The sequence below is a fragment of the Quercus robur genome, chromosome 6 (assembly GCF_932294415.1).
Source record: "Quercus robur chromosome 6, dhQueRobu3.1, whole genome shotgun sequence".
NCBI classification, from domain to species: Eukaryota; Viridiplantae; Streptophyta; class Magnoliopsida; order Fagales; family Fagaceae; genus Quercus; species Quercus robur.
This window is the reverse complement of record NC_065539.1, coordinates 23,898,924-23,971,012: the sequence shown is the minus strand read 5'-3', so window position 1 is coordinate 23,971,012 and position 72,089 is coordinate 23,898,924. Positions and strand designations below refer to the sequence as shown.

The 72,089-nt window shown below is 37.6% G+C and overlaps 2 protein-coding genes across 2 annotated transcripts; both read left to right on the top strand.

Annotated features, from left to right (window-relative positions):
* The first annotated feature begins 23,747 nt into the window (after positions 1-23,747).
* LOC126690016 (G-type lectin S-receptor-like serine/threonine-protein kinase LECRK1) lies at positions 23,748-35,671 on the top strand. Its single transcript, XM_050385162.1, has 3 exons — positions 23,748-23,805; positions 24,118-24,541; positions 34,039-35,671. Exons 1-3 carry the CDS (start codon positions 23,748-23,750, stop codon positions 35,669-35,671), a joined length of 2,115 nt encoding a protein of 704 aa, XP_050241119.1.
* Positions 35,672-37,208: 1,537 nt separating this feature from the next.
* LOC126733318 (G-type lectin S-receptor-like serine/threonine-protein kinase LECRK2) lies at positions 37,209-39,839 on the top strand. Its single transcript, XM_050436558.1, has one exon. The coding sequence runs from the start codon at positions 37,375-37,377 to the stop codon at positions 39,739-39,741; it is 2,367 nt and encodes a 788-aa protein (XP_050292515.1). The 5' UTR covers positions 37,209-37,374; the 3' UTR covers positions 39,742-39,839.
* The last annotated feature ends 32,250 nt before the right edge of the window (positions 39,840-72,089 follow it).

Sequence of the window (72,089 nt, the reverse complement as noted above, 5' to 3'; positions counted from 1 at the left end):
GTTGGAAATCTGCAAACCTATGAGTTGGGTTTAACAAGGATCGGGAAATCAAGCAATAGCAAGAGCATGGCATTAAAGGCCAAGAGTAGTGACATTGATGAGTCTTCAAACGATAAAGATTCTAAGATGAAATCCTATATCACGAGGCAATTCAAGAAGTTTATGAAGAATGCCAATGCGAAAGGATTTGACAAGGACCGAAAGCAATCCAGTTCTTCGCAGTTCAAGAGCCAAGACAAAGGGAAGAAGGATGCTAGGGATGGCGGTCAGTACACTATTCCCTCAGGACCAAAATGCTTTGGATGTCAAGGGTTCGGACACATGAACAAGAGTGCCCTACATATCTCAAGACCATTGGGAAAGTAAGGCACTTGCTACTACCTTGAGTGACACCGAGCCTAAAGATGATTCCGACAATGAGGATGATGGAATCCTAAATGCCTTCACTGCCACTGTAAATCCGACTGAAGGGATTGTTGAAGATGTGGATGAAGAGGAGGAATTGGTGGAGTCTAAGTTTGAAAAGATGGATGAACAAGATGACATCCACACAGCCTATGCAAAGTTATACAAGGTCTCGGAAAAGCATGAGAAGTTCTATAGGTTGGCCACCAAGAGACTTAGTGAAGTGGAGCTTGAATGAGAAGAAATCTCCACAAAGTTTGATGAAGCAAATCGGACCATTGAAGCACTGAGATTTGAGAATAATTTCTTGGCTGAGAAGACCAAGAAGCTTGAAGCAGAATTGCTCCAAGTCAGAGCCTAGTTGGAAAGAACTTAAAGTGCAAAGCTCAATGAGATGCTCAGTCTTCAGATTTCTGCTTCTGATCGAACCGGTTTAGAGTATGATTTCTTTTTTCCTAGTATTGCTACTTCTAGTTCTACTGTTTTTGTTCCTCCTGCTAATAATGTTGAAACTAAGAACAATAATGTTAAAAATGAATTAGCTAGTGAGAACATAAATAAGGGTAAATCTATCTTGGGAGCACCCTCCAAGCTTGATAAGAAAGAGATTAAGAACCCTAGGGCTAAGAAGGGAAATACTCAAAAGCCCAAACAGAAAAAAGCTGCATTTCTGTCATCACTATGGAGCAGCTGGACATACTCGACCTAATTGCTATAAGTTGTTAGCCACTCAACAGAGCAACAATATGATCGTGTCAGGAAACTAGAATTAGTTTCCATCATCCTTTGCTCCTCTTGGAGATCTTTTCAAAGCTCTCATGTTCCTTTCGAACTTGAATGGTTTCAATTCTTCCCCCTCACCACCAAATCAAGGATTTGCTAAATGGAAAGGTTCTTCGACGGTGTGTAAGGAAAAAGGCTCCAAGTGATTCTGTCATTTTTTCTCTCTCTCCTCTTCTTGTTTTTGTTTTTGCATTACTTGTGTGTTTTGCTTTCGTGTTTTAAGTCAGTCTAGTTTTAGGCATTGTTTTGTTTAACATGTTTTTGTTTGTTTACTTTTCAGTTTTACTTTATTTTGTTTTTCATATAAAATAAAATAAAGAATTGAAAAATTAGAAAAATACAAAAACAGTATGTGTTTGTGTACATTGGTACTTGTGTACCTTGGATGACCATTGAAACAAAGTTTTTTAAACTTTGTATCATTTGTAGCTTAGATGAGCATCTTTATGCACAACTAAGCAAGTGAGCTTTGTGGCTCGTGTTTGTGATGAGTAAGGTTAAGTAATCTCTTGTGCTTAACACTTGAATCACTCTTTTTGACAGGAAGAACTAGAAAATCCTAAGAGAAAGGCATAAATAACCATCTCACCACCGTTGCCCGCCAATCATGAAATGACATTTGTATGCTTCGGCATAAGAAAAGTGGAATGTCAAACGCTTAACATCTTTGGGTATTTCTTTTCTATCTCTTATATGCCCATGCATGGTTTGCTTAAAAGAAAAATATGCAAAGAACAACAAAAAGCAAAAAGAATCAAAATGCTTTATATATGATTGCAAGCGTGTATTCTAGGAGTTATGAGAGTTATAAGATGTACCTCGAAGGTGATAGTCCCCATCAAACAATTATGATTGTGTGTGAGTTAAAGTGATTTTCTCATATCTCAAATCATCATAACATGTAGACACGTATGCAATCTTGCAATGTTTTTCACACATAACACGCAATATTCATTGTTACTTTTGATACATGTGTAGGTACAATGTGATTTGACTATTACAAGGATTACATGTGTTAATGTATGCTCACTAAACTGTTTTAACTTGTTTTTGAAATATAAAATTGGTTAGACTTGTTTAGTGTGTGTGTGTGTGTATGTGTTTTGGATCTTTGTGCTTGACATTTTTTTTTTTGTTGAGATATGATTTTGAGAGCTCAAAATGTTGTTTAGATCTTTGGTTGTGTAGTATGCTTGATTGCATTCATATTTGTGTTTTTCTCTTCTTAAAAAACTGTTTTAAGCAATCTCGATAGCTTCTCGATACCTCTCGATAGCTATGCTATCTATCGAGACCCTTTAACTGCCTTTTATCGCATTCTTAATAGCTACTTCGATCCATTGAGAAACCTTCTGGATGCTCAATTGCTTCTTGATAGCTACCTCGATCCATCGAGCCCTTCTTGCTATGGACACCTCTCGACAAATCTTCGTTACCTATCTCAATAGCTATTTCTTGCTTTTTAATTCTTGATAGCTCTCGATCCATCAAGAATTATGAACTTCTATTTAATGAGTCAGCGTGATTTTAGCTTCACTTTTCTCGATCCTCTGCTATGTCTCTTTTTCACTCATTCATCATGCATTTCACGTTTTTTGACCTAACTTTTGGGTTTGTGTTGAAAATTTGGGGTTTTTCAAAATTATTGGGTTTTTCACAAAATTTTTGGGTTGGTTTTTGTGAAAATGTTTTTAAATCATCTTGCATTGCATCTCATTTGCATTATAACAATGATCCATGCATTTTAGATGTGTGTTTAATTTGTTACAATGATTGTGTGCTGTTAGGTTTGGATTGGGCTGAGCCCATTACGTTTTTAAGTTTGCATGTCACATGTTCATGCATTTTCATGCATACGTACCTTCAATTCTTTATATTCTTGTATATTGTGTTATTGGTTCTTTTTTTATTGTTTCTCTCTCTCCCTTTCTTGCGTTAGTCTGCACTATGGCACCCAAACACAAATCCACTTTGTCCCAGAACCCTCTTCGTTTTGGGGCATCTACTTCTTCTTCTGACCCTACTCCTTCTCACCTACGGTTCCATGATGATAAAGCCTGAAAGGACTTTTTGGAGAACTTTTCTAGACGAGGCATTCATTTGGAACACCAAGTCATCCTATCGGATTTTTCCGATACTGACCTTCCCACTATCATCTACAGTCGGGGTTGGGAGTCACTGTGTGGCGCCCCAGTCACTTGTCCCTCCGTGATCATACAGGAGTTTTACTCCAATATGCACGGATTTGAAACTTTTGTACCTCATTTCTTCTCTCGCGTTCGAGGTATGCGCATCGTAGTTACTTTGGAGATTGTTTTTGAGGTACTACACATTCCTAGAGTAGCGCATCCTGACTACCCTAGTTGCAATCATCTGACGAATGTGTCCAAAGACGAACTCTCGTCTTTCTTCTGTGAGACACCTTCTTCTTGGGGTGACCGTCAAAAGACCCATCGCTCGGCCTTTGCAAAAGGTCCGAGGTTCTTGAACATGGTGATGACATTCATTCTTCATCCTCTGTCTCACTATAACACTATTACAAAGCCTTATGCTTGATTTTTGCTATCCCTCTTAGAGGATATCTCTATCAACTTCCCTTCTCACTTCATTCTATCCCTTATAGATGTCTATAGGGATACAACAACCCGTGATAAGCTCATTTTTCCTTTAGCAATCACGCGGCTTCTTCGCCACTTTTATGTCTCCATTCCTGAGTCTCCTTATTTTCTGGTTATGTATGCCATAGATGCTACTACTGTTAGACGGAGAGAGGCACAACTCAGATCGAGGCGACCCCGGATAGAGACGGCGACTCCTCCAGATTTCACTGCTCCATCCACCTCTGCTCCTTCGTCTTCTATGGGTGGAGTGACACTTGAGGCCATTATGGCACAGCTTGTGCGCATCGATACTCACCTTGACACTTTCAATGATGAGTTGTGTCAGGTGAACACTCTTGTTGGTCATATCACATGATGACAAGCTGTCATGGGTGGTTTCACTATTGCTTCTTCTCCATCTCCATCGGCTTTCGAGGATGAGAGTGATGATGGCTTTGGCAGTGATGATGCTGATGAGGATGATGATGCTAGCTTGCCTAGTGATGATGAGATGTCTACTTGATGTACTTACCCTTTGTTACTCATGACAAAAATGGAGAGTAGTTTTGATATGAGAGTAGTCATACGCATAGGGGGAGGGTTAGTATATAGGAGATTTTTGTTATAGGGGGAGTGTATATGAGGGATGTAGTGAGGATTTTTTTTGTATCTTTTCTTTTCTTTCTATTTTAGATACATTATCTTTTGTACATCGGTGTTGTGACGACTTTGGTGATAGTAAACAATGTACTTATCTTTGATATATATTTGATGATGTTGTTATCACATTTCTCCTATCTCTCCATGCGTTGTTTCTTTTCTCTCTTTATATATATGTTTCTTATATACTGTATGCAATTTATTATTTCTGTTTCACACAAAGATGCCGTGATGAGTTTTGTTTAAAGTGTTTCAGAAATACAAGTTGTCAAAGTCTTCTTGCCATAAACTCTCTTCTTGCAAAGCTTTTTAAGAGTTTGTGTTAGGATAGATTTTATTGTATTCAACAAGTGAGTATGAATTGAGTGATTTATGACTTCTCTCATATGTTCATTTGTTTATTGTGGTTTTGTCACGGATTGCCAAAGGGGAGATTGTTAGAACATATATGAATCATGTTAGGAACATGTGTCAATATTTTATGTAATTGGCTAATCCTTTGACAAAACACACTTTACTTGTAATTGGGTAGATCTAGGATGTGTTTAATACTTCGAGGAACAAGGTTTTAAGTTCAAATGTTAAAACCATGCAAATCTATCCAAGAAACAAGTGAAGAAGTGCTGGATTTTAAAACTCGACAGCTAGTATCTACCGAGGTTTAAAAGTTGCTGAAGCCTGATGCTCGACAACTAGCTCGATAGATAAGCTATTTGTTGAGTTTTATGAAAAGCAGACTTTCAATTTTGTTTTGCATCCAATCTAGGGGTACATGTTTAGGCTTTCTTTTCTCACAACCCTAAACATATATAAGGATTATTTTAAGGGCCATCAAAGGTTGCGCAAATGTGAAGCAAAGTTGTGTTCATGCAAATTGTGACCGGAGACAGAATTCGCCCTAGTTCATCTTTCTCTTAAAGAAGTTGTTGTGTTTGTATACTGTAGGGTTTTGTGACCAAGGAGCTTCTTGATCTTCATCGTATGATAAACTGAATAACTTTGTAGCCATCATCTTTCTCAAGTTGGTGAGTAAGCCGTGTACTAGGATCCTAGTATCGAATTGGTTAGTCACATATTGGGAGCCGTGCATTAAAAAGAGAGACTATCACTACAGAACAAGTCCAATTGGGCATTGGGGTAAGGGTTCAACTGTAGGTTGGTATAAAGTACTGGGATTCCTTTACTTGTAACTACTTATTTTGATAATAATGGATTCTTGGGAGTGGTGACCTTAAAATTACCCGATAAAGTTTTTGCTATATAAGTTTTCCCCATTCGTAAACAAATCACTGTGTCAATTTAATTTCCACTACATTTAAATTAATAGGTGATTTGTTTGTGCTACCACGCTTATTACGTGCTAATTGAATTAATTAATTAACTTGGTTAATTAATTTGTTAATTTATCACAAGAGGTTAATACATTCTTGGCCTATCATTTTCATCTTTCTTTTCTGAATTTGTGTTCTATTTCTTTTCTTTCCCTCTCTCTATATCTCTCCCTCGGATAGACCTCTTTATGGCACCCAAACAGAGAAAATCCACTCCGGCTCAGAACCCTCTTTATGGTTCTGGGTCATCCTCTTCTGATCCCCCTGTTCCATCTCATATCCAGTTCCATGATGAGAAGCCAAGACGGACTTCTCTGAGAACTTTCAGGACCATGGTGTTCATCTGGAACGCTAGGTCATTCTGTCAAATTTCTCTGACACTACTCTACCCAAATTCATTTGGACTCGGGGGTGGGAGTCCCTTTGTGGGAAACCCGAGAGATGTCCGTTCATGTTTATTCGAGAGTTTTACTCCAACATCCACGCCATCGATACCTTTATGCCTCAATTTGGTACGACATTTAGAGGTACACGTATCGTAGTTACTCCAAATCTTATATCTAAGGTACTACATGTTCCTAGGGTAAAGTATCTTGACTACCCTAGTTGTGAGCATCTCAAGATGGTGTCTAGAGATGAGCTTATTTCTCACTTTTGTGAGAAACCTTCTCTTTGCGGTGGTTTTCTAAACACCCCTTCTCGGGCTTTGCAAAAGGTCCAAGATTTTTGAACATGGTGATGACTTTCACTCTCACTTATAAACCTTTAATGTCAGTGTCCGGTGGCATTTTATTTTATTTTGGTTGTCGATGACGTATCTGTAGAGGTGGAAGAGCGGTGAAGGAGAGTGAGAGACAGAGACAGAGATAGAGACTGAGACACAAAGAGAGAGAAAGATAGAGACAAAGAGATAGAGACGGAGAGACAGAGACAAAGACAGAAAGAGTCAGTGGTATACACTTTTTTTGGGTTTAGAAATTGAAAGCTCGGATTTGTGTGAAGACACAAGAGCTGTTTAGACCCCCAATTAAAGGATTACGACTAGATTGCTTTTACTCTAACTTATCTAAGTGCGGAAACAAGAGTAAATGAAGCACAATCAACCGATACTACTCTAGTACATAAACACGAACAACAAACAATAAAAGTAAAGCACAAGAGTAAGGGAAAAGAGACAGAAACACAAGATAACACGACGATGTGTTATCGAAGTGGAAACTGAAGAACTTGGCGAAAAACCTCTCCGTAAGTTGGGATACATGAATAGCAAGAGACCCTCCAAGACTAATCTACCCAATGTACCTTAGCCCTCCAAGCTCCTACTCCAACAAGGTTTCTGGGAACCGTGTCTTGTCTAGCTTTCTAGATCCCGCAATATGGCCGATTGGCAAATCCCTGAAGCTTCCTAAGCTCCAAAACACTCTCTACACTCTGAAAAGGTGTGGGTTGTTTTTGGGTATAAATCTCTTCTCAAGGTATGACAATGAGAGAGGGAAGGAGAAGAGGCTAGAATGATTTCCCACTAAGGATGAGTAGTTCTCTCTCTAAAAGATGAGTGTGTGTGTTGTAGAAAACCTATCTAGGTTTTTTCTCTCTGAATAGCCTTCTTTTCTTTTATGGATAATGAGGGTATATATAGTATGGGTGAAGGGTAAGAAAGTCACTCTTAAAAAACCTCCAGGCAGAATGTTTCGCAACTATCTCGCAAGAAGGCCTTACCCATGAGACACTCTTATAACTAACAGCCTAGCATGACTCTTTAGCTTCCAGTTATGTGCTTCTCACGTGGCTCTTTCGCGGGTTAGCTTCTTGCGAAATCCACTTGATCTTCAATTAAGCTTAAGTTTTTACCAACTTAATACTAAACCCAATACAATAAAATCCTACAAAATACAAGGAACAAAATTAAAGCAATTACAACATTTTTGTCATGGAATAAAGCCAACATAAAATATAGTTGTAAACCATAACTTTACAATCTTCCCTTTTGGCTATTCCGTGACAAAACGCCCTATAACAGACTCTAGACTTAAACGTGAGTTTGGAAATAATGTCAAAACTCACTCACACCTAAACCTAGAAGTTGTGATAAACTTGGAACATATATACCTGTAACCTGAAACACTTGCACAAAACACATTAGACCCTTAAGGTAAAGCAAGTAATAAAAGGACAAGCATAGTATAGCAAGTAAAATGCGATCAAGTAAACATGATGTTAAACATGTGAGTACCTTGATCATACACCAAAACAGTTATATAGAAATGACTACAATGATCATATAGCAAAGCAAATGATCATCCAAACATGCAACCAATAAAGCACAATAACATAAGGATGTATGTATGTCCAACACATAAACACGATGCGATGAGAGCAATAAATCAAACGTATTAAACATAACTCAAAGCACCATAAAGCAACGAGAAAACAAGCAAAAGGTAAAACAAAACAAAACAAGGTTTTCTAAAAAAAAATGTCTTCTCCCCCTTGGTATATGCATCTCCCATATGACTTTCTCCCTCTACAAATGTGCACGAGGTAGCATTTCTCCCCCTAAGACTATGGACATGAATCATATAGAAATGATGATACAATCCGGTATACTCTCTAAAAGGTCCAAAAACATGTTATGTGTGCTAAAAGGTCCAAAAAGACTTAACTAGCATGAGTAAATGCAAAACATGTCAAGTGATAGAGTGTGTGTAGCAAGGTGCATCTAGTGTGCATGTGAGATGCATGACCAGTGCATAAGTAAGCACTCAAGGGGAAAAGTGTATAAAACACACAAATAATGACCAAACATGATAAACATGCATAATCATGGTAATCCCCAAAGTTTGGTACTCATCGGAGTCTAAAAGAACGAGAAAATGCCATTTAGGCATTTTATCAAACACTTGATATGCATCACTATACTTAACATGTGGGTAATGCATGAGTATATGTAAAACTACCTAAATACATGTTAAAATTGCCACATGGGGCCAACACAGTCATAAACAAGTTAAATGGGACAAAGCCCAATCAAAAGATTGACAAAATTTTTACCAAAATTAAGGTTCCCAACCCCTTTTTCAAAAATTCCCAAATCAAGTAAACCTAGAACATTTTCTGCATAATCTAAGGAAAAAGAAGTAAATATTGTTGAAAACATACCTTTGAAGTGATTTTGCAGAGATTTTACTTGAAGTTTGTCGGGGTTTTGAGTGAAAAACTATTTGGGATTGAGAGATGCACGAGGAAAGTGAAAAGAGGGAAATTGAAGTGTATTTGAAAATCTGTCATATCAGCCCTTTAAAACTGAAAACATGCATTTTTCACGGGTTACCTACTTGTGAATTTACTCGCGAAAAATGCATCTGAAGCACAAAACCTTTCGCGGGAAGTCTTTAGTCGTGAAATAGTTGCGAGACAGTCGCAAAAGTCTTTGTTTGAATTTTGTGTTTTCAAGTTTTGCCTTAACCTATTTTCGCGGGAAGAGCTTAGTTGCGAGCTTCTTGCGAAAATGCCTGTGAAGAAGTTTTTGAAGAAAAGCATGAAAAATGCAATTTGACCAAAAACTTAAAACACAAAAGCACAAAAACACTATCAAAAACATATAAAATACTCAAAAATCTTTTTGGGTTTGATCAACAAGCAATTGAGCATACACATTACATTTGATCATGTACAATCATACAAATAAAATAAGTATTTGTTGAACAAAAGTCTTGTGTGTTGTGGCTGAGTATCAAATGTGGAATAGTCCATAGTCTAGACTGAAGCTTCACTGATCAATTCAATCAAGTCATAAACAACTGGTACAAGGTCAGGAGATTAATCTTAATTATAGAAATAAACATATATGACTTCCCACAAAAATGATTACATAACTTTTAAGCTTTTCATTTGGCTTCTTTACAAATCATAACATTCGATAAATTTTTGAACAATACATCTCATTTTGAGATTGGTGCCTGAAATTTTTGACATTTCATTTTTGAGAATAAGCCTTTGGCTTTTTGAGCACCATTCATTTCAATACAAGTCGCTTTCCCTTTTTCCTAGTCAAATACTAGTGTGTGAGATGGCTTTTGCAACTCATTATCTCTTTTCATTTTGAGATTTACATTTGTTGAACTCTTTAAGTGAAAACATAAAAAATGTGGGAAGATATATAGGTATAAGTCTATGCATATATCAAAATCATTAAGACCATTGACCAATCTTTCATGATAAGCTTGAACATTGATTTACAATAGTCATACATAGATTTCAAGATTTTTACCACAAAGATAGACATGCATATAAAACACGCTAAGCTCGTAAATGCGCAATGCCATCAGTACGAAGGTACTAGGCCAAACTCACATGTGATATACACAACATAAGCGATCAAACTTTTTAGAGATTTTTCAATTTTTATGGGTTTTTGAATTTTTCAACACACTAAAAAACAAAGGAAGTAAAGTAAGATCAACAAACAAAAACAAAGCATATAAAGAAATGCAAGATGCACAAAATGCATGAAGATATGACATTCAATGCATGAAAGGTCCTACAAAGATCGAAAGAATTAGATCAAGGACCAAAAGAGCATAAGCTCAACCATAGGAACCCTTCCTCATCCAAACGGAACAATTTTTTAGAATGAGTATCTCATGAGAAGTGAGACGATGGTTGGAAGAATGAGACCCAGAGATGCAGATGGACAAGGAGGTAAGAACATCAAAAACTTTCTTCAACAACTTACCATTTTTCCCTAAATCCGGTCTTGCTTTTATAGCACAACTTCCAAAAAGCTCAAATTTCTCTTTTCTTTTGATTTTTTTAAGAGCTTGAAACTTAGAGCAATGAAGTCTAAGATGACCAAAGACACCACAATGGTGACAAACAATGTGTTTAGGTCCACTAGGCTTTTTGGGAAAGGATCTAGCAACATGGTTTTGTTCTCTCAACTTTGGACATTGAGGTCTTATATGGCCAATCACACCGCAATGGTGGCAAGTTGGAACAAACTTAGATCCATCCAAAACCTTAGGTTGAGACCTAAACGGAGGCTTTGGCTTAAGAGCCTTTCTTTACACTTTTTGTTTTCTTTTGTGTGGTGGAATGTACACCGATTTTTACTTTGAGGTAGAACACACAATAGGCACAAAATCGGGTACCATAACATGATTGCAACAAATATTTTCATCATTTTTTGCAATAGGTTCAGTAATCAAACACTTGTCATGCATCTTAAGAGATTCATTTTCACATTTAAGATCATCAACTAGTTTGTTAGACAAGACAAGTTTAGCATCCAAGTCCATATTCAAACATTCAAACTCTTTCAGCTTTTCAAGAGAATTTTCAGCAAGCTTCTTATACTTTTCAACCAATTTATTGGATTCATTGAGCTTAGCAATCAAATCATCATTTTCACAACGAAACTTGCTCAAATTCTTATGAAACTTTTTAGCCTCTTTCAAGAGTTTGATGTTAGGAATATCAACAACACCTATAGATTCATGTAACATAGCATCATAGTCATGAGGATTATCACTTATAGAGGCATTTTCACAAACGCATGGCATGTTACACTCATCATCAACCAAAACATGCACAAAGTATTATCCATGGAAAAACACACAAGGGGTCAAGGATCACACTTAGGTAATGAAACCAAAACAACTATACCCGTTTTGATACCAATTGAAAGCTTGGATTTGTGTGAAGATTTGTGTGAAGACACAAGAGCTGTTTAGACCCCTAATTAAAAGATTACGGCTAGATAGCTTTTACTCTAGCTTATCTAAGTACGGAAACAATAGTAAACAAAGCATAATCAACCGATACTACTCTAGTGCATAAACATGAACAACAAACAATAAAAGTAAAGCACAAGAGTAAGGGAAGAGAGATGCAAACACAAGATAACACGCCGATGTGTTATCGAAGAGAAAACCAAAGAACTCGGCGAAAAATCTCTCTACCACCCTCGAAGCAGTAAATCGATCCACTAGACAATAAGTTGGGATACACGAATAGCAAGAGACCCTCCAAGACTAATCTACCCAATGTACCTAAGCCCTCCAAGCTCCTACTCCAACAAGGCTTCTCAAAATCATGTCTTGTCTATCTTTCTAGATCCCGCAATACGCCCGACTGCATTTGCCAAGCCTTACCGACTTCTTTTGGAAAATCCCCAAAGCTTCACAAGCTCCAAAACACTCTCTACATTCTGAAAAGGTGTGAGTTGTGTTTGGATACAAATCTCCTCTCAAGGTATGACGATGGGAGAAGGAAGGAGAAGAGACTAGAATGATTTCTCACTAAGGATAAGTAGCTCTCTCTCTAAAAGATGGGTGTGTGTATTGTAGAAAACCTATCTAGTGTTTTTTCTCTGAATAGCCTCCTTTACTTTTGTGGGTAATAAGGGTATATATAGTATGGGTGAAGGGTAAGAAAGTCACTCTTAAAAAACCTCAAGGCAGAATGTTTTGCGACTATCTCGTGGGAAGGTCTTTCCCGCGAGATACTCACAAAACTGACAGCCTGGCATCACTTTTCAGTTTCCAGTTATGTGCTTCTCACATGGCTCTTTCGCAGGTTAGCTTCTCGCGAGCTTGATAGCATGGCACGACTCTTTTGCTTCCAATCATGTGCTTCTCATGTGACTCTTTCACGGGTTAGCTTCTTGCAAGCTTCTCTCGAAATCCACTTGATCTTCAATTAAGCTTATGTCTTCACCAACTTAATACTAAACCCAGTACAATAAAATCCCACAAAATACAAGGAACACAATTAAAGCAATTATAACACTTTTTCTCACGGAATAAAACCAACATAAAATATAGTTGTAAATCACCACTTTACAAAAATAAATATGGAACGTATTAAATAAGAGATAATAAATAAAGATCAATCAGAATATTAGCATTAATAAAGGTCTTGTTTTGATCATTGGATCTACTTAAATCCAATGGTTTAAAAAAGGTGTAACTCTTTATAGTTACACCAAGTATAACTTAAACCCATCTTATATATATATTGGTAATTTTAAACCCATCTTATATATATTTTGGTCATTTTTAAGGTTTCAAAGGTATTTCGGTCATTTTTAAAGTTTCGGAGTATTTTGGTAATTTTTAGGTTTTAAGGGTATTTTGATCATTTTATTGGTTTAGGGGGGAATTTTGATCATTTTCTAGATTTCGGGGGTATTTTGGTCATTTTTTTAGTTTTAGGGGGTATTTTGGTAATTTTTTGGCTTCAGGGGGTATTTTGGTCTTTTTTAGGTTTTTGGGGGTATTTTAGTCATTTTTTAGGTTTAGAAGGTAATTTGATAATTTTAGTGGGGGTTTTTTTTAGCCTATTTGGTGATTTTTTAGGTTTCAAAGGTATTTTGATTATTTTTTAGGTTTAGGGTGTATTTTGAACATTTTTAGTGTTTTTTGAGCATGTTTGGTGATTTTTTAGGTTTCAAGGGCATTTCGGTCATTTGATAGGTTTAGGGGGTAATTTGGTAATTTTAGATGATTTTAGGAGGACTTTGGTTATTTTCAAGTTTTTGGACTATTTTGGTAATTTTGATTATCGGGTAATTGGTTGAGTTGGGATTTACCCATAATAATTGGATTGGGTTGGGTTTGGGTTAGAAGTAATTAGTTAAATTGATGATAATGGGTAAATGGGTTTTATATACCCAACCCAATTATGCCCATCCCAAACCCATCCATTTGACACCCCTAGTTCCAACCATCCTATATACACTTTCCACTTTTTATCCCTTCAGCTAATACTTAAAAAAATAAATAAATTCTTTATCGAATTCAAAACATGTCTAACACATCTAAGAACTCTCACAACTTCATCAAAAACATTTTAATCTTCATAGTACCAACCCTAATAACCAAGCATGCAACATTATTGACCATTATGACCATACCACCATTACAAGATCTATGTGCCAAACTATTTTTTCTTTCGGCACACGGGAGAGTATGCAAAATCCAAATTTGTGATTTTAATAGAACATCACTACTTGATGAGACTAAAAGTAGATTTGCATCAAACCTATTGTCCTCTTATTTCTCTTCAACGACACTAACTGATTCTAAGGGCTTCTTTTCATTCCTTTTTCAACTCTTTCCTCTAATACTTTTATTTATCCTTTTGACAATAATAGCACTCTACGTCTTTCTTCAAATACGATCTAGATTGAGATCTCTTCCTATTGGATTTCCTTTGTTTTGACATGCTTCTACTACCATTGTCCAACTTTGTCTTTGAAACATAGCCATCAACTTGAGAATCATCACCATCCTTCTTTACCTTCATGCGCGATAGGATTACTCCAGCCATCTCTTTTTCTAAGTCTCATTCCCATACATCAAAGTAGTCACTAGATGATTAAAGGATGTAGGAGCAATGCCAATAGAAGTATTGCTTTATCTTACTCCTTAAACTTTACACCCTAAAATGTAACAATTGAGTGTTCAACATGTTAAGATGCTCCAATATATCTAAACCTTCGTTCATCTAAAAGCCATGAAGCTCTTATCCATGTAAAATTTGTTTCTCAGATATTCTCATATAAAGACATTTTAATTTATTCTAAATATGCTCTATTGTTTGTATTTTTAGGATGTTGTGAATGACCTCATCAGCTAGGTTTGAGAGGAATTGCACTGGTTGACTTCTCATTCTTCATCCCTTAACTTTTCGGGCTTCCTTAGTCTGTACTTTACCTTGCAATGCTTTATAAACTCCTAATTGGATTAATAGATCCTACATCAGCCTTTACCAAATACAAGAATTTTCATTACCACCAAATTTCTCCACCTTCATACTTGGTGCTTGTTATCTTTAGTGTTATTAAGAAATCAAATCCTAACATTGCTATGATATATCACATGCATGTTGTACAATTGAACCTTCAAGATTCAAACAAACAATAGAAAAGACAATAATAAATCAACAAGCATACATACAAAAAAACATAAGAATTTAAGTAGTCAAGAATATACCTACATCCATGGATGGCAACAAGGTAAAAGTTTCACTATAAAAATAGTGCATGAGCTTGTAAGTCAAGTATGGAATGAGCCTTGTCTACAAAGCATAATGACCTTGTCTTGCTTCTAGCGAAGCTTCTAACACAGAGAGAGATCACACTAGGGGCACATATGTAAGAGGTTCTCTCTCACAAAACACACATGACAATTTCTTATTTTTCTAACTAATGGGCCGTATCTAGCAAAACCAACAAAAGAGCGATCAGAATAATCTTTCTAATACTACTGATTTGGGAAGCCCACCAACTTTCAAAAGGCTTATGGTCTTTTGGTGCAATTCAAGCCACATGCTGCGTCAACACCTTTTTTTTTTTTTTTTTAATTCATATGACCACTATCGAAATCTATTTTTTTACCACGCAGACGCGATGCAATTTCATTGGTTAAACCATATCACCTCATCATATCATCTCATCCTCAACTAATGACTTTTTTAGTTTTTAATTGTTAACATGTAATAGACTATGGGCTTTAGACCCACCTTATTTACTTGTATAGCACACATACTTGTATTGCATATTATGCTATATATTGAACACTTTGCCTTTACTATATAAAGGCACTCATGTATATTTTATTACGGTGAAATACAATAATGCTCATTCAGTATTTCCAACTTGGTATCAGAGTCATTGCTCTAACTTTCTTGTGTCTTGTAGTCTTGTCTTTGTTGGTATTTTCCACTGCCTCAACTTCTCCGGTTAGTAAATCTTTTCGGTGCCCTTTCCTAATTGCTCCGTCACTGTTAGAGGTCCTCAAGGATGAATCTCCATCGCCAGAAGCTCGCTCTTCGCCACCAAGACTACTGCCTTTATTGGATCTTTCACATCGGACCTCCAATTAGGACATAAGACATATCATTGTGTAGATCTTCGACCAATCTACTCAACGTCGCCAAAATCATCCTCGTCTGACCATTCATGCACCTCCATGCGTTAGTCAAAGTTTCGACGAAATTTTTCCACGCGACTCACTTGCCATAAGTGTTGTTCCAATCCTGTCACCACCACCACCATCGAAATTGTCTTTCTCCGATCTACATCATCGAAAAAGAATCGGTTTAATCAAAAGACCCACGTGCCCTCACACGTCGCCAGAAGTTTCTACATCTTCATCTACGTGCCACTATTGCTGCCTGCTGACGTCATTTGTGACGTCATCCTACCACATCAGCCCTAGCATATGTCATCTGTGACGTCATACTACCACATCACACTGCAACGTCAACCCCAGTTGAGTCATCTACCGCGTCACTTGCTGACGTCATCTACACTTGCATCATCCATTGACATAATCCTTTGATGTCATCCTTAGTTCATTATAGACTGTTAGGTTTTAAAAGTTTAGAAAAATTGACAAACTGTGTGCACAAACTTGTCTAGATATAGATCTTAGAGTCTATAAATATTATTAGACAATGCTTAAGGTGATTTAAGTCAAGATTCAAGAACAAGTAAGTTGTAGAAAGAAGATTTTAGAATTTTCCTGGTTTGACCAATCGAAAGGCAAACTCGACCGATTGAAATACGGGTCTACATAATTTTAAGTCGGCCTAAACAATAGTTCAAGCCCATTAAGGATTAGGGTTTCAGATCTAAGCACGTTTTTGTGAGGCTTTTCAAAGAGAGAAGAGTGTGCCTCCTTTGTATCTAGGGTTTGGTACCCAAAAAGCTCTCTCATATCTTCTACCAGTGTTATTCCTTGAAGAATCTTAAGATCTGGTGTTGTAGAAGTTGGTGCCTTCTCTAGTTATTAAAGGTACTGATGATCTAAACCTTCAAAGGTGGTCTTGGAGTCACAAACAGGAGAGTTCGTATTGATAAACCTTTGAGTGGAATTTCAAAGTCACAAGTGTGGGTGCTTGTGTTGCAAAGGCCAAAGAAAGAAGTAGTCTGTGGATTCAGAGCTTGCATATGGTCGTGTCAGTAAGTTTTACATGTGATAGCAATAAGATGTTAGTGGTCTAAGTCTTATTGTAAAATTAAATTCTTTCTAATGGATTTACTTTTTACCTTGAGAATAGCTAGGTTAAATCATCCCTAGGTTTTTTACCAGTTTAGTTTTCCTAGGTGATCATATCATTGTGTTCTTTATTTTTTGCTACTTTACATGATATGACTTTATTGTTTTAACCTAGATCTAAATAATTAACCAAAGCCAAAGAAAGAAGTAGTCCGTGGATTCGAAGCTTGCACGTGGTTGTGTCTGTAAGTTCTACATTTGGTAGCAATAGAATATTAGTGGTCTAAGTCTTATTGTAAACTTCAATTCTTTCTGGTGGATTTACTTTTTACATTGAGGATAGCTAGGTTAAATCCTCCCCAAGTTTTTTAACGGTTTGGTTTTCTTAGGTGATCATATCATTGTGTTCTTTATTTTCCGCTATTTTACATGATATGACTTTATTGTTTTAACCTAGATCTGAATAATAAACCTAAGTATTCACTTGGTTAATTGATTAGGTTAAACAATCTAGTTTATAGAGATCTAAAAACCTAACATAGACCATTGACTGTTGACTTTCCGTTAACTTTGACCAACTTGGACCGTTGACTTTTTCCAGGTTTGACTTTTTGCAATCCAAGTGCTTCTTACCCAGTTTTTTGCGTAGATTTCCTTTTTGTAGTCCTTTTTTTTTTTTTTTTTTTTTTTTTTTGTGTTACATATTTTGCTTCTAAATGAAGAAAAATGACATGTCTTCTTCTTATTTTAATATTCGTCATCGACAATCCAACAAACGATTTTGTAATTTTTGCAGACGTGTTAGCCATATTATTGAGACTTGCTAGCATCATAGCAAATCGGTTGTTTCTGTTTTTCCTGCTATTGTTACTAACACTAAGAGTATCCAACCAATGGCTTCTATCTGCAGGAAGTCCAAGTCTTTTGGATCCACTATCACCATTTCCATAGTTGACCTACAAAACATCATCGCTAATACTATTCATATGATTGGTAATACATCTATTTCTTCTCTCTTAGTTTTATTTGGTATATCTCCTTCCTCTTAGCTTATGGATTCTGCTTGTTGCAATCATATGACACCTCACTCGTCCTTATTTTCTCAACTTGAACCTGCACCACATCCTCTTAATATTTGTACAACAAATAGTTTCACAATGTTTGGTCATAATATAGGTTCTATCTCAACCTCCAACCTTTTGGTTATTGAGGTATTTAATATTCCTAACCTTTCTTACAATTTATTTTCTGTAGGACAATTAGCTGAGTTGGATTATTGCATTACTTTTGATTATTCTTGGTGTACTGTGTAGGATCCGAGGACGGGACAGGAGCTTGGGACTAGTCCTAGAGTTAGGCGTATGTTTCCCGTGGATAACCTTCGTCTTCCACCTGTTGCTCCTGTTTCTACTGCTATTGCAGCTATTGTAGTTTCTTCTATTCCTTCCCTTACACTTTCACATGCTTGACTTGATCACACATCTTCCTCTCGAGTACAACACTTGGCTTCTAGAGGTTTGTTAGGTTCAAGGCCCAAAGAAAATTTTGATTGTGTTTCATGTCAACTAGGAAAACAACTAGCTTTGCCTTTCAATACTAGTAAATCAATGTTTACTAATATCTTTGACCTAATTCATTTTGATGTTTAAAGGCCTTCCTTCTGTTTCTAGTATTGGCGGATCTCGATATTTTGTTATCTTTCTTAATGATTATTCTCGATATAGTTGGATTTTTCATATGATATATCGTTATGAATTGTTACAAGTATATTGTAACTTTACAAAAATGGTTGAAACTCAATTTTCCTAATGCATCAAAAATTTTCGATTTGATAATGCTCATGAATATACTCAATATGCTTTCAAAGCTATTTTTCATTCCTATGGCACTATTCATCAGCTAACTTGTCCAGGTACCTCTCAGCAAAATGGTAGAGCCAAACGAAAACTTCATCATATTCCTAACATTGTTCGTGGTCTCCTTCTCTTTAACAAAATTCCTACTCCTTTTTGGGGCAAAGCCACTCTTCATGTTGTTCATTCTATTAATCGCATTCCCAGTACTTTCATCCAAAATCAAACTCCATAAGAGTGCCTTTTTGGGTTACCTCCAAACTATCACCACTTTCGCTCCTTCAGTTCTACCTATTTCGTTCTTCTTCAGTCGCTTGAGAGCATAACAAACTTGAGCCTCGATTTAGACTTTGTTGTTTTCTTGGCTATGCGAAACTCAAAAAGGGTATCAGTGTTATTATCTTGTCTCTCATCATCTTCATATCTCCCGCAATGTTGTTTTTTGGGAACATAGCTCCTTTGTCGAGCTCTCTCACTTCCATGCCTCCCTATCTACCTCCTCTGTCATAAATATTTTTCCACAGGTGCCACATATTTCTTCTATAGTTGCTCCCAATCCTTCTATAGACTTATCTGTCCAATCACCTAATATTTTTGATGCCTCTCCAAGATCACCCTCTAATGAACAGGTGGAAGATGAATAGGTCTAAGACAAGCTTCCCAACTTTGAGCCTGGGTCCCTTACTCTTGCTATGGCTGAAGATTTGCACAAAATATTCCATCTCGTCACTCAACTTGGGTAAGATCTATTCTTGCACATTTACTTGACTATCATTGTTATACTACCATTACTACACTGCACGAGCCTCACACATATCGTGAGGCTTCCACTGATCATTTATGGCAAATTGCAATGAAAGAGGAACTTGATGCATTATCTAAAAATCATACTTAGGATTTGGTGACTCTCCCCCTGGGAAGTATATGGTTGGTTGTAAGTGGATTTACAAGATTAAGAGTCGCTCTGATGGGTACATTGAGCACTATAAAACTTGTCTTATTGCAAAAGGTTTTACATAGAAGTATGAGATTGATTATGAACAGACCTTTACTCCAGTTGCTCGAATCTCATCTGTCCGTGCCCTTTTAACTATTGCTAGTAAATGAGATCTTTTTTAGATGAATGTCAAAAATGCCTTCCTTAATGAGAATTTAAGTGAAAAGGTTTATATGTAACCTCCTCCTAGTTTCTCTATTGAATTGAACAAGGTTTATCACCTTCGACGTGCACTTTATGGCCTTAAACAAGCTTCATGAGCTTGGTTTGCCAAGTTCAGCTCTACCATCTCTCGCTTTGGTTAACTACCAATTCTTATGATTTTGCCTTATTTCTTTGTCGCACCGACAAAGACACTATTTTGCTTCTCCTGTATGTGAATGATATGATCATAACTGGTGATGACCTCTTTGGCATTTAAGAACTCAAGGATTTTCTCAGTCAGCAATTTGAGATGAAAGATCTTAGACATCTTAGCTACTTCTTGGGTCTTGAAATCACTCATCCACTAATAGACTTTATATTACTCAAGCTAAGTATGCTTTTAAACTTTTTTCTCAAGCTGGATTCACTGATAGTAAGACTGTTAACACTCTAGTTGAACTTAATGCGCATCTGACTCCCTTAGCGGGGAAACCATTGTCTAATCCCTCTCTTTACAGACGATTGGTTGGCAACCTAGTGTATCTCACTGTCACTCGTCGAAATATTTCCTATGTTGTTCACCAAGTGAACTAGTTTTTATCTCCTCCACAATCGACTCACTATGCTACTGTCTTGTGCATACTTCGATACATGAAGGACTTTCTCTTTCATGGCCTTTTTACTTTACTTAGTCTCCTGTTGTTCTCTATGCTTTCATTGATACTGATTGGGTAGGAGATCTCACTGATCGAAGTTCAACTACTAGTTATTACTTTCTTCTTGGTTCTTCTCAGATTTCTTGGCGAAATAAGAAACAAACCATTGTGGCCTGCTCCAGTACTAAAGTGGAATATCATGCCCTTGCTGATACCACATTTAAACTCCTCTGGCTTTGATGGCTTCTTAAGGATTTAGGTGTGTTGACTTCTTATACTACTCCTCTTTATTGTGATAACCAAATTGTCAATTATATTGCTCACAATGATGTCTTCTATGAACAAACTAAACACATCGAGATTGATTGTCATTTTATCCATTATTATCTTGTCCATGGTGCTTTCAATCTATTCTTATTCTCTTCTATATATCAATTTGCAGAAATCTTTACCAAGTCACATCCTAAGGGACGTTTTCATGCTTTGGTTGACAACCTCAAGTTGGTTTCACATCCATCTTGAGTTTGAGGGGGGCTGTTAATGTGTAATAGACTATGGGCTTTAGGCCCACCTTATTTACTTGTATAACACACATACTTGTATTGCACACTATGTTATGTACTGCATATTATGCATCTCCTATATAAAGGCATTCATATATATTTTATTACGGTGAAATACAATAATACTCATTCAGTATTTCCAACTTTTATTATTATTATTATTATTATTATTATTATTTTAAGAAACATTCTCAGCTAAAGCTAACTATAATTTCTCACTAGTGTAATTATTTTATTTTGTTACTTGGTCATTCATGGTATTCTCATTTCATTGGCTCCTTTTAAATGCTGTACAATAAATAAAAAAAAAAAAATTAAAAAAAAAGGAGAGGGATGGGCTCATCTGCATGCTGTGTACACAAGAATATAAATATTTTCTAGAGTTGTCTTCGAAGCAGATTCACAGATTTCATGCGAGCTCTTCAAGCCAGTGCAACTAGTACTCGGAAAATCTCAACAGTTGTACTTGTAGAAGACGGTATAGACTTGGTTCTTAGCTAATGACAACGTAGGAAATGATAATCCTATGAAGAAACCAAAAACTACTTGAACAAAAGTAGTTACGGTAAACATTATAGACTTTTTTTTTTTTTTTTTTTTTTTTGAGAAGAATAAACATTATAGACTCTTGGTTCGTGGGTTTACAGAGGATCACATTTTTTTTTTGTACATAAAAGTAATGTATGAAGTGGCCCATTGCTTATTGTCTAATAAGGGCCTTTTTTGGTAATAGCTCTAGGCCGTTCCCCATAACCAATTTGCTTTCTTGTGTTCTACTAAAGAGCGACTCTAACAGCCTCTCCAAAGTCCAAACACATTTTTGGAGAGCAAACTTACAAAATATCAGTTCAAAAAGCCTTTCCATAAAAGCACTAGCATCAGAGGTGTAAAAACCCCCCAATTGCTATTTTAGCAACCAAGACTCAAAAATAGAGTTACATCTGTGAATGGAAATGCAAAATTCTTAAGCATCTGTGAACAATAGGTTTCTATATTTACAACCTACTATTCATCAGATTGCAAACATAAATAATATATTTTATTCCACTCTTTTTCTCTCTCTCTCTTTGCTTTGTGTTCACCCTCTTTTCCCTTTCTCTCTTCTCCTTCAGCCCCTTTCACTCTTCGAACCTATCTCCTCTCTTAGCTCGTCTTCCTTGTAAATCGTAGATTGCTCACTGTAATTGAAATAGATAGTTGTGGTTGTTGTTTGGTGGGTTTGGGTTGGCATTTGGGTTGGATTTGGTATGGTCGGTGTTTGGGTGGTGTTTGGGTTGGCGTTTGGGTGGGAGTAGTCACATTTTGGGTTGTGGGTGGCTATTTGGTGGTTGTTCGGATCAGAATTTGGCTAGATTGGCCTTGCGTGGGTGGCTAGCTATAGAGCTTGTCTATCTTGGATTTTGGGTTGTGGGTTGTTGGTGGGCGTGGGGTGGTCGTGGGGCTGTGGGTGATGGCTTTGGTGGCTTTAGATCGGCTGTGGGTGGCTTCAAAATGTGTTTGGTGGTGGGCTTGTGGTGGTGTTGGGTGAGTAAATGGCTATTTATTTTTATTTTTTGGTGTGTGTTTATTGGTTGAATATGATTTTTTGTGGTGGAATGCTTGGTTAATAGTGGTGGTGTAAGGTGGTGGTTTGCTGATGGTTTTGACTGGTAGCAGAGGAAAAGAGATAAGAGAGAAACATATATATATATATATATATAAAATATAATTTTATTGTGTAGTTATATTACTTTAATCAGTTGTATGTAAAAATAAAAACTAGGATCTAGGGTGTATTGTAAAGTGAGTTGATATAATAGATAAAGCAAGATTTTAGATGGTAAAAATACAACTTTTATAACATCCCAGTTGCTAATACTCTAATGCAACTTTATTTTAAAGTTATTATGGTAGCCCTCTTGACCAAGTGAGCACTATAACAACTCCAAAACATTTTTCTCTCTTAAAATAATCCAAACTTGAAAAAATTTGAATAAAAAATTATGCACAATAGAGTAAAATTGCTGTCTTTTTCTCAACAACTACAAAGGACAACAAAACAGAAAAAGTGATCGAATCATAGAACACATTTCTTTCTCACAAAACTAATGAAATAAAAATAAATAAATAAAGTCTATCTAACCCATCTTTTATGGGTCAAGGTTCGAGACCCATGGCTTGAATTTATATATATATATATATATATATTTAAATACAATAAATAATTGCTCTCATTATTATTAAGCAAAGACACTAATTGATTTTTAGTATAGGTTGGATTTGATTCTTAGATCTTTTGTTCGAAAACTAGAGATTTGACTAGTTTAGCAAACTAGAACCCAATACGGCTTGATTATCCTTCTTGTTTTTCACCTTTTTTTTTTTTTTTTTTTTTTTTTTTTTTTTTTTTTTTTTTTTTTTGGGTGTGTGTGTATAAACGAGTTGTATTAGGGATACAATGAATTGTCAAAATATTTTTACAATAACTAAAGTGTCAGTCTCTGCCAAACAAAAATTAAATAAAATAATAAAATATTATACAAGGGTTGTAAAAATATAGTAACATTTTATTGTGTCCCTACGTTATAATGATAAAATACACTACGGTCTACGTTTATCCAAAAAAAAGTCTTTGGGGTTCAATAATTTGGTATTGCGTCCCTGGATCTTCTTGAATTTACGTTTTCTAGAGTTGAAAAACTTAAAGATGCATTGTGGAAAACTTTAAAGAGGTTGGGTTGGGTCAATCAGCTTTGTCTTTCTTTAGGAAATGGCCATACCATTTCAGTTGTTGAAGACTGTGGCTGAGAAAGATGATAAATCTTGTGGTATGTTTTTGTTTAGGACCCAGCAGCACCAACTAAAGGCTTGTTTTCTTGGGTTTGGGACTCAACAGCAACAGATGAAGCTAAGTCAAGTCAACAAGTCAAGTCTACTTTAGGCAGCAACTAACTCCGTGTAATTGCCTGGGTTGTTTCGTTTTGTTCCATTTAACACTTGGGAATTTATAGTTAGTCAGAGAATTACAATAAATTTTGGACAAAATTCTCTTAATACTCTTTCATTCTTTATCTCATGACTTCCATTTCCAAACCAGTTCTACTCTTACTGCTTGTTTTCTCACTTTCAATTGATTCAAGCGCTCAACCACTCCAATGTGATCAACTTAGGGTCTTCGCTTTCCCCCAGTGCAAACCATACTTTGTGGCTCTCACCTTCTGGTCTTTTTGCATTTGGTTTCTACCAACAAGGTGATGGCTTTCTTATTGGAATATGGTTGATTCATCAAACTGAAAAAACAATAATTTGGACAGCAAATCGAGATGACCTACCTGTCTCCTCAAACGCTTCTCTGGACTTAACTAGAGATGGTAAGCTGCTGCTAAAAATTGAGCAAGGCATAGAAAAGTTAATTCCTCAAATGCTTGATCCTGCTCCTATAGTTTCAGCTGCTATGCTTGATTCTGGTAATTTTGTTCTCTACGGCAATGATTTCTCTGTCATTTGGGAGAGCTTTGATTTTCCAACTGACACCATACTAGGAGGTCAGAATCTTTCTTCTAGGTATAAACTGGTTTCTAGCGTGCCTACATCAGACCAATCAAGCAGAAGATTTTTCCTTCAAATGCAGAAAGATGGAAACTGAAAGCTCAAATAGTGTAAAAACACCCTTGAACGTTTAGACTCCAAATTAACAAATTAATCAATTCAAGCTTTAAGTCAAACAACTAGTGTGCGGAAAATGAACAAAAACTATAAAACAGAATTGGAAAACAATCTAAGCCAATTTAAAATCACAACCCACAGCAGATAATAAAAGGCAAAGATAAAAGGGAAGGAAGATGCAAACACAAGGACAACACGCAATGTATTATCGAAGAGGAAACCGAAGCCCTCGGCGTAAAACCTCTCCACCGCCCTCCAAGTGGTAAGTAATCCACTAGAAAATGTAGTTGGGATACATGAACAGCAATAGACCCTCCAAGCCTAATCTACCTAGTGCACCTAAACCCTCCAAGCTTCTTGCTACAACGAGATTGCACCTAAACTCCTCTAGCTTCCTAGATTCCGCTACTTGACCATAGCATCAACTAATGTAAATTGATTCCTTCCTAACTGCTTCCCAGAACACCAAACAGCCCTCTCACAGTAATGGATATGGTGAGAAAAGGTTTTGGTAAAATGTCTTTCAAGGGTTTAACAATAGAGAGGAAGAGAGTTGAGGAATTTGAAGAGACTCTTATGTAAAGATTGTAGATGAATCAATCTTGTTTTACTCTAGGGTTTCTCTCTGGAAGCTCTCATTCTTTTATGGGTATAAGGGGTATTTATACTGGGGTGAGAAAAGAATGTGAAACATCAGGTTTTCCAAAACAGGGGTGGCTCACGACTTGGCCTCGTGGCTTGACTGAGTCTCGAGATCCAGCCGCTTGATAACAGGACGGCCAGTTGTCCTATTTTGTCTTGTAGTGCTCCAGCTAGCATGACGCTTCAACTTCTGGCATGCTTGGCACGTGTGCTGCTTCTGGCACCTTACAGCCACGAGTCACCCGCGAGATCCAACTACAAGACTCTGTTTTCTTGCACACTCTTGAGCATTCAACACTCTATCTCACTCACTACCCTTACAACAAACCCACCTAAATACAGGTTACTAATTGCTGAAATACAAGCAAATTTGGCACGGAATAAAGTCAACAAGATGGTTGATTAAATTCAACCTTACAATCTCCCCATTTGGCTATTCCGTGACAAAACTCTAAAACAAACTCTAGACTTAACATGTGAGTTGGGAACAGTTGAGCAAAACTCACTCATACCTAATTCTAGAAACTGTGAGGCACTTGAATCATATGAACATGAAACTCCTGAAACACAATGTAAGGTTGAATTTAATCAACCATTTTATTGGCTTTATTCCGTGCCAAATTTGCTTGTATTTCAGCATTTAGTAACCCTGTATTTAGGTGGGCTTGTTGTAAGGGTAGTGAGTGAGATAAAGTGAAGTTTGCTTAAGAGTGTGCAAGAAAACAGAGACTCGCGGCTTGGCCTTGCGGGTGACTCGCGGCTGCAAGCCGCCAGACGTAGGACACGTGCCAAGCATGCCGGAAGGTGAACAGTCATGCTAGCTGGAGCACTACAGGACAAAACAGGACAACTGGTCATATGGTTATCTCGCGATTGGATCTCGCGACTCAGTCAAGTCGCGAGGTCAAGCCGCGAGCCACCCCTGTTTTGTAAATCCTGACGTTTCACATTCCTCTCTCACTCCAGTATAAATACCCCTTTTACCCACAAATGTAAGAGAGCTTCCAAAGAGAATTTTGAGAGAGAAACCCTAAAGAAAAACAAGATTGATTCACCCACAATCTATACATTAGAGTCTCTTCAAATTCCTCAACTCTCTTCCTCTCCATTGTCAAATCCTTGAGAGGCATTTTACCAAACCTTGTTCTCACCATATTCATCACTGTGAGAGGGCTGTTTGGATTTCTAGGAAGCAGTTAGGAAGGAACCAATCTACATTGGTTGATGCTACGGTCTAGTAGCGGAATCCGGGAAGTTAGAAAAGAAAAAGGTTCAGCGCAACCTCGTTGGAGCAAGAAGCTTGGAGGGCTTAGGTGCACTGGGTAGATTAGGCTTGGAGGGTCTATTGCTGTCCATGTATCCCAACTACATTTTCTAGTGGATTGTTTACCGCTTGGAGGGCGGCGGAGAGGTTTTACGCCGAGGGCTTCGGTTTCCTCTTCGATAACACATCGCGTGTTGTCTTTGTGTTTGCATCTTCCTTCCCTTTTATCTTTGCCTTTTATTATCTGCTGTGGGTTGTGATTTTAATTTGGCTTAGATAGTTTATCCAATTCTATATTATAGCTTATGTTCATTTTCCGCACACTAGTTGTTTGACATAATGCTTGAATTGGTTAATTTGTAAATTGGGAGTCTAAACGTTCAAGGGTGTTTATACACATATTTGAACTTTCACACAACAATATACCATGATCATTGTATGCAGAAAACATGAAATGCATATGAAACAGGCATAAGGTGATCAAGCAAGGATGAAGTTCAGAAATAAACCATGGCTTGATCAAACAAGTAATCACTACAAGGTAGTGATCACAATGCTCATTCACACTTGGAATGAACACTTGAACATACAAGCTAACAAGAACAATGCAAGTTACTTGTATGCCCAACACTTAACCAATGCATAATACACTAAGTATATGCATCTAGGAACAATCCTACAAGGTCACAAGAGTGACAGTACTTAACCAGAAAATGCATGACATTTGGATAGAAGTACTGATTTAACAAAAACATAGAGGCTACATAAAGCATGGTACAAACCATAAAGCCTACAAGAAAAGAACATAAACCCTAAAAGCTTACACAAGCAACATGGGTACAAATACAATATACTACTGAAGAACATCAACAATATATATATTTATAAAGTAAACCAAGTTTATGAGTTATGAGTTAGAAACAAAAATACACCAAAATGACAGTGTATCAAACCTATAGTAGCAATAAATATCCAAAAACATAAACCTATAAATTAAAGGATAAGACTAAAACAAAAGTATGTGTACTCCCCCTATTACTATGCACACTTCCCTTTGAGCTTTCTCCCCCTTACTGAATGCTCTCCCCATTTTTGGAACAAATAGCTAAAGGCTGTCATCTAACTTTTGTTGAATAGCTTCTAGCTGATTCTCCATGGTCTCGAGTCGCATTTGAACATGGTTGTTGGTGGAGTAGAGAAGTGTCACCATTTCATCAATGTGTTTCTGAATATTTTCAAGCAAACTACCCACTCTATCAGTTTGAGGATCAAATTGTGCTTGTGGAATGCTAGTTTGTGGAACTTCAGGGATGACACTTGAAGTAGGTGTGGTATGTACAGGTGTCTCTGACTCAGGAGCAGATGGAGTAACCGGAGAGATGTGTGCACTCTTTGGTGTTTTAGAGGAATGAATTCTGCTGGCTTGTAGAGTGAACATGGAAATTGGACGTAGATGGGTCAACATTTTTCCATCTGAGGGAGGAACAATGCCTTCATGAAGAATGAACTTCATGATGAGACCGCAAAATGGAATACATCCTCGAGTTGCAGATCGAGCCGCGGTCTTCCTCATGGTTTGAAAGATGTGGGCACAAATATCAATGGGGGCTCCTGTAATAAGATCACAAAGGAATTGAGTTCTTCCAAGATTTATGAAGGTAGTGTTGGACAGTGGGTAGAGATTAGAGAACATGATCAACTTTAGTGTGGTCAACTCTGGTGCAAACTTTGCGGTGCTTATGGATGTGCCTGTATTGGATACTTCATGATCAGATCCTAGAACTTGTAGAATGTCTTGAGTCTCTGGAGTTCGATCATCGTACGGAGTTAGATCCACATTCTGAGGTCTAATGATGCGGAGAATATTGGCTATGGAGTTCGGGGTGATGGCAAACTCCTTTCCTCTAACCCAGCAAATTAGTTCAACTCCAAGATCACTTGTATTAGAGTAGCATTCTTTAACCAGTTCATCCATTGGATTGACAAAATTCCCAAATAAGTTTGCCCAATCTCTTGGCTCAAAGATTCGAGGGATAAAAGTGGTTCCTAAGGTGTCAAACTCAACCACCCGTTCCACTATAGGAGATGCCTTGTCAAAAATGTTTGAGTAGATGTGTGAGGTAAGCGGGGTTCTGAACCTTTCCAAATTGGAGTCTTAAGATGACTGAGATGAGAGTCGATTCCTTTTAGCAACTGGGGTTGATGGATCATCAATAACAATGTCTTTGCCCCTAGAGGATCGATGACACATCTGCAAGAGAATAGGCACACAACAAAGAACCAAAAACAGCACCACAAAGGATAGATATCAACTTGATTAGATTCAGAAATGAATGTAAACCATAGAAATCACACACAATTTCAAACATAAGTCATGTCAATATAGAATGAGGCAGGTGCAACAAAATGGTGAAAGTGCAATAGAGCATAGAGTAAGACAAACTTAAAGATAACTGTCAATAAGACAATCTACCATGAGTCTGAAATGCACAATGAAAACCACATACAACCAAAAAAATGGTAGTGGGACATATCAAACTGAAAATTGAATGTATTAAAGTAATACACTCAAGACAGAAGCACACACATGTTATGACAACATAAAAACACAGTGATACAAGATACGTAATCCAAAACCACAGATACAAGTAAACTTTCATACACACAAACGGAGTAAAAACCAGAAAAACACCAAACCCATTTCCCAAAAGAGCATAAAAACCAACAAATGCCAAAGCACAGAACAAAGATAAGTACATTGTGACCAACAAAACGACACCAGATGAAATCCGCATCAAACACAATCCACCATACCCAGCACACAAAGAGTAAAACGTTTGAACACAATATGACAAAAATAACAATCCAAAAAGCAAAAAAGTAACACATAAAACATAGCATATGAAGTGAGGAAGAGAAGACCCATACCTTTCCTTGATGATTTTGAGAAGAAATGAAGCAACAATGGAGTTCAAAATGGGTTACACGGAGCGTTTGGGAAGGAGACAGTTGAGAGAGAAGATGAACAGTCACAAAAAGTTCGAGGGAAAATAGAAAAAGATTTTAAAAACTGCCCTCACTGTACAAAACACGTGTTTTTCGTGGCTGAGGTAAGTTGCCAGATCCACCCGCCAAAACACTTCAAGACAAAAGTTTTGAAAAATTTTCTAAGTGTTTTTCGCGACTGGAAGATTCACTCGCGAGTGAGTCAGGAGCTGAGTCGCAAAAATCTCTGTGTACCCCTCGCGACTGGACCTTCCACTCGCGAACAAGTCGCCAAAATTGACCAGCGAGCTCGCGACTGTGGCATGCAACTTGACTTACCCGCGACTGAGTTGCCAAAACAGGGCAAAAATGTTTTTTGAAATTTTCAGTTTTTGAAGAACAAAATACTTTCCAAAAACACCTAAAACACTCAAAAATCTTTTTGTGATTGAATCAACAAAGATTGAGCATGTGAAAATACATTTTATCAAGTACAATCACACAAATGAATATGGTATTTATTGAACATAAACTTGTGTGTTGTGTGTGGGTATCAATAATGAGATAGTCCTTAGTCTAATATGAAGTTTCAATGATCAATTCAACCAAGGCATACACAATTAGCACTATATCATATGACCCATCTCAATTATAGAATTATGCATGTATGACCTCCCACAAGACTTGAAATCATAACTTGGAGCTTTACATTTGATTCCACTTTCAATCAAAACATTTGATCTTTTTGGTCCTTTTAAGACAATCACCTCTCATTGTGAGAGTGATATTTGATATTTCACCTTGATGAGATAGCCTTTGGCTTTTTGAATAAACATTCACATAAATTTTTGGTCGCTTTCCCTTTTTCCTAGTCAAATACTAGTATGTATGACAGGCTTTTACAGTTTAATATCTCTTTTCATTTGGAGATTTACATTTGGTGAGCTCTTTTTAGCAAAAAAAAATAAAGAGTGGGAAGATATATATGCACAAGTCTATGCAAGTCTCAATATCAACATAACCATTCACTAATCATTCATGACAAGTTTGAAGATCTATTTACAACAGTCTCATAGATTTCAAGATTTCTTCCATAGTGATAAGAGTGCAAAGAAACAAGCTACGCTCGTAAATGCACAAAGCCATTAGCACAAAGGTACAAGGCAAAACAAGTTTTGAGACAAAACTTCAACAATGTCGATCAAACTTTTTGATTTTCTACTTTTTATGTGGTTTTTGGATTTTTGACACATAAGAAGGAAACGATAGAATGCAAAAATAAATAAACACAATTCAACCCACACAATTAAAAAGCAAACAACCAAACTAAGTCACAAAGCATAGGAAGAATTGATGCATGGACATGTTGTAATGCTTATGCATGAGTACCCTTTTTCACCCACACGTCACTTGCATTTGGGGTGATTTCCTTATAGGATTGGGTACGAGAGTTAGGGCTTTCAAACCTTAGTGTGAAGTTCTCCAAGTAGTTGGTGAAAGCACCAATCATCTTCATCACGTCCATCATTCCGGTATCACCACTTTGATCTCTTGATGGTTCAACAAGCTAATTTCTTCTGTCATTTCTAGGTCCTCGTGACCTTGGAGCAGTTGCATTATTCAGTGCTCATAGCTTTTGACAATTTGGCCGAGTATGCCCTTGAAGTCCGCAATGATGACACACATAGTTCGATCTAGGACCTCTTTGTGGTCGTGGACGAGACTTGGCTCGGGATTCAGACCTGCCCATGGATTGATAACGTGGATTCAACAACCGTTTGTTCCCCACATTCCTCTTCTCCTCTATCTTGGGCTTTTCAGCAATAGGGCCAACATCAGCTAATTCTTTGGCCTTTATAAACTTCACTTCTTTAGTGATATTGCCAGATGAGCTACTTCCTCCAGTATATCCCAATCCGGATTTGTCTGAAAAGCTCTTTTGAGATGAAATAACATCATCTAGCTTCTTGGTGGTGACCCTCTCTATTTTAGCATTTGCTTGCACAACCTCTTGCTCAAGAAATCTCACTTTTGTGTAAGCTTCTGACAGCTCACTGTTCAGTGTTTCTATCTCACATTTGGCCTCCTTATATCGAATTAGGAGACTTTTATAGTCCTCCTCAGCCTTCTTCATTTTTCTCACTGCTGCCTTGGCCACCCTTGTGTACTCACTCGACCTCTCTAGGAGTGAGTTATAATTGTCCTGAAGATTGGCTGTTTCCATCTTCTTCTGCATCTGATTCCTCAACAGCTCCAAATGATTCTTCATCACTATGTACTCCAAGCTCTTGTACAAGCAGATTCAACTCGTCTGAAGAATCAACATGAGCAATAGTCATTAAAGCGGAGTAATTCCCTTCTCCGACACAACTTTCCTCAGAATCAGAGTTGGATGAATCTGAGTCACTCAGTGTCGTGGCATACACCTTGCCTTTTGATTTCAAATAATTTGGACATTCTTTCTTAAAGTGTCCATGCCCGTTGCATTCAAAACAAGTGACACCTTGTGTAGATTGTGATTCTTTTCCATCTTTCTTTTTGAATTCCCTTTTCTCCCTTCCTGAACTTTGGAATTTTCCTTTATCACCAAATTTGCCATTATTCTTGAATTTCAAGAATTTTCGGAAATTTTTTACAAGGTATGCAACATCTTTGTCAACCACATCTTCTTCCGATGAGTCATGGACTTCCACCTTCTCATTAATGGTCTTAAGAGCAAGAGATTTGCTCTTTCGTTAATTGGGCAGCGACATTTCATAAGTCTGAAGAGAACCAATCAGCTCTTGGACTTTGATGTCATCAAGGTCCTTACTCTCTTCAATCGCTATCACTTTGACACGAAAACTTTTCGGCAATGATCGAAGGATCTTCCTTACAATTTTAGAATCCTCCGTTTTCTCTCCCAAATTGAACTTGCTTACAATCACCTCATTCAGCTTGCTATAGAAAGAGTCAAAGGACTCATCCTTACTCATTTTTAGCTCCTCAAACCGAGTGGTTAGCATCTGCAGCTTGATATCTTTTACTTTCTTCATGCCTTCGTAAGTGGTCTCCAATATCTCCCACGCTTCTTTGGCAACGGTAATATGAGAGATCCTATAAAATTCATCTGGAGACATACCATAGAAAATAGCATTGAGTGCTTTACTGTTAGCATTAGATGCGCTGAGTGCTGCCTTATCCCATATGGATTTGGCTGTCTCAGGTCTGGTCCAACCTATCTCAATAGCATCCCAAACAGATTCATCAATGGAACACAGAAATGCTCTCATGCGAACCTTCCAAAAAGCATAATTACTACCATCAAAATATGGAGATGCATTTAGGGATTGAGACTGATCCATCTCAATAGCAAGTCAAGGATCACACTATGGTAATGAAACCACTAGAAGTGTACTCGCTCTAATACCAATTGAAAGTTCAAATAGTGTAAAAACACCCTTGAACGTTTAGACCCCCAATTAACAAATTAACCAATTCAAGCTTTAAGTCAAACAACTAGTGTGCGGAAAATGAACAAAAGCTATAAAACAAAATTGGAAAACAATCTAAGCCAATTTAAAATCACAACCTACAACAGATAATAAAAGGCAAAGATAAAAGGGAAGGAAGATGTAAACACAAGGACAACGCGCGATGTGCTATCGAAGAGGAAACCGAAGCCCTCGGCTTAAAACCTCTCTGCCGCCCTCCAAGCGGTAAGTAATCCACTAGAAAATGTAGTTGGGATACATAGACAGCAATATACTCTCCAAGCCTAATCTACCCAGTGAACCTAAGCCCTCCAAGCTTCTTGCTCAAACGAGGTTGCGCCGAACCTATTTCTTTTCTAGCTTCCTGGATTCCGCTACTTGACCATAGCATCAACCAATGTAAATTGGTTCCTTCCTAACTGCTTTCCAGAATACCAAACAGCCTTCTCACGGTAATGGATATGGTGAGAAAAGGTTTTGGTAAAATGCCTCTCAAGGGTTTAACAATGGAGAGGAAGAGAGTTGAGGAATTTGAAGAGACTCTTATGTAAAGATTGTAGATGAATCAATCTTATTTTACTCTAGGGTTTCTCTCTCAAAATTCTCTCTGGAAGTTCTCATTCTTTTGTGGGTATAAGGGGTATTTATACTGGGGTGAGAAAAGAATGTGAAACGTCAGGTTTTTCAAAACAGGGGTGGCTCACGGCTTGACTGAGTTGCGAGATCCAACCGCGCGATAACAGAACGGCCAGTTGTCCTATTTTGTTCTGTAGCGCTCCAGCTAGCATGACGCTTCAACTTCTGGCATGCTTGGCACGTGTGCTACTTCTGGCGACTTGCAGCCGCGAGTCACCCGCGAGATCCAGCCGCAAGACTTTGTTTTCTTGCACACTCTTGAGCATTCAACACTCTATCTCACTCACTACCCTTACAACAAACCCACCTAAATACAGGTTACTAATTGCTGAAATACAAGCAAATTTGGCACGGAATAAAGCCAAAAAGATGGTTGATTAAATTCAACCTTACAGAAACCTTGTTGGCTACCCTGTAAATAGCTCGGCAAAATCAGATGATGCTTATTGGTCATCTAACACTCCTAATAGCGGTCTCAATGTACAACTTATTCTTAGTCATATAGGCATTCTATTCCTTAGTGGTGGTGATTTGCGTGAACACATTTTGGCATATAGCTCCTACCCTAGCAAGAATAGGTCTGCTATCCATCGTGCAACACTTGATGCAGATGGGATATTTAGATTGTATTTACACCGCTTTGAGAGCAGTAATGGCTCTGATGTGTTACTGGAGTGGCCAGCATTGTCTAACCTATGTGAAGTCAAGGGTATCTGTGGATTCAATAGTTACTGCTCAAGCATGGGCAACAAAGATGTCTGTGAATGCTATCCTGGATTTCATTTTATTAACGCCAGTAAGAAGTTCCTAGGCTGTTACAAGAACTCAAGTGACAATGATTGCAGACGCAGTAAATATCCATCAATGTTGTACAGTATTGTTCCTTTAGAGAATATGGGGTGGAGTGATTATCCTTACTCAGTGGTACAAATGGAGAAGGAAGATTGTTGCAAATCTTGCTTGGATGATTGTAATTGTGGGGCAGTATTGTATACAGGTGATAAGTGTACCAAATTTAAGCTTCCACTAAGATATGGCAGAGTAAGTGATAATTTTTCATATACTTCCTTCTTTAAGGTGGTAAGGGATGATCTCAGAATACCATTACCAGACCATAATCCCCCATTAGCTCCAACGGTCTTGACTGAAAGCAAAAGAAGTCTGATTTTGATTCTTTCTATAAGTTTAGGTTCCATTTCATGCTTTTGTTTCATCTTTGCAATCTATAGTTTCTTCAGATACAGGCGTCAACTTTTCAGGTATAGAAGGCTGTTGGGAAATGCAAATTTTGGATTAACTGAAGAGTTAACTCTCAGATCATTTTCTAATAGCGAGCTTGAGAAAGCAACAGATGACTTCAAGGAAGAGTTAGGTAGGGGTTCTTTTGGAGCTGTTTATAAAGGGACTATATCTGAAGGTAACAAAGCTATTGCTGTTAAAAGACTAGAGAAAGTTGTGGAAGAAGGGCAAAGGGAATTTCGAGCTGAGATGACTGCAATTGCACGAACTCATCAAAGAAACTTGATTCGATTACTTGGTTTTTGTATTGAGGGCTCCAGGAAGCTTCTAGGTTACGAATTCATGAGTAATGGCTCGTTAGCAGATCTTCTCTTCAAGGCTGAGATGCGCCCCATTTGGAAAGAAAGAGTGAGAATTGCCCTTGATGTTGCCAAAGGGATTCTCTATCTGCATGAAGAGTGTGAAGTTCGTATCATCCACTGCAATATAAAGCCTCAAAACATACTCTTGGATGATACATGGAGCGCAAAGATATCTGACTTTGGGTTGGCAAAATTGTTAGTGCCAAATCAATCAAGAACCACTATGGGAATTGAAGCAAAAGCTGGGTACTTGGCACCTGAATGGAAAAAGAATGCCTTAGTATCTGTTAAAGCAGACACATACAGTTTTCATATTGTGCTTTTGGAGATAGTTTGTTGTAGAAGCAGTATAGAAATAAATGTTCCAATGGCAGATGAGATAATTCTTTCAACTTGGGTATATAATTGCTATATGGCCAGAGAATAGGACAAACTTGTGGAAGATGAAAATGTAGACATCATGGCACTGGAAAGAATGGTGAAGGTGGGTTTATGGTGCATTCAAGAAGATCAAGCTTTGCGTCCGTCAATGAAAAGTGTAATCTTGATGTTGGAAGGGACAATGAATATTCCAGTCCCTCCATCTCCAGTTCTTCCTGTTCTCATTTGATGAAATGAAGTATTCTAGGCTTTTTTTTTTGTTTTTTTTTTGTTTTTTAATCTTTTGAGCTTATTGGTGTGCATCCATGTACTTAAATACATTTGTACATATGCATAACTATGTATTGAACTAGTTTATATGATTAACTATACCATTTCTAAGAAAATAATTTCAGTTTGAGGGTCAAATCAAAATATTGAAGTTGACATGTCTATCAACATTAATCTCTTCATTCCTTTTTTTTTTCTTTCACCTTGCTCACATTTTCTTTTTTCTTTTTCAACACTTTCTATCCTCCAATCTAAATCAAGTGTCAAGGAAGACTTGTCGCTCAGCCAACCGAGAAAAATGTGTGATATTTTGTCAACCATGCATTTGTTCCATAAAGGACAGCGCTGAAAAGTCTTTGTTGATCCATCTTACCTATTAGTTGAATACTGAAAACAACACTACCGTGTAATCTTGATGTTGGAAGGGACAATGAATATTCCAGTCTCTCCATCTCTAGTTCTTCCTGTTCTCATTTGATGAAATGAAGTATTCTAGACTTCTTCTTTTTTTTTTTTTTTTTTTTTTTTTTTCTTTTTTAATCTTTTCAGCTTATTCATGTTCATCCATGTACCTAAATACATTTGTACATATGCATAACTATGTATTGTGCTAGTTTATATGAATAACTATACCATTTCTAAGAAAATAATTCCAGTTTGAGGATCGAATCAAAATATTAAAGTTGACATGTCTATCAACATTAATCTCTTCTTTCCTTTTTTTTTTTTTTTTTTTTTACACCTTGCTTACTTTTTCTTTTTCTTTTTCACTTTCTATCCTCCATTCTAAATCAAGTGTCAAGGAAGACTTGTCACTCAACCAACCGAGAAAAATGTGTGATATTTTGTCGACCATGCATTTGCTCCATAAAGGACAGCGTTGAAAAGTCTTTGTTGATCCATCTTACCTATTAGTTGAATACTGAAAACAACACTGCCATGTAATCTTGATGTTGGAAGGGACAATGAATATTCCAGTCCCTCCATCTCCAGTTCTTCCTGTTCTCATTTGATGAAATGAAGTATTCTAGGCTTTTTTTTTTTTTCTTTTTTAATCTTTTCAGCTTATTGGTGTTCATCCATGAATTTAAATACATTTGTACGTATGCATAACTATGTATTGTGCTAGTTTATATGAATAACTATACTATTTCTAAGAAATTAATTTCAGTTTCAGGATCGGATCAAAATATTGAAGTTGACATGTCTATCAACATTAATCTCTTTTTTCCTTTTTTCCTTTTTTTTTTCTTTCACCTTGCTTACATTTTCTTTTTTCTTTTTTGTCACTTTCTATCCTCCATTCTAAATCAAGTGTCAAGGAAGACTTGTCGCTCAGCCAACTGAGAAAAATGTGTGATATTTTGTCAAGCATGCAGTTGTTCCATAAAGGATAGCACTGAAAAGTCTTTGTTGATCCATCTTACCTATTAGTTGAATACTAAAAACAACACTACCATTCTTCATTCATCCTTTCCCATGGCTTCCATGTCCATTGTTTTCTTTCTGTTGTTCACATCCTTTATAGGTGGGAGAGCTGTACCAAAGCAATCTAGCCATATAGCCTTGGGTTCTTCTCTTTCCCCCATAACTCAACCCACTTCATGGCTTTCCCCTAGTCAAAAATTTGCTTTTGGATTCTATAGGCAAGGCAGTGGCTTTGCTATTGGAATTTGGTTGGTCAGTGGAGACAATACGACAGTAGTGTGGACTGCAATTCGTGATCATCCACCATTCGCCTCGAATGCAATGCTGGTTTTCACTGAAGATGGTAAGCTTCTTTTGAGAACTGAGCGAGGACAAGAGAAACTCATTGCTAATGCAACAGATTCCGCCTCCCATGCCTCCATGCTTAACTCTGGAAATTTTGTGCTTTATGACAAGGATTCCAAGATCATTTGGCAAAGTTTTTATTTTCCTACAGATACCATTTTAGGAGGTCAGACTTTGTTCGCTGGATATCAACTATTCTCTGGTTTAACTGAGAATGACCACTCAACCGGACGGTTTCATCTCAAGATGCAGGATGATGGAAACCTTGTTTTATACCCAGTAAACACTGGAGACACTCCAGGTGATGCTTACTGGAACACAGAGACATTCGGGTATGGTTCAAAGTTTCACCTTTATCTCAATAAATCAGGCAGTCTGTTTATCGTCAACGGCACTACTTTAAACATAGTTTATGGCTTGAATAAGGACTCATCTACGGCGAGCAACCAGAATAATGCAATTTATCGTGCAACTCTTGATTTTGATGGGGTTTTCCGGCTTTATTCTCATGTTTATGATGAAAGTGGCTACAAAGTATCAAAGTTATGGAAAGCACTGGACGATCCATGTCATGTGAAAAGTTTCTGTGGTTTCAACAGCTTTTGTACAATGAATGACGACCAACCATACTGTATATGCCTTCCTGGAACTGATTTTGTAGATGTGAATCGTAATTCTCTTGGCTGTGAGAGAAACTTTTCAGAAGCAGGGTGTAGAGTTGGGACAAAAAATGCATCCTTTTATGACATCACTACCATGGAGAATTTAATGTGGGGAGATCGTCCTTATGTTGTGTCACCAATGTCAATTGAAGAATGCAACCGTTCTTGTTTGGAAGACTGTGATTGTGGGGCGGCACTCTTCAAGAGTGATTCCTGTATGAAACAAAAGCTTCCGCTGAGATATGTTAGAAGAGATATGAAAGAAGGGTATACGGCTCTCTTGAAGGTGGGCATGAGAAGCATTAAAAGTGACAATCCTATTATGGCGAAAACACCTGTGATCGTGATCACAAGCAAAAGAGCAATAGTGCAAATTTTTCTTGTGAGTTTAAGTTGTACTGTATTGTCATGTGTTGCTCTTGCAGTCTCTGGCCTTTTCATTTTCAAAAGTCGAGTTTTATGGTACAAAAGGCTGTTAGAGAATGGAAACTTTGGCCTGAACGAGGAGGTCACGTTGAGATTGTTTTCATATAATGAGCTCAAAAGAGCAACAAATGGCTTCAAAGAACAATTGGGTAAGGGCTCATTTGGAGCAGTTTACAAAGGGGCACTCTACAAAGGTAAAAGACTTGTTGCAGTAAAGAGACTAGAGAAGTTAGTTGAAGAAGGAGAAAGGGAGTTCCGCGCAGAGATGCGAGCAATTGGGAGAACCCACCATAGGAACTTAGTTCGTTTGCTTGGTTATTGTGCCGAGGACTCTAAAAGGCTTCTGGTTTACGAATACATGAGCAATGGCTCCCTTGCCGATCATCTTTTTAAAGCGCAAACGTCTCCAAATTGGAATGAGAGAGTGAGAATTGCACAAGATATTGCAAGAGGGATCCTCTATCTACATGAGGAGTGCGAAACCTCAATTATTCATTGTGATATAAAGCCTCAAAACATATTAATGGATGATTTTTGGACAGCTAAAATCTCTGACTTCGGGCTGGCCAAATTTTTAATGGCAGATCAAACAAGGACCTTCACAGGGGTCAGAGGGACGAGAGGGTACTTAGCACCAGAATGGCAGAAGAACACGCCAATATCAGTCAAGGCAGATGTTTACAGTTATGGAATAGTGCTCTTGGAAATTGTATGTTGTAGAAGAAACGTAGAGCTACATGTATCAAACGAGGAAGAGGTTATTCTTTCTACTTGGATTTACAAATGCTTTGTTGATAGGGAGTTGCACAAGATTTTGAGAGGGGAAGAAGCAGATAAGACCATGGTGGAAAATATGGTTAAGGTGGCACTCTGGTGTATTCAGGATGAACCAGCACTTCGTCCTACAATGAAAAGTGTAGTCTTGATGTTAGAAGGAATTACTGAAGTATCTATTCCTCCATGTCCAGCTACTATGTCCGAGTAAACTTTTGCCTGCAAGAAATAATTTTTCTTCTTCCATGTAGTTTCATTTTATTTTGTGTACTATATATATCCTTTACTAATCGTCGTAGGGAACTCATAGGTAGCCCTCTCAGTAGTAAACTCTTTTGAAGTAGAACTTGTTACTGCAGTAGAAGATTAAGGGATTTCGATAATCATTGATGAAATTTATGATATTATATAGTATAATCTGATTTTTTTTTTTTTTTGAGAAGTTTTAATTATTTATTTATGAAGTAGTTTTCTCAACGCGTTTTCCCAATTGCTATCAGGCTTCTCACCGTGTCAGTCACGGCATTAAGATTATTACGTGATATATCAAACACTAACTTTGAACTTGGTAGCTGGTAGTAATTAGTCGTCCATACAAAGAAGTAAAGTGAAGAAAAAGAAAGAGTGTGATGTGCAATGGTCCATTATTTTCATGTCTAAAGTCTATTTCAACTTAGTTTCTCTTGACAGCATGTTCCCATAAAATTGAGCATATAACATTGCAGTCACAATCTTGCGGGAAATACAAGCTGGAAAACGTTGGTAGGGTCCTTTGACAAATCAACCTTAAGTGGACAACTAACTAGAAAGTAGTAAACTAGTGAAAGTTCAACTTGACAGCCCTATGCGAGATAATCAAAGCTGGCAATGGGATCAATTCTATGGAACTAGTTTGGGCTCAAAATAAACCAAGATTTTTATGAATAGCTTAGTTCGACTTGAGAAAACATTTATTTATGTTCACTAGCCGTGAACCCGTGCGTTGCATGTGATAATTATTTTTATGGTGGTTTTATTAATTATTTTTTTAACAATTTAAACTAATGTAATAAAGAGTAATGTATTTCGTAATCATATTTTATTTATTATAGGAACACTCATAAATATAATATAGGAACAATCATAAATTATAAATATAAATTTTGTTATGCCAAAAAAAATATATATATAATTTTCTCAAGAATTCAAAAGGCAAGTTAACAAAAATATTCATTTTTTAATAAAAGTTATTTATAACATTTTGTGAATCTTTAAAAAGAACATAAAATTTGGAAATTATTCTTTTATTTTTAAACAAACTTTTTCAAACCTTATTTGTTTTGCCTACAATCCAAAATACCGAAAAACGTAACTAAAAAAATTAGTAAATCTTAGCAATGATTAATTGGACCAATTAGGAAAAAAATTTGCTATTGATAATCTATTAAAGTTATTTTCTTTGCAAAAATTGTTATTTTTTCCACCCAAAACATATTATCAGATAAACAATTATTAGCAAAATCTAAGAATTAAAATTTCTATATATGCATTTTTATAAAATAATAATAATTAAATAAAATTGCAAAAGCTAAAATTTGTCACTCATCCAATTATTTATGATTGGCTACCTTTTGCTTTTCTCTAAATAAATTACATTATAGAGCACTTCTAATACAGCTATTAAGAGTACTTTGTCCACAACAAAGGAATAAAAAATAAACAAAAATTAGTAAAGTCTCATAGTTTAACATTTAAATTGAGTACTATAAAAAATCATGCTATGTAATAGAATAAATACCAAATTACAATAAATACCAAATTATCCAAACCAGGCTATGTAATAGAATAATATTATATTTTTATATGCTATATTTAATTCTTTATAATGCAATAGGATAACATTTAACAAACAAAGAGAACAATTTAAAAAAAAAAAAAAAAAAAAAAAAAAAAAAAAACAACAACAACAACAACAACAACAACAACAACAACAATAACAACAATTTAAAAAAAAAAAACTAAATCGCATTAACCCAAAGTAAAGTTTTAAAGAATATAAAAATTTATCAACTTAAAGCAGAGATGCAAGAAAAATAAAAAATCCAACAAAAAATTGAGAGAGAGAGAGAGAGAGAGAGAGAGAGAGAACCTTTTTATTGTGAGGTAAAACTATGCATAAAATAGAAGAGATAATGACAAATTTATAGTAGAGGGTGTGAATAAGAAGAGACAAAAATAGAGGAAGATTAAGGGAAAGAGAAAGAATGATATTAATGTAGAGGGTAGCGGAGAAATGAAAAGGTAAGGGAGGGAGAAAGGCTGGAGAAGTAGTAGGGAAATGAAAAGGTAAGGAAGGAAGAAATGTTGAAAAAAATGTAAATATTAAAAAAATAAAATGTTAAAAACAATTATAGGAAAATTGGAAAGAAAAAAATAATGACGTGGACGTTGATGTGGCTCTTAATTGGAGCAAAGCAACAATAAATGCTACGCTTCAATTTTTAGATATATATAGAGTTTTATATGCTAATTTAATTCTTTATAATGCAATAAGACAACATTTAACAATAAAAAAAACAACAACAATAACAACAATTTAAAAAACTAAACTCAATCGCATTAACCCAATGTAGAGTTTTAAAAAATATAAAAAATTATCAACCTAAAGCAAAGATGCAAGAAAAAATAAATCCAACAAAAAAAATTTTGTGAGAGAGAGAACCTTTTTATTGTGAGGTAAAAAAATGCATAAAATGGAAGAGATAGTGAAAATTTTATAGTAGAGGGTGTGAATAAGAAGACAAAAATAGCGGAATATGAAAGGAAAGAGGAAGAATGAAATTAATGTAGAGGGTAGTGGAGAGATGAAAACGTAAGGGAGGGAGAAAGGTTGGAGAAGTAGTGGGGAGATGAAAAAGTAAGGAAGACAGAAAGGTTGGAAAAGTGTAAATATTAAAAAAATAAATGTTAAAAACAATTATAGGAAAATTGGAAAGAAAAAATATAATGACGTGGATGTTGATGTGGCTCAACTGGAGTATAGCAACAATAAATGCTACGCTTTAACTTTTGGATATTTATATATAAATATATATATATATATATATATATTTGTTTAGAAAATAAGTCAAACTCAAGCTCAAGTTTAGATTCTGTTAGATTCTAAAAACTTAGGATTTTATGTATTTAGAACTCTAATGTGTATTGTTGGCAAACCATGATCAAAACAAGTTGGTTAGTCGTGTTTAGACTTGCTCAAAATTGGTTCATTTATGTAAAGTTGGAATAAACGTTACAAAAGTTATTTAAGCTTCTCAGCCTGGTTCGATCGATCAAAGTTTAGGCTCAATTAATCGAAAATCGAGTCAAAGGCGTTTTCTGTAGAATTCCAACTCAGCCTTAGGTGGGAATATGTGTGGAAAATACAAGAATGTTCTGTTTAGGGGGAGTTAACATTGTTTTTGATGTATTTAACTTAGGGGGAGAGTTAGTTTGCATATTTGTTGATTTACTGTTTTTGTTTTTCTGTCACACATGCGGTTATGCATTTTGTTTAGTGTTTCAGGAAATATACAAGTTGATTCAATTGAGCTGCTGTCTACACTTGCAACTGATGGATAGAAGTTAGGATTGAATTTGTTTTTATAAGCATTATTTTTGTAAAGGGCTTTTCCTTGTAAACTTTGAGCTATTAGATGTGTTTTGTTACGAATTGCTAAATGGGGAGTTTGTTAGGTTCTAAAGACTTAGGATTTTATGTATTTAGAACTCTAATGTATATTGTTGGTAAACCATGATCAAAACAAGTTGGTTAGTCATGTTTAGACTTGCTCAAAGTTGGTTCATTTATGTAAAGTTGGAATAAACTGTTGCAGAAGTTATTTAAGCTTCTCGGCCTGGTTCGATCGATCGAAACTTAGGCTCAATCAATCGAAATCAGGTTAGAGGCGTTTTCTGCAAAATTCCAACTCAGCCCTAGTTGTGTTTTAAAACATTTAGGGTTTTCTAATTTGCCCTATGTATAAAAGGCAAACCCTAGCCATGTTTTAGTGTTGCTCATATTGTTGTTTGTGTAAATCTCTTATGAGATCTGTGAGGAGTTTTTCTTTACACAAGCTTAGGATTATCAAGAATGAGATTTCTTCAAGAGCTTGATGATCGTTCAGTTGCTACCATAAGAACTTAAAGAAACACAAGCGAGTGTGCTTGTACTTGTTGGAAATCCAAGAAAGAAGGAGTCCGTGGTTTTGAAGCTTGCACGTGGTTGTGTCAGTAAGTTTCTACTAGTGGGTAGGAATAGGATGTTAGTGGTCTAAGTCCTGTTGAACAACTTCGATTCTTTCATAGTGGATTCAGGTTTACCTTGAGGATAGTTAGGTTTAATCCTCCCTAGGTTTTTATCGGTTTGGTTTCCTAGGTGATCATATCTTTGTGTTATTTATCTTTCCGCTGCTTTGCATGATATGATTGTTTTGATTGTGATAACCTAGATTTGTTAATTTGGACTAAGTAACAACTTGGATAATTACCTAGGTTATTCCAATTGTGTTTTTTAAGGGGTCTAAAAACTATCAAGTGGTATCAGATCTTTTGATCTAAGAGCTGATCCTTGACCCCTGTTGTCATGGATAATTTAAAGTGTCTTTCTGATCATGTTTCTGCTGATGCTTTTGTTGATTTTATTGATGCCTGTGAAACTCTTTGTAAGGAATTATTGAAATCTATGAAAATTGCTAAGAAATTCAAGGAATAGTTAAAATTGGCTAATCTTGAAAAAGAGGAATTGATAGTTAGATTAGATGAATCTAATAAAAAGAATGAATTTTTGAGAAATCAAATTTGTTGGTTTTTAGACCCCTTAAAATCACAAACAGATTAACCTAGGTAATTAGCCAAGTGATTACTTAGTCAAATTAGCAAATCTCGGTTAACACATGAAAGTTCAAATAATGTATAAAACACCCTTGAACGTTTAGACCCCCAATTACAAAATAACCAATTCAAGTTTTATGACAAACAACAAGTGTGTGGAAAATGAACAGAAGTTATAAAAAGAATTGGTAAACAATCGAAGCCAATTAAAAATCACATCCACAGCAGAAAATAAAAGGCAAAAATTATAGGAAGAGAGATGCAAACACAAGGACAACACAACAATGTGTTATCGAAGAGGAAACCGAAGCCCTCGGCGTAAAACCTCTCCGCCGCCCTCCAAGAGGTAAGTAATCCACTAGAAAATGTAGTTGGGATACATGAACAGCAATAGACCCTCCAAGCCTAATCTATCCAGTGTACCTAAGCCCTCCAAGCTTCTTGCTCCAACGAGGTTGCGCCGAACCTATTTCTTTTCTAGCTTCCCGGATTCCGCTACTTAACCATAGCATCAACCAATGTGAAATTGATTCCTTCCTAACTGCTTCCCAGAACACCAAACATCCCTCACACAGTAATGGATATTGTGAGAAAAGGTTTTGGTAAAAGGCCTTTTAAGGATTTAACGATGGAGAGAAAGAGAGTAGAGCAATTTGAAGAGTCTCTTATGTGAAGATTGTGGATGAATCAATCTTGTTTTATTCTAGGGTTTTTCTCTCAAAATTCTCTCTGGAAGCTCTCATTCTTTCATGGGTATAAGGGGTATTTATACTAGGGTGAGAATGGAATGTGAAGCGTCAGGTTTTTCAAAACAGGGCTGGCTCGCGGCTTGACTGAGTTGCGAGTTCCAACCGTGAGATAACTGAACGGCCAGTTGTCCTATTTTGTCCTATAGTGCTCCAGTTAGCATAACGCTTCAACTTCTGGCATGCCTGGCACATGTGCAGCTTCTGGCGGCTTGCAGCCGCAAGTCACCCGCGAGATCTAGTCGCGAGTCTCTATTTTTCTTGCACACTCTTAAGCATTTCTTCACACTATCTCACTCACTACCTTTACAAGAATCCCACCTAAATACAGGGCTACTAATTGCTGAAATACAAGCAAATTTGGCACGGAATAAAGCCAACAAGATGGTTGATTAAATTCAACCTTACAATCTCCCCCTTTGGCTATTCCGTGACAAAACCCTAAAACAAACTCTAGACTTAACATGTGAGTTGGGAAAAGTTGATCAAAACTCACTCATACCTAACTCTAGAAACTGTGAAGCTCTTTAAAAGTTCAAATATGTGTATAAAACACCCTTGAACGTTTAGACCCCCAATTACAAAATAACCAATTCAAGCTTTATGTCAAACAACTAATGTGCGGAAAATGAACAAAAGCTATAAACAGAATTGGTAAACAATCTAAACCAATTAAAACACATCCACAACAAAAAATAAAAGGCAAAGATAAAGGGAAGAGAGATGCAAACACAAAGACAACACACGATGTGTTATCGAAGAGGAAACCGAAGCCCTTGACATAAAACCTCTCTGCCGCCCTCCAAGCGGTCAATAATCCACTAGAAAATGTAGTTGGGATACATGAACAGCAATAGACCCTCCAAGCCTAATCTACCCGATGTACCTAAGCCCTCCAAGCTTCTTGCTCCAACGAGGTTGCACCGAACCTTTTTCTTTTCTAGCTTACCGGATTCCGCTACTTGACCATAGCATCCGCCATCCTTGGCATCTTCCAATGCTTCCCAAAGCTCCAAAAACACTCAACACTCTAAATGGGTGTGGGTAGTGTTTGGATAGAAATCTCCTCTCAATAGGTATGACAATGAGAGAGGGAATGAGAAGAAACTACAAAGATTTCTTTCTAAGAATGAGTAGCTCTCTCTAATTGGGTGGGTGTTTTGAAGAAACCTCTCTTAGGGTTTTTCTTTCTGAATGGCCACACATATTTTGTGGGAATGAGGGATATTTATACTGGTGTGAGAATGGAATGCAAAGAGTCAGGTTTTCCAAAACAGGGCTAGCTGGCGACTTGACCTCGCGACTTGACTGAGTCGCGAGTTCAAGTCGCGAGCTAACTTAATGGCCAGTCTGGATTTTTGTCCTGTAGTGCTCCAGCTGGCATGACTGTTCAGCTCCCCTGCATGCTCTGCACGTGTGCGACTTTTGGCAGCTTGCAAGCCGCGAGCCTCTCGCGAGATCCAGCCGCGAGTCCCTGCTTCACTGCACAGTCTTGAGCATTTCTTCACACTCTCTCACACACTACCCTTACAACAATCCCACCTAAATACAGGGTTTCTAAATGCTGAAATACAAGCAAATTTGGCACGAAATAAAGCCAATTAGATGGTTGAATAAATTCAACATTACACTCTTGAATCATATGAACATGAATCTCCTGAAACATAACAATACACCATGATCATTGTATGCAAAAAAGCATGAAATGCATATGAAGCAGGCATGATGTGATCAAGCAAAGATGGAGTTAAGAAACAAACCATGGCTTGATCAAACAAGCAATCACTACAAGGTAATGACCATAATGCTCATTCACACTTGGACATACAAGCTAATAAGATCAAAGCAAATTACTTGCATACCCAATACTCAACCAATGCATAATACACTAAGTATATGCATCTAGGAACAATCCTACAAGGGCATAAGAGTGACAGTACTTAACTAGAAAATGCATAACATTTAGTTAGAAGTACTGATTTAACAGAGCATAAAGGCTGCGTAAAGGCTACATAAAGCATGGTACAAACCACAAAGCCTACAAAATATGAAAACAAACCCTAAAAACTTACAAAAGCAACATGGGTACAAACCACATTAAATACTGAAAGACATCAATATATATAAAAGGTAACCCAAGTTTCAAAAACATCCATGAGTTATGAGTTTAAACCAGACAATAACCATAACCATAGTGTACTAAACCCATAGTAACAACAATAATCCAAAGCATAATCCTATAAGTTAAAAAGTAAGACCAAATCACAAGTATGTGTGGTGTAACTCCCCCTATTACTATGCACAGTTCCCTTTGAACTTTCTCCCCTTTACTGTACGCTCTCCCCCTTTTTGGCACGAATAGCTAAAGGCTATCTTCTAACTTTTTTTGAATAGTTTCTAGCTGATTCTCCATGGTCTCAAGTCACATTTGGACATGGTTGTTGGTGGAGTAGAGAAATGTCATCATTCCCGCAATGCGCTTCTGAATACTTTCAAGCAAACTACTCAATCTATCAGTTTGAGGATCAGACTGTACATGCGGAGTGCTAGTTTGTTGAAATCCAGGGATGGCATGCTGAGTGGGTGTGGTATGTACATATGTCTCTGACTCAGGAGCAGACGGAGTAACCGGAGAGATATGTGCACTCTTTGGTGTTTTAGAGAAATGACTTTTGCTTGCTTGTAGAGTGAACATGGAAATTGGACGCGAACGGGTCATCATTTTTCCATCTGAGGGAGGATCAATACCTTCACGAAGAATGAACTTCATGATGAGACTGCAAAATGGAATACATCCTCGAGCTGCTGATCGAGTCGTGATCTTCCTTATGGTTTGAAAGATATGGGCACAAATATCAATGGGGGCTCCTGTAATAAGATCACAAAGGAATTGAGCTCTTCCAAGATTGATGAAAGTCGTGTTTAACAGTGGGTAGAGATTGGAGAACATGATCAGCTTTAGTGTGGTCAGCTCAAGTGCAAACTTGGTAGTGCTTATGGATGTGCCTGTACTAGAGACTTCATGATCAGGTCCAAGAACTTGTAGAATGTCTTGAGTCTCTGGAGTTCGATCATCATACGGAGTTAGATTCACATTCTTAGGTCTAGTGATGCAGAGAATTTCGGCTATGGAGTTCGGGGTGATGATAAATTCCTTTCCTCTTACCTAGCAAATTAGCTCAACTCCAAGGTCACTTGAATTAGAGTAACATTCCTTAACTAGTTCATCCATTAGGTCTTCAAAATTTCCAAATAAGTTTGCCCAATCTCTTGACTCAAAGATCCGAGGGATAAAAGTGGTCCCCAAGGTGTCAAACTCAACCATACGTTCCACTATAGGAGATGCCCTGTCAAAGATGTTTGAGTAGATGTGTGAGGTAAGCGAGGTTCTAAACCTCTCCAAATTAGAGTCTTTAGATGACTGAGATGAGAGTCGAGTCCGTTTAGCAACCGGGGTTGATGGATCATCAGTTACAATGTCTTTGCCTGTAGAGGATCGATGAGACATCTGCAAGAGAGCAGGCACATAGCAAAGAACCAAAAATAGCACCACAAAGGATAGATATCAACTTGATTAGATTCAGATAAAAATGTAAACCAGAGATATCTCACACAATCACAAATATAAGTCAGGTTAGTGCCAAACAAAACCATAAGTAACACTGAAGTATTGAATGAGGCAGGTGCATCAAAATGGTGATTGCTCAAGAGAACACTGAATAACACAGATTTACAAATAACTGTCATTGAGACAATCTACCATGAGCATGATATGCACAGATCAAGCACAGTAGAGAACTAAGGAAGGATAGCTCAAATTAGACCACAGTAAGACAGGAACAGGTATAAAACAGCAATATGTAAGAACAATGGAAACCACATACATGCAAAATAGAGCATATGACAGTGAGGCATAACTTACTGAAAATGGAATGTTAAAAAAAAAAAAACCCTCAAGACAGAAGCACACACATGTTATGGCAACATAAAAACACAGTAATATAAGATAAACAATCCAAAGCCTCAGACAGACTTAAACACTCAAACTCACAAACAGAGTAAAACACAGAAAAACACCAAACCCATATACCAAATGAGTACGAAAACCAACAAAAGCCAAAGCACAGAACACAGACTACCACAATGTGACTACCAATATGAAAGCAAATGAAAACAGCAACAAAAGCAACCAACCATAACCAACCAAACCTAGCAATCTAAGAATTAAGTGTTTGAACACAGTATGTCTCAAAATACAGTGACAACTCAAAAAGCAAGAAAATAATACTCAAAACATAGAATATGAAGTGAGGAAGAGAAGACCCATACCTTTTCTTGATGATTTTGAGAAGAAATGAAACAAAAATGGAGTTTGTAGAGAATGACACGGAGTGTTTGGGTCAGTTTTAGACGAAAGAGAAAATGAACAGTCGCATAAAGTTCGAGGGAAAACTGAAAAATATTTTAAAAACTGCCCTTACTGTGCAAAACATGCGTTTTTCGCGACTGAGATAAGTTGCCAGTAAGTTGCCAAAATTACCCGCCAAAACTCTTCAAGCCAAAAGATTTGAAAATTTTGCTAAGTGTTTTTCGTGACTAGAAGTCTCACTCGCGAGGGAGTCGCGAGCTGAGCCATCAAAATCTCTGTGTACCCCTCGCAACTGGACCTTCCACTCATGAACAAGTCAACAAAATTGACCTTCAAGATCACGATTATGGAATGCGACTTGACTGACCCGCGACTGAGTCGCCAAAACAGGGCAACACTGTTTTTGAAATTTTCAATTTTTGAGAGAACAAAATACTTTCCAAAAACAACTAAAACACTTAAAAATCTTTTTGTGTTTGAATCAACAAAGATTGAGCATGTGAAAACACATTTTATCAAGTATAATCACACAAATGAATATGACATTCATTAAGCATAAACTTGTGTGTTGTGTGTGGATATCAACAATGAGATAGTCCTTAATCTAATGTGAAGCTTCAATGATCAATTCAATCAAGGCATATACAATTAGCACTAGATCATGTGACCCATCTCAACTATAGAAGTATGCATATATGACCTCTCACAAGACTTGATTACATAATTTGGAGCTTTACATTTGACTCCACTTTCAATCATAACATTTGATCTTTTTTATCCTTTTGAAACAATCACCTCTCATTGTGAGAGTGATATTTGATATTTCACCTTGACGAGATAGCCTTTGGCTTTTTGAATAATCATATACTTTATTTTTGGTCGCTTTCCCTCTTTCCTAGTCGAATACTAGTATGTGCGACAGGCTTTTGCAGCTCAATATCTCTTTTCATTTGGAGATTTACATTTGGTGAGCTCTTTTTAGCAAAAACAGAAAATAAAGAGTGGGAAGATATATAGGCACAAGTCTATGCATGTCTCAAGATCAACATAACCATTCACTTATCATTCATGACAAGTTTGAAAATCTATTTACAACATTCACATAGATTTCAAGATTTCTTCCACAGTGATAAGAGTGCAAAGGAACAAGCTACGCTCGTAAATGCACAAAGCCATTAGCACAAAGGTACAAGGCAAAACAAGTTTTAAGACAAAACTCAACAATGTCGATCGAACTTTTTGACTTTCTACTTTTTATGTGGTTTTTGGATTTTTGACACAAAAGAAGGAAAAGATTGATGAAAAGCAACATTTTAAAAAATATTAAACGATAGAATGCAAAAAAAAAAAAAAAAAACAGGCAAATTTCAACCCACACAATAAATAAGCAAACAACCAAACAAAGTCACAAAGCATAGGAAATATTGATGCATGGACATGTTTACTACTTATGCATGAGTACCCTTTTTCACCCACACGTCACTTGCGTTTGGGATGATTTCCTTATAGGATTGGGTACAAGAGTTAGGGTGTTCAAACCTTTGTGTGAAGCTTTCCAAGTAGTTGGTGAAAGCACCAATCATCTTCATTACGTCCATCATTCCGGGATCACCACTTTGATCTCTTAATGGTTCACCAGCCCAATTTCTCCTATCATTTCTAGGTCCTCATGATCTTGGAGCAGTTGCATTATTCATTGCTCTCAGCTTTTGACAGTTTGGTCGAGTATGCCCTTGAAGTCCACAGTGATGACACACATAGTTTGATCTAGGACCTCTATGTGGTCGAGGACGAGACTTGGCTCGGGATTCAGACCTACCACAAATTGATTACGAGGGTTGTTCAACATCCTTTGGTTCTCCACAATCCTCTTCTCCTCTATCTTGGGCTTCTCAACAGTAGGGACAACTTCAACTGACTCTTTGGCCTTTATAAACTTCACTTCTTAAGTGATGTTGCCAGATGAGCTACTCCCTCCAGTATATCCCAACATGGATTTGTCTGAAAAATGCTTTTGAGATGAAATAACATCATCTTAGCATTTACTTGCACAACCTCTTGCTCAAGAAATCTCACTTTTGTGTAGGCTTTTGACAGCTCACCATTCAGTGTTTCTATCTCACATTTGTCCTCCTTATAGCGAATTAGGAGACTTTTATAGTCCTCCTCTGCCTTCTTCATCTTTCTCACAGCTGCCTTGGCAACCTTTGTGTACTCACCTGACTTCTCTAGGAGTGAGTTATATTTCTCTTGAAGATTGGTTGTGCTTTCATCTTCTTCAGCATCTGATTCTTCAACAACTCCCAATGATTCTTCATCACTATGTTCTCCTAGTTCACGTACAAGCAAATTCAACTCGTCTGAAGACTCAACATGGGCAATAGTCATAAAAGCAGAATAATTCCCTTCTTCGTCACAACTTTCCTCAGAATCTAAGTTGGATGAATCCGAGTCACTCAATGTCGTGGCATACACCTTGCCTTTTGATTTCAAATAATTCGGACATTCTTTCTTAAAGTGTCCATACCCGTTGCATTCAAAACAAGTGACACCTTGTGTAGATTGGGATTCTTTTCCATCTTTCTTTTTTAATTCCCTTTTCTCCCTTCCTGAACTTTGGAATTTCCCTTTATCTCCAAATTTACCATTATTCTTGAATTTCAAGAATTTTCAGAAATTTTTCATAATGTATGCAACATCTTTGTCAACCACATCCTCATCCGATGAGTCATGGACTTCCAACTTTTCATTAAAGGTCTTAAGAGCAAGATATTTTCTCTTCCGTTGAGTGGGCAACGCCATTTCCTAAGTCTGAAGAGAACTAATTAGCTCTTGGACTTTGATGTCATCAAGGTCCTTACTCTCTTCAATCACTATCACTTTGGCACGAAAGCTTTCCGGCAATGATCGAAGGATCTTCCTTACTATTTTAGAATCCTCTGTTTTCTCCCCTAAATTGAACTTGCTGACAACCACCTCATTCAGCTTACCATAGAAAGAATCAAAGGACTCATCCTCACTCATTTTGAGCTCCTTAAACCGAGTGGTCAACATTTGCAGCTTGGTGTCTTTCACTTTCTTCGTGCTTTCGTAGGTGGTCTCCAATATCTCTCATGCTTCTTTGGCAACAGTAATGTGAGAAATCCTGTGAAACTCATCTGAAGACACACCACAGAAAATTGCGTTAAGTACTTTACTGTTAGCATTAGATGCAGCGAGTGCTGCCTTATCCCATGTGGATTTGGCTTCCTCAGGACTGGTCCAACCTATATCAACAGCATCCCAAACTAATTCATCAATGGAACATAAAAATGCTCTCATGCGAACCTTCAAAAAAACATAATTACTACCATCAAAATATGGAGGTGCATTTAGGGATTAAGACCGGTCCATCTCAATATGGGGTCAAGGACCACACTATGGTAATGAAACCAATAAAAGTGTACCCACTCTGATACCAATTGAAAGTTCAAATAGTGTATAAAACACCCTTGAACGTTTAGACCCCCAATTACAAAATAACCAATTCAAGCTTTATGACAGACAACAAGTGTGCGGAAAATGAACACAAGCTATAAACAAAATTGGTAAACAATATAAGCCAATTAAAAATCACATCCACAGCAGAAAATAAAAGGCAAAGATTAAGGGAAGAGAGATGGAAATACAAGGACAACACAATGATGTGTTATCGAAGAGGAAACCGAAGCCCTCGGCGTAAAACCTTTCTGCCGCCCTCCAAGCAGTAAGTAATCCACTAGAAAATGTAGTTGGGATACATGAACAGTAATAGACCCTCCAAGCCTAATCTACCCAGTATACCTAAGCCCTCCAAGCTTCTTGCTCCAACGAGGTTGTGCCGAACCTATTTCTTTTCTAGCTTCCCGGATTCCGCTACTTGACCATAGCATCAACCAATGTGAAATTGGTTCCTTCCTAACTACTTTCCAGAACACCAAATAGCCCTCTCACAGTAATGGATAAGGTGAGAAAAGGTTTTGGTAAAAGACCTCTCAAGGATTTAATGACGGAGAGGAAGAGAGTGGAGGAATTCAAAGAGTCTCTTATGTGAAGATTGTGGATGAATCAATCTTGTTTTACTCTATGGTTTTTCTCTCAAAATTCTATCTAGAAGCACTCATTCTTTCGTAGGTATAAGGGGTATTTATACTAGGGTGAGAATGGAATGTGAATAGTTAGGTTTTTCAAAACAGGGCTGGCTCGCGGCTTGGCCTTGCGGCTTGACTGAGTCACGAGTTCCAGCCGCGAGATAACTGAACGGCCAGTTGTCCTATTTTGTCCTATAGTGCTCCAGCTAGCATGACGCTTCAACTTCTAGCATGCCTGGCACATGTGCAGCTTCTGGCGGCTTGCAACCGCGAGTCACCCGCGAGATCCAGTCGCAAGTCTTTGTTTTTCTTGCACACTTTTGAGCATTTCTTTACACTCTTACTACCCTTACAAGAATCCCACCTAAATACAGGGTTACTAATTACTGAAACACAAGCAAATTTGGCACGAAATAAAGCCAACAAGATGGTTGATTAAATTCAACCTTACAACACAAATATATCATATCAATGTATGGCAGCGGAAAATGAAAAACACAACGATATGATAATCCAAGAAAACCAAACCGGTAAAAAACCTAGGGAGGATTTAACCTAGCTATCCTCAAGGTAAAAAGCAAATTCACTAGAAAGAATCGAAGTTCATACAATAAGACTTATAAGCCCCCACGCTCGACTTCTTATTGCTACTCACCTGTAGAACTTACTGACACAACCACGTGCAAGCTCCGAATCCATGGACTCCTTTTTTCTTTGGGCTTTGCAAAACACAAACACCCACGTTTGTGACTTTGAGATCCCACTCAAAGGTTTAGCAACACAAACTCTCCTGTTTGTGACTCCAAGACCACTCTTGAAGGTTTAGATCATCAACACCTTTGATGACAAGAGAATGCAGCAACTTCTACAATACCGGATCTTGAGATTCTTCAAGTAATAACATCAGTAAAAGACATAAGAGAGCTTCTGGGTACAAAACCCTAGATCTACAAAAGATGCACAAGATTCACTCTAATCTCTCTAAAAAAACTCTCAAAACCCCACCTAGGGTTAGTTTATAATGTCCTTTAAATACTGGAAAAAATGGCTCGCAATTTGGGCTTCAAACGGATAAGTTATGGCCTTTTTACGTTTACTGATTTTGCTGATATGCGATTTTGGATCGATCAAGCCTGTCTTTCGATCAATTGAACCAACCAGCTTGTAACTCTTTTGTTTTTATCCCAAACTTGAGTTTTTTTGTCTTGGGCTTCAATGTAGACCATTCTAAACTAATAAGTCTTAGTTTTTGTCATGTTTTGTCATGGTTAGCCAACATTACAAACTCAAAACCTAACAATCTCCCCCTTTGGCAATCCGTGACAAAATACACATACAACATAATGCCCATATACAAGAAAAATTCTCAAATACATCACAAATCCCAATCTAAGACTCCTAACCTAGAAGTTGCAAGAAGAGGTAGAGGGTCTTGATCAGAATGTACCTGTCTTTCTTGAAACACTCAACAAACACATCACCGCATGTGTGGAAAGAAAGACAATAATATGAAACAGAATATAAAAAAAAAAAAAAAAAAACAAAAGTAAACTAACTCTCCCCCTAAGTTAGATACATCAAAAAGTTTTTATATTCTCCCCATTTCAAAAACAAATTCAACTCCCCCTAAACAAAACAAACAGGATTCCCACATTCCATTTATTTCTCCCCCTTTTTGTCACGTATTGACAAAGACAACCCATACAAAGAGTAAACAGACAACATACGCAACAAAAGTCAAGAGAAAATGGAAAATTAAGGGAACATAAAACAATTCAACTCTATAGAAAATAGGGACAACTCCCCCTAAGAACAACAAAGGTTAAAAACAAGCTTCTCCCCCTATAAAAATAGGAAAAACAAAACAAGTGTTGGGAAAAAATAGTTTTGGAGAAAATAAGAGGGGGGGAAAATAAAGACACACAAACCAAACTTAAAAACTAAGTTGAGGATACACAAGAAGAAAAATATTCTCTCTTTCAATAAATGCAAACTTGACACTATGTGACCCATAAACAGTTGCATAAGTAGAGAAAATATTTACACAATCCATCATATCTCTTAAGAAAAAATAGTTTTTGTAGTTCACACATAAAAATAGCATATACTAAAAAGTACATAACTCAAAAAGTAATCAATCAATTTTTAAATCAAGTTGAGTACTCAATTTAGCAAAGTGTATGCATGTTATTTGTGAAAACAATGAGAAATATGACTGCAAAACTGCAAGATGGATAACCAAAAAAAAAAAAAAAAAAAATCAATGCAATACATGTGAATCCTAAACATAAATGATGCATGGAAAAATCAACTTTTTTGAAAAACAGAAGAATTTAATGCAGAAACTCCTCAAAGCACAATATTTCATGAATGACATGCATGAGTATGAGATTAAAAGTTTTTCAAAAACACTTGAATTCAACCCAGATTTTCGAAAAACAAGTTTTTCAATCAATTTGTCCTCAAATCTCAAACTTTAAACATATTTTGCATCAAAATCACAGAACTTTTAATCTTGGATGGCCACAATAAGATCACACACAATATAATGTACCAAGTTTAGCAAAGAGTAACTTGTGTAGTGTGTGCAGCTAGCAAAAGCTTGAGATACATGTGAGGTGATATGTAAATAGAAATCAAGCACAATTTCTACAAAATTCATTACATAAATTTGAAAGAGACTATCACCAAAACAGTTACATCATATAACTCCCACATCTCCTAGAAAACAAGCTTGCAATCATGTAAGTTTCTTAATTTGCCTTATATTGTACACACCAATTTTTATTTGATTGATTTAACATTAAGTCCAATAATGTACACAGCAATTTTAACAATTAAACCGAGGCTACACCTTGAAAATTCAAATAGTGTATAAAACACCCTTGAACGTTTAGACCCCCAATTACAAAATAACCAATTCAAGCTTTATGACAAACAACTAGTGTGCGGAAAATGAACACAAGCTATAAACAAAATTGGTAAACAATCTAAGCCAATTAAAATCACATCCACAGCAGAAAATAAAAGGCAAAGATTAAGGGAAGGAAGATGCAAACACAAGGACAACACAACGATGCGTTATCAAAAAGGAAACCGAAGCCCTCAGCGTAAAACCTCTCTGCTGCCCTCCAAGCGGTAAGTAATCCACTAGAAAATGTAGTTGGGATACATGAACAGAAATAGATCCTCCAAGCCTAATCTACCCAGTGTACCTAAGCCCTCCAAGTTTCTTACTCCAACGAGGTTGGGCCGAACCTATTTCTTTTCTAGCTTCCCAAATTCCGCTACTTGACCATAGCATCAACCAATGTAAATTGGTTCCTTCCTAACTGCTTCCCAGAACACCAAACAGCCCTCTCACAGTAATAGATATGGTGATAAAAGGTTTTGGTAAAAGACCTCTCAAAGGTTTAACAATGGAGAGGAAAAGAGTTGAGGAATTTGAAGAGTCTCTTATGTGAAGATTGTGGATGAATCAATCTTGTTTTACTCTAGGGTTTCTCTCTTAAAATTCTCTCTAGAAGCTCTCATTCTTTCGTGGGTATAAGGGGTATTTATACTAGGGTGAGAATGGAATGTGAAGAGTCAGGTTTTTCAAAACAGAGCTGGCTCGTGTCTTGGCCTCGCGGCTTGACTAAGTCGCGAGATCCAGCCGCAAGATAACAGAACTGCCAGTTCTCCTATTTTGTCCTATAGTGCTCCAGCTAGCATGACGCTTCAACTTCTGGCATGCCTGGCACGTGTGCATCTTCTAGCGGCTTGCAGCCGCGAGTCACCGCAAGATCCAGTCGCGAGTCTCTTTTTTCTTGCACACTCTTGAGCATTTCAACACTCTATCTCATTCACTACCTTTACAACAATCCCACCTAAATACAGGGTTACTAATTACTGAAATGCAAGCAAATTTGGCACGGAATAAAGCCAACGAGATGGTTGATTAAATTCAACCTTACAATCTCCCCTTTTGGCTATTCCGTGACAAAACCCTAAAACAGACTCTAGACTAAACATGTGAGTTGGGAACAGTTGAGCAAAACTCACTCACACCTAACTTTAGAAACTCTGAAGCTCTTGAATCATATGAACATGAAACTCCTGAAACAAAACAATACACCATGATCATTGTATGCAGAAAAGCATGAAATGCATATGAAGCAGGCAATATGTGATCAAGCAAAGATGGAGTTAAGAAACAAACCATGGCTTGATCAAACAATTAATCACTACAAGGTAGTGACCACAATGCTCATTCACACTTGGAATGAACACTTGAACATACAAGCTAACAAGCTGAATGCAAGTCACTTGCATGCCCAATACTCAACCAATGCGTAATACACTAAGAATATGCATCTAGGAACAATCCTACAAGGGCATAAGAGTGACAGTACTTAACAAGAAAATGCATGACATTTAGTTAGAAGTACTGATTCAACAAAGTATAAAGGCTGCATGAAGCAAGGTACAGACCATAAAGCCTACAGATAATGAACATACACCTAAAAAGCTTACAGAAGCAACATGGGTACAAACACATTATAAACTGAAAAACATCAATAATATATATATATATATATATATATAAAGTAAACTAAGTTTTAAAACCATCCATGTGTTATGAGTTGGAATCAAACATACACCAAAACCACAGTGTATCAAATCCATAGTAACAAAAATTAACCAAAACATCATACTTTAGCCATAAACATAAACAAAATAAATAAGATAGACACTGTTTTTTACTGCTCCCTCTCAAAATAGTACTCCCCTTCAAGAGCTGCTTCTCAAAAACTTCTCCCCATTTTTGACCGGAATGGCCAAAGGGTCACTGTCCGTGATGTGTGGTGAAGCTATCTGAAAGTTCAAAAACGTGTACAAAAACACTTTTGAACGTTTAGACCCCCAAAAACCAACTTAATCAACACAAGCAATATGTTAAACAACTAGTGTGCGGAAACTTAACATATGCTATAATATGGAATTGGTTAAACAACTATCTAAGCCATAACAAAATAAACCACAGCAGATAATGTAAAGGCAGAGATAGAGAGGAAGGAAGATGCAAACATAGAGATAACACCAGATGTGTTATCGAAGAGGAAACCGAAGACCTCGGCGAAAAACCTCTCCGCCGCCCTCCAAGCGGTAATCAATCCACTAGAAAATACAGTTGGGATACAAGGACAGCAATAGACCCTCCAAGCCTAATCTACCCAATGCACCTAAGCCCTCCAAGCTTCTTGCTCCAACGAGGTTGCGCCGAACCTTTTTCTTTTCTAGCTTTTCGGATTCCGCTACTACACCGTAGCATCAACCAATGAATATTGGCTCCTTCCTAACTACTTCCCAGAACTCCAAACATCTGTCTCACAGAGATGATAATGGTGAGAACCAGGTTTGGTATAATGCCTCTCAAGGATTTGACAATGGAGAGGAAGAGAGTGAGGGAATTTGATGAGACTCTAAGGTAGAGATTGTGGGTGAAACAATCTGGTTTTTCTTTAGGGTTTCTCTCTCAAAATTCTCTCTGGAAGCTCTCTTTCAATCGTGGGTTAAAAGGGTATTTATACTGGAGTGAAGAGGAATGCGAAACGTCAGGTTTTTCCAAAACAGGGGTGGCTCGCGGCTTGACCTCGCGGCTTGACTAAGTCGCGAGATCCAGTCGCGAGTTAACCGTATGGCCAGTTGTCCTGTTTTGTCCTGTAGTGCTCCAGCTAGCATGACTGTTCATCTTCCAGCATGCTTGGCACGTGTGCATCTTCTGGCGGGTTGAAGCCGCGAGTCCACCCGCGAGTCCCAGCCGCGACACTCTGTTTTCTTGCACACTCTTGAGCAATCTTCACACTATCTCACTCACTACCCTTACAACAATCCCACCTAAATACAGGGTTACTAAATGCTGAATTACAAGCAAATTTGGCACGGAATAAAGCCAATTAGATGGTTGAATAAATTCAACCTTACAATCTCCCCCTTTGGCTATTCCGTGACAAAACCCTAAAACAGACTCTAGACTTAACATGTGAGTTGGAAACAATTGAACAAAACTCACTCACACCTAACTCTAGAAGCTGTGAAGCACTTGAATCATATGAACATAAACTCCTGAAACACAACAATACACCATGATCATTGTAAGCAGAAAATTATAAATGCATATGAAACAGGCAATATGAGATCAAGCAAAAATGGAGTTAACAAACAAACCATGGCTTGATCAACCAAGTGAACACCACAAGGTAGTGATCACAGTGCTCATTCACACTTGGAATGAACACAAGGACATACAAGTTAACAAGCACAAGGCAAGACACTTGTATGCTCAACACTCAACCAATGCATAGCACACAAGGCATATGCATCTAGGAACAATCCTACAAGGGCACAAGAGTGACAGTACAACAATCACAATGCAGAACATTTAGATTAAAGTACTGATTTCAACATAGCATAAAGGCTGCACTTAAGCATGGTACATACCATAAAGCCTACAAACTATGCATGAAACAATAACCCTAAAAGCTTACATAAGCATATGGGTACAAACCAACAAATACCTGAATAACAGTTTTACAAACACAATATATCAACTTAAAGAGAAGAAATAAACAGAAAAAAATAAAGACACTCCCCCTTAGATAGTGACACTCCCCCTTAGGGTAATATCCTCCCCCTCTGATTATGCCTATCACTCCCCCTTTTTGTCATGGAATAGGCTAGTCATCCTCTTCTAGCTTTCTCTGAATCTGATCCAACTGAGTCTGAAGAGAAGTAAACTTCATATCCCATCGGTTGCTTTGATGGTGTAGAGAAGCAGTGAGTCCAGACATCTTTGTATTCAACTCGTGGACAGAGGAAACAATGCGATCAAGTTTCTCATCGAGGGAGAGATTGCTGAACTGAGAGTCACTGTGAGATGCAGAAGTTTCCGGTTTGGCTCTCTTCCGACTATGTCCAACACTTGCATTGTATGTACGCATGTTGATCGGACTTGGTTTGGGAATAGGGGACTCATCAGCCGTTGGATAAATTCCCTTGAGCTTCAAGATCCGTGAAATGAGACTGCAGAATGGAATGCAGATCCGAGACTCACTTCGAAGAACTGTTTTGCGCAGAACATGAAAGATATGAGCACAAATGTCGATTTCTTCATCAGAGATTAGATCATGAAGAAACAAAGCACGTCCGAGATTCATATACCCAGTACTAGATAAAGGGTACAAATTGTGAAACATCACAATTGTAAGCACTCGCAGTTTCGGGGAAAGGGAGGAAACACTGATGGATTTGCCATTTGGTGAGAACTCCAAGTCTTGACCAAGACTTTGTTTGAGAAGCTCCTCATCAGGACATAGATCATCATAGACCGGTGAATGACGAAAAATGGGTCTGTTGATGTAAAGAATTTCTGCCAGGTATGTAGGAGAGACAGAAAAGCTCTTTTGCCGAACCCAGCACTTAAGTTCATCTCCTTCCACAAGTGCGTTAGCATAAAATTCTTTAACCAACTCTTCATACACAATATCTGGATCAGAGAGAAGGTAATTCCAATCCTTGTGAGCAAAACATATCGGAATGTCAGTGTTGTGAAGTGATGGCAGATCCACAGCTCTCTCTAGTAACGGTGTGGCATGAAGAAAAAAAATTCTCATATGACTGATAGGCTGAATAGGATCTGAACTTATTGGGATCGAATCGCTGTGATGAAGAGCGAGTCACTTTCGGGAGAGGTGTGTCTTCATCAACATCAATTACGGGTTCCTTCCCTTTGGAAGAACCTCCTTTCACAGCAGCCTTTTTGAATGGAGACATGACCAGTCTGGATGATAAACAAGGGAAATAACAGAACACAATCCAACAGACTATATCAGCAGTGGGTTAGTGAAAATTTAGGAACAATGAAGAAGCCCTAACAGCTGGATGAGAAAGATCAGAAAGTAACAATGAGGGACACCAAAGGCCCAAATTAGAACTACACAGCACAGAGAGATCAAATATACCCACATAATCAGCTGAAAAAGGACCAAAATCAACATCAACAAGATACCACACAAGATCAAAGTGAAACATGATAGCAACAGCAGATCAGACAAAAATTAGCTAACCCTAGCTAAGCACATGATGAAGAACACAACCAACAAAATAAATTAGCTCAAAAACAGAAGCACAGGCTACCTTAAGCTAAGAAAGGACAACGATGACATCACAAAAACCCAACACAAAACCCCAAGCAAAAGTGAATAATCCAGAGGGAAAACCAAGACATTAGGAAAATGAGAGTGCAAGACAGAGAACCATACCTGTTAGTCGACGATTTTTAGCTGTGGAGAAACAAACAATGGAGATCGACAAAGGAGGCACGGTGTGAAAGGGAAAGTGCAGAAGTAAAAGACAATGAACAGTCACAAAAAGATCGAGGGAAAACAGAAAATTTTAAAAACTGCCCCTGTATGCCCAAAACACGCAATTTTCGCGACTGAAACAAGTCGCCACATAGACGCCAGAATAAGCCGCCAAAGAACACAAAAGCAAAATTTTGAAAAATTTTTCTAAGTGTTTTTCGCGACTGGAAGGTCTACCCGCGAGTGAGTCGCGAGCTGAGCCGCGAAAATCTCTGAGTGAATCTCGCGACTGGACCTTCCACTCGCGAACAAGTCGCCAAAACTGACCAGCGAAGATGCGACTGAGGCTCGCGACTTGACATACCCGCGACTGAGCCGCCAAAACAAGGCAAAACTGTATTTTTGAAATTTTCAGATTTTTCCAACAAAACACTTTCCAAAAACACCTAAAACACTCAAAAATCTTTTTGTGCTTGAATTAACAAAGATTGAGCATGTGAAAACACATTTTATCAAGTACAATCACACAAATGAATAAGGCATTTATTGAACATAAACTTGTGTGTTGTGTGTGGATATCAACAATGAGATAGTCCTTTGTCTAATGTGAAGCTTCAATGATCAATTCAACCAAGGCATACACAATTAGCACTAGATCATGTGACCAATCACAATTCTAGAAATATGAATATATGACCTCCCACACAACTTGATAACACAACTTGGAGCTTTTCATTTGACTCCACTTTCAATCATAACATTTGATCTTTTTGATCTTTTTGAGACAAACATCTCTCATTGTGAGAGGGATATGTAACATTTCTCTTTGAAGAACAGGCCTTTGGCCTTTTTGAAAGAAATTTCACTTTTAAAAGAAGGTCGCTTACCCTTTTTCCTAGTCAAATACTAGAATGTGCGACAGGCTTTTGCAGCTCAATATCTCTTTTCATTTGGAGATTTACATTTGGTGAGCTCTTTTTAGCAAAAAAATAAAAAGTGGGAAGAGATATAGACACAAGTCTATGCATGTTTCAAGATCAACATAACCATTCACTAATCATTCATGACAAGTTTGAAGATCTATTTACAACAATCACATAGATTTCAAGATTTTTCCCATAGTGATATGAGTGCATGAAAACAAGCAATGCTCGAAAATGCACAAAGCCATTAGCACAAAGGTACAAGGCAAAACGAGTTTTAAGACAAAACTCAACAGAGTCAATCAAGCTTTTTGATTTTCAAATTTTTATGTAAATTTTTGGATTTTTTGACTCAAGAAACAAAAAGATTGATAAAACACAAAAATAACCAGCAGTAAACACAAAAGAACAAACAAACAAGAAACATGTTGCAAAAAGAAATGTGTGCTCCAACACATACAGATATATAAAAAAATGAAGCACACAACACACAAGAGAGTCAAGGAATTGTACCGACACCAATGGTCTTACGGAGTGATTCAAACCGTGGACCATCGAGAGGCTTGGTGAAGATATCCGCCTTTTGATTGTCGGTGTGTATGAACTCAAGACACACAACTCTTTCCTCTACCAAATCCCGAATGAAATGGTAACGTATCTCTATGTGTTTGGATTTTGAATGCTGAACAGGATTTTTGGAAAGATTGATGGCACTGGTGTTGTCACAGAAGACACACATCGTTTCTTGAGGAATTCCATAGTCGTGAAGTAATTTCTTCATCCAAAGAAGCTGAGTGCAGCAACTTCCAGCAGCGATGTATTCTGCTTCTGCAGTAGATAGAGACACTGAATTCTGCTTCTTGCTCATCCACGAAACAAGATTGTTACCAAGATAAAAACAGCCGCCTGAAGTGCTTTTCCGATCGTCTACACTGCCAGCCCAGTCAGCATCCGAATACCCAGCAAGACACGCATTTGAGTCTTTTGAATACCACAGACCATAGTTTGCAGTACCATTCACATATCGAATGATTCGCTTAGCAGCAGTCAGATGAGATTCCTTCGGATTAGCTTGGTACCTGGCACAAACGCCCACACTGAAAGCAATGTCCGGTCTACTTGCTGTAAGGTAGAGCAAACTTCCTATGATGCTCCTATACAATGTAGGACTTACTTCAACTCCTGAGGAATCCACATTCAGTTTAGTGGAAGAGCTCATGGGAGTGGAAGCATGTTTTTTGGAGTCTAGGCCAAACTTCTTGACAATATTTCTGGCATACTTCTCTTGAGATACAAATATACCCTCCTTCTGTTGTTTGACTTAAAGACCCAAAAAGAATGTGAGCTCCCCCACCATGCTCATCTCAAACTCCTTCTTCATCTCCTCAAAAAATTCAGTAGCACGATCTTCGATAGTTGCTCCAAACACTATGTCATCAACATAGACTTGTGCCACAAGGAGATAATCTTCATCATTTTTGACAAATAGAGTTCGATCGGCGTACCCTCTCTTGAAACCTCTATCTAGAAGATAATGTGTAAGACGATCGTACCAGGCTCTAGGCGCTTGTTTTAAATCATACAGTGCTTTCTTCAATCTTAATACATGATCTGGAAAATGAGGATCCTCAAATCCTTTTGGTTGCTCAACAAAAACCTCTTCATTTAGATATCCATTCAGAAAAGCACACTTAACATCCATTTGATAAAGTTTGAACTTCAAAGTGCACGCAATGGACATGAGGATTCGAATGGATTCGAGTCTTGCCACCGGAGCAAATGATTCATCAAAATCCACCCCTTCTACTTGTGTGTATCCTTGAGCCACCAACCGAGACTTGTTTCGAATTATCTCTCCATCTTCATCAGTTTTGTTTTTAAAAATCCACTTTGTGCCTATAACATGAATGTTCTCAGGCCGTGGAGCAAGTTCCCACACGTCATTCCTCACAAACTGATTCAGCTCGTCATGCATTGACTCAACCCAATTCTCATCTTGAAGAGCCTCTTCAACCCTTTTTGGTTCAAACTGTGCAAGATAACAGTGATATGTTACATGATTGGCTAGCAGAACATTTCCTTTCCTGAGGCGAAGACCGTCATCAAGTGATCCTATGATATTACTTTCCGGATGATTCTTGATGATTCTTGAGGATGGCCTTTTTGAAGTGGAAACTTCATCACTACGAGAGATAGGAGGATGAACTTCTGGAGGGGTAATAGGACTTGAAGTTCTAGACATCGATCTTGTTTCCCTTCTTGGGTTGATTGGAGTCAATTCTACTTCTGGTATAGGTTCTTCACCTTCTATATCCAAAGCTTCTACCTCAACATCAGGCTCTTCGGTGCTCGGCCCTTCTACATCATCAATCATTTCAACCTTAGGTAAGGCATCATCAATCTTGACATTTATGGATTCCATCACAGTCTTTGTTCTCTTGTTAAACACTCTATATGCTCGACTTGTAGTAGAGTAGCCAAGAAAAATACCCTCATCACTTCTTGCATCAAACTTCCCAAGATTCTCTCGATCATTTAAGATATAACATTTACTTCCAAATACCCGGAAATACTTCACTTTAGGCTTCTTCTCATTCCATATCTCATATGCAGTCTTCTTTGTACCAACTCGAAAGAAGATCCTATTGCCAATGTGACACGAGGTGTTGACAGCTTCTCCGCAAAATTTTTGAGGTATTTGCTTGTTAAGCAGCATGACTCTTGCCATCTCCTGAATCACACAATTTTTTCTCTCTACCACTCCATTTTGTTGTGGAGTTTTGGGAGCTGAAAATTCTCTTTTAATACCATTCTTCTCACAGAAGGACTCAAATCTCGCATTCTCAAATTCTCTCCCATGATCACTTCTAACTTTGGCTATTGGAATCCCCTTTTCATTTTGTAATTTCTTGCACAGAATCTCCAGCCTCTCACAAGCTTCTGATTTTTCTCTAAGGAATTCAACCCAAGTGTATCTTGAGTAGTCGTCCACAATGACCATAATATATCTTTTTCCCCCTAGGCTTTCAGTTCTGGTGGGCCCCATCAGATCAACATGAAGTAGCTCCAAGCAACGAGAGGTGGCTATCACATTTACCTTGTGATGACTTGCCTTAGTTTGCTTCCCCATTTGACATGCACCACAAATGGTCTTCTTTACTTTTCCAAACTTAGGAAGTCCATCGACTGCTTCAAGTTTGGAGACTTTTGCTCTTTGTTTGAAGTTGGCATGCCCAAATCTGTGATGCCACAGCTCCAACATATCTACCCGAGCACTTCTACACGATATTGGTGCCGTGGGAACTATTCCATAACAATTATCCGTAGTCCGATTCCCTTCCAAAACCTGAATCCCCTCTTTATTTATGATCAAACATCCTTTCTTGGAGAATTGTACCAGGAAGTCGTCATCACAAATTTGAGTGATGCTCAGCAAATTCGCCTTCAGCCCTTTTATGAACAGCACATCTTTCAACAGAGGCAAACCGGGTATCTCGATGGTTCCTTTGCCTAGGACTTGAGCATGGCTTCCATCCCCAAAGGTCACATAGTCACCCACCTTTTCTTTGAGTGACTTAAACAGTGACTTATCCCCTGTCATATGTCGAGAACACCCACTATCAAGATACCACAAACATGCATTAAACACCTTTAATGAGGTATGCACAAATAGGTTCACATGTGACAGACACTCTTGACCTTCAAACACAAATTCATCAGGTTTCATGCTACTTTTAGACTGATTTTTCATTTTCAGATTCTCAATCATCTCACACAACATTCTATTCTTTCTTTTATATTTCTTAATCAATGATTTTGATTCAGATATGCTACTGTGTAAGACAAGATTCTGATTCTCAAGATATTTCAGCATGTGAACAAAAACTCTAGCATGTTTCTTAGTTATTAATAACTCTGCAAGATCATCAGTAAGACACCTTTCAGTCATATGCATAGAGACATTTTCACAAACACTTGAGCTACAATTCAGCATGGTATAAACAAAAACAACAACCACAACTCAGGGGTCTAGGATCACACTGAGGTAATAAAACCAACAGCAGTGTACCCGCTCTGATACCAATTGAAAGTTCAAAAACGTGTACAAAAACACTTTTGAACATTTAGACCCCCAAAAACCAACTTAATCAACACAAGCAATATGTTAAACAACTAGTGTGCGGAAACTTAACATATGCTATAATATGGAATTGGTTAAACAACTATCTAAGCCATAACAAAATAAACCACAGCAGATAATGTAAAGGCAGAGATAGAGAGGAAGGAAGATGCAAACACAGAGATAACACCAGATGTGTTATCGAAGAGGAAACCGAAGACCTCGGCGAAAAACCTCTCCGCCGCCCTCCAAGCGGTAATCAATCCACTAGAAAATACAGTTGGGATACAAGGACAGCAATAGACCCTCCAAGCCTAATCTACCCAATGCACCTAAGCCCTCCAAGCTTCTTGCTCCAACGAGGTTGCGCCGAACCTTTTTCTTTTCTAGCTTTCCGGATTCCGCTACTACACCGTAGCATCAACCAATGAATATTGGCTCCTTCCTAACTGCTTCCCAGAACTCCAAACGTCTGTCTCACAGAGATGATAATGGTGAGAACCAGGTTTGGTATAATGCCTCTCAAGGATTTGACAATGGAGAGGAAAAGAGTGAGGGAATTTGAAGAGACTCTAAGGTATAGATTGTGGGTGAAACAATCTGATTTTTCTTTAGGGTTTCTCTCTCAAAATTCTCTTTGGAAGCTCTCTTTCAATCGTGGGTTAAAGGGGTATTTATACTGGAGTGGAGAGGAATGTGAAACGTCAGGTTTTAGCAAAACAGGGGTGGCTCGCGGCTTGACCTCGCGGCTTGACCAAGTCGCGAGATCCAGTCGCGAGATAACCGTATGGCCAGTTGTCCTGTTTTGTCCTGTAGTGCTCCATCTAGCATGACTGTTCATCTTCCAGCATGCTTGGCACGTGTGCATCTTCTGGCGGGTTGAAGCCGCGAGTCCACCCGCGAGTCCCAGCCGCGACACTCTGTTTTCTTGCACACTCTTGAGCAATCTTCACACTATCTCACTCACTACCCTTACAACAATCCCACCTAAATACAGGGTTACTAAATGCTGAATTACAAGCAAATTTGGCACGGAATAAAGCCAATTAGATGGTTGAATAAATTCAACCTTACACTATCAAATTTTGCTGAAAGAACATCAAGCTGGTCCTGCATGGCTGCTATCTTCTTAAACTGCTCGGTCTGAACTTTACTGATTCCATCAAGTCTTTCCAAAATGACCTGAAATGCATCTGGAGGTATATCTGAAGAAGTTGATGCTCTAGTCCTCTTGCCACTCCTTCTGGGTGTTGAAGTTGATGTCTGACCTGCTGCCTCTGCCTCAGTCTCCATTGGGACACCCTCTCCATCATCACCTTCATCTTCTTCACTTGGAAGACGTACACTTATCCTCTTGAAGGTTTGCTTGTTAATTGTTGAAGGTGTAGACATAGGACTGATGTCTCAAGGGATTGCAACACCCTTCTTTTTGAAAATCCTCATGAGCAGACTAGGGAAGATCAGTTTAGGCCTAGAAGTGGTTCTAGTCTCATCCATAATTGTATAAAATATGTGGGAGCTGATATCAATGAATGCCTTTTCCTTGAGCTCCATCAGAAAAATAGCTCTGGCATTGTTAATTGTAGTCAACTTCCTTATAGGATACAGGTTGAATATCATGATAATAGTGAGACACCTCATGTCCACTGGAAAGGCTGTGGTATTAAGGCATTTCCCTTCTGTCTGTCCACCAATCCTCTGCTGTACAGTTTCTATAAAAAGCATCCTATCTTTATAATTGATGAACTCATGATCTTCTAACCCCTCAAGACCTAGCACATCATCAATGTCATATGCATCTAAGGTAAATTCTGTTCCTCTAACCCAGCAGCTCAGCTCTTCTTCCCTTATCACAGCATTGGAGTAAAACTCCCTAATCAGGGGTTCACACACAACTGGTAAATCACTCAGCAGCTTGTCCCATCCTCTCCCCTCAAAACAACTAGGGATAAAGGTGTTTCTCAAGTCCTCCAAATCCACAAACCTTTCTTGTATGATTCCTGCCTTTAAGAAAAAATTCTTATATCTCTCAAAATGGGAAACAGACCTAAACAGATTAGGGTCCATTTTCATTCTCTTATCTGCTTTCTTGGTAGGTGTTTTTTTCTTTGGAGATGAAGGGGCCATCTGTAAACAAGTAGAAAAGGCCACAACAACAAAGTACAGTACATGTGTAAAACAAATCAGTACTCTGTTAGTGTCATAAAGAGATGAGTGTATAGCAATAAGACCAAAGATGGCATAAAGACAGGTACAAAAGAAAAGCCCCAAAACTTAAACCAATAACTCAAAAGAGTGTACCCATTGGTAGATATTCAAGAACAACCAACAATCTGCAAAAGAGTTCTAATGCTGCAGAGTATAATATCACCCAAATGACAAACATATGTCAATGAGACATATATTTTGATGAGAATGAGATAACAAAAAATACTTAAGACAGAAGCACACATACAATCTACAACCACAAAAACAAATCGATAAAACCCAACAAATAAAACCCAAACATTTTTAAACAACACACCAAAATAAGATCAAACAGGATGGGTATAAGTCAGTCAACAAACCCTAAGCTAAGAGAGAGACAAATGATAAAGAACAAATCTAGCAACCTAAACAAGTTCATAAAAACCAAGAGCCTCAACTAGCTAAGCATGGAGAGAGAACAATACCGAAACAATAACCCAACACAAATCAGAATATCAACACATATAATCAAGAGGGAAAAGCTCAAAAACAAGAAATACTTAGTGTGAGAATGAAAACCCATACCTTTTTCTTGAAGATTTTGAGTTGAAATGAAGCAACAATGGAGTTCGAAGGGGGTGACACAGAGTGTTTGGGTAAGTTTCAGACGAAAGAGAACAACAACAGTCACATAAAGTTCGAGGGAAAACTAAAAACGATTTTAAAAACTGCCATCACTGTGCAAAACATGCATTTTTTTGCGGCTGAGGTAAGTCGGAAGATACACTCGCCAAAACACTTCAAGCCAAAAGTTTTGAAAAAATTTTTAAGTGTTTTTCGCGACTGGAAGTCTCACTCATGAGGGAGTCGCAAGCTGAGCCGCAAAGATCTCTGTGTACCCCTCGCGACTGGACCTTCCACTCGCGAACAAGTCGCCAAAACTGACCCGCGAGATCGCGACTGTGGCATGCGACTTGACTTACCCGCTACAAAGTCGCCAAAACAGGGCAACACTGTTTTTGAAATTTCAGTTTTTGAAGAACAAAATACTTTCCAAAAACAACTAAAACACTCAAAAATCTTTTTATGTTTGAATCAACAAAAATTGAGCATGTGAAAAACACATTTTATCAAGTACAATCACACAAATGGATATGGCATTCATTGAACATAAACTTGTGTGTTGTGTGTGGGTATCAACAATGAGATACTCTTTAGTCTAATGTGAAACTTCAATGATCAATTCAACCAAGGCATACACAATTAGCACTAGATCATGTGACCTATATCAATTATAGAAGTATGCATATATGACCTTCTACAAGATTTGATTACATAATTTGCAGCTTTACATTTGACTCCACTTTCAATCATAACATTTGATCCTTTTGAGACAATCACCTCTCATTGTGAGAGTGATATTTGATATTTTACCTTAATGAGATAGCCTTTGGCTTATTGAATAATCATTCACTTTATTTTTTTTGGTCGCTTTCCCTTTTTCCTAGTCGAATACTAGTATGTGTGACAGGCTTTTGCAGCTCAATATCTCTTTTCATTTGGAGATTTACATTTGGTGAGCTCTTTTCAGCAAAAACAAAAATAAAGAGTGGGAAGATATATAGGCACAAGTCTATGCATGTCTCAAAATCAACATAACCATTCACTAATCATTCATGACAAGTTTGAAGATCTATTTACAACAGTCACATAAATTTCAAGATTTCTTCCACAGTGATAAGAGTGCAAAGGAACAAGCTACGCTCGTAAATGTACAAAGCCATTAGCACAAAGGTAAAAAGTAAAACAAGTTTTGAGACAAAAACTCAACAATGTCGATCAAACTTTTTGATTTTCTACTTTTTATGTAGGTTTTGAATTTTTGACACAAAAAAAAATTGATCAAAAGCAACATTTTAAAAAAAATTTAAAAGATAGAATGCAAAAACAAACAAACAAATTTCAACCCACACAATAAAAAAAACAAACAACCAAACAAAGTCACAAAGCATAGGAAGTATTAATACATGGACATGTTGTAATGCTTATGCATGAGTACCCTTTTTCACCCACACGTCACTTGCGTTTGGGGTGATTTTCTTATAGGATTGGGTAGAGAGTTAGGGCTTTCAAACCTTCGTGTGAAGCTTTCCAAGCAGTTGGTGAAAGTACCAATAATCTTCATCACGTCCATCATTCCAGGATCACCACTTTGATCTCTTGATGGTTTACCAACCCAATTTTTCCTGTCATTTCTAGGTCCTCGTGATCTTGGAGCAGTTGCATTATTCATTGCTCTCAGCTTTTGACACTTTGGCCGAGTATGCCCTTGAAGTCCGCAGTGATGACACACATAGTTCAATCTAGGACTTCTTTGTGATTGTGGACGAGACTTGGCTCGAGATTCAGACCTGCCCACAAATTGATTACGGGGGTTGTTCACCATCCGTTGGATCTCCACATCCTCTATCTTGGGCTTCTCAACAGTAGGGCCAACTTCAACTGACTCTTTAGCCTTTATAAACTTCACTTCTTTAGTGATATTGCCAGATGAGCTACTACCTCTGGTATCTCCCAACCTGAATTTTTCTGAAAAATGCTTTTGAGATGAAATAACATCATCGAGCTTCTTGTTGGTGACCCTCTCTATCTTAGCATTTGCTTGCACAATCTCTTGCTCAAGATATCTCACTTTTGTGTAGGCTTCTGACAGCTCACCATTTAGTGTTTCTATCTCACATTTGGCCTTCTTATAGCAAATTAGGGGACTTTTATAGTCCTCCTCTGCCTTCTTGATCTTTCTCACAACTGCCTTGGCCACCTTTGTGTACTCACCCGACTTCCCCAGGAGTGAGTTATAATTCTCTTGAAGATTGGTTGTGCTTTTATCTTCTTCAGCATCTGATTCT

What these genes read in the sequence shown, in the direction of transcription:
- LOC126690016 (XM_050385162.1), top strand. Translation starts at nt 23,748, where the DNA reads ATGGCCATACCATTTCAGTTGTTGAAGACTGTGGCTGAGAAAGATGAT. An exon ending in GAAAGATGATAAATCTTGTG is followed by an intron (nt 23,806 to 24,117) that starts GTATGTTTTTGT and finishes AATTGATTCAAG; the next exon opens with CGCTCAACCACTCCAATGTG. An exon ending in GGTCAGAATCTTTCTTCTAG is followed by an intron (nt 24,542 to 34,038) that starts GTATAAACTGGT and finishes TCAACCTTACAG; the next exon opens with AAACCTTGTTGGCTACCCTG.
- LOC126733318 (XM_050436558.1), top strand. Translation starts at nt 37,375, where the DNA reads ATGGCTTCCATGTCCATTGTTTTCTTTCTGTTGTTCACATCCTTTATA.